General features: G+C 38.2%; 1 protein-coding gene and 1 pseudogene across 1 annotated transcript; one reads left to right on the top strand and one right to left on the bottom strand.

Annotated features, from left to right (window-relative positions):
- Nucleotides 1-17,296: 17,296 nt before the first annotated feature.
- Nucleotides 17,297-68,511, bottom strand: LOC112915709 (ubiquitin-conjugating enzyme E2 variant 1 pseudogene; annotated as a pseudogene).
- SPMIP4 (sperm microtubule inner protein 4) lies at nucleotides 23,757-59,529 on the top strand. Its single transcript, XM_025993114.2, has 9 exons — nucleotides 23,757-23,894; nucleotides 34,567-34,734; nucleotides 43,942-44,013; nucleotides 46,010-46,039; nucleotides 49,057-49,238; nucleotides 51,009-51,097; nucleotides 54,901-55,075; nucleotides 55,372-55,463; nucleotides 58,353-59,529. Exons 1-9 carry the CDS (start codon nucleotides 23,761-23,763, stop codon nucleotides 59,169-59,171), a joined length of 1,761 nt encoding a protein of 586 aa, XP_025848899.2. The 5' UTR covers nucleotides 23,757-23,760; the 3' UTR covers nucleotides 59,172-59,529.
- Nucleotides 68,512-72,089: the final 3,578 nt, after the last annotated feature.

The raw sequence follows: 72,089 nt of genomic DNA, 5'->3' as shown, positions 1-72,089 counted from the left end.
ACAATTTTTCCTTGTCACTAGAGCTAGTATCTTAAAGTTCTTTTAAAAAACCATTTAAAGATATTGTAATTGTAATAATTGAAAATGAAATAATTTTCATCTAAATAAAAAGAACATTGCAAATACTTAAGAAGCCTTTGGTAATGGAGGGGCTTGCGGGGAGGCTGAAGCCATACACCATCTTATGTAAAAATCATGGACACAGCCCCATTTGAAGTAAGAAATTAAAGAGTAGCCTGACAAAATATTATTATGAAATTTAAATAATTTAAGAGAGTAACATGGATGACAAATGAACAAAAATAACAAATCATTTACAAACATGTTTTTATACACTCATTTTTTCCATTACATCAATGGTTAATGATTGTGTGATAGGTTGAAATTTTTCTAAAAAGAAAGATTTTTAAAAAGGCAAGTGTTAGATGTCTCTTCTCTATATCTGGAAATTTGCCTTCTGGTGTGTCTCTTTTCTCCTCATTTAATAGTTTGAGTTTTTAATTGGCAGAAAAAAATCTGGTCATTCTTAAACAATTTATAAGCACAGTACGCCACAACACAAATGCACAGTTATTTGACTTTAGTCCTAAATCAGATATAGCTGGTTTATTGAATAGTCTGAAGTCCATAGGGTGCAAATAAGAAATGGTGTTATTTTTCTTCTATCCTGCTCCCAGCTGTGCAGTGTTGCATCTCCTTTCCCTGCTGAGTAGTGATCCCTTAATGAGATACCCTGGACGGATTCTATAACCTCCTTGGCCACTTCCTGATATTAGAAAACTCAGTCAAGTCCACAAGAAACACTCTTAACTAAGACAACAAACTGATGGTGACCAGAAGGGAGGTTGGTGGGGGGATGGGGTAAATAGGTGATGGGGATGAAGGAGGGCATGTGTGGTGATGAGCATCAGGTGTTGTGTGGAAGTGTTGAATCACTATATTGTACACCTGAAACTAATATTACACTATATGTTAACTAACTGGAATTTAAAAAAAAAATCTCAGTCAAGTCCAGTTAATGATGCCAACCTCATGTGCAAAGCAAAGCTTCCCCTCCCCCATTGCTGGCTAGGCCAGTGGCTAGAGGCCCTGAAGTGGTGAAAGGGGCATGTCTCTGCTCTTCCTCTCTTCCTCCCCTTCCTCATCTCAATGGTAGGGTGGTAAGCAGCAAAACAGTAGGCCTATGAAAACAATCTCTTCTCCTAGCTTCTCTAAGGTGTCTAAATGGGCAGAGGTGGGATGGGGGTAAGGGATCAAGAGTAGCCTTTTTGTCTTCTCTCTATAATGTGACTGCTTCTACAAGTGAGTTCTTCAGGAAGCCCTACATGGATCTGCACTTGCCCTGGTCACTGACCTGAGAGACTCGGATGCTACTTCCAACTACTGCTACCTCATCTATACTCCCCATAGCTTCTTACTGACAGAAAGGCTAGAGCCAAACACCATCTCAGTGTCCACTTGATCCATAGAAATGCGGTCATCCTTGTGTGCCAAGGGCTGTATTGCATGCTGCCCCACTTGTCTCCAACCCTCTTTGCCCTGCTTAGGAGGGACAGGGGCAGATGAGTAAGTCTACTGCCTAAGCAAACAGCCAATCAGAAGTGAATTGCCCGTGCCCACTTCACGACCCTGCTCTCTATGAGGGATTTTCTAGAAACCTCTCTTGGCTGGCTTCAGAGGGAGGAGCAGCTGCAGGAGGTCTCCTGGGGAGGGGGGGCAGTCTCTCAAACATAGCTGGGAGGGGCCTGGACCGATGCAGGGGCTGTAATGGCTCTATCACCTCTTTGTAAACCCTGAAGTGGTGTCTGGCCCCCACCATTCACAGTTTTCATTATAATGTCAGGTGTTTTGGTATATTTGCACATCCAGGTTTGATCCCCAGTCGCCAATTCTGAGCAACAGAGAAAGTATCATGCAACATCCTGATATGCTAATAAAGAAATAAACAAAAGGCCATTTGACCCCTTGATACTATATGATATAGGGAAATTTCTTGTCATCTAATATGAGTTCTTTATCTAAACCCTTGAAATATATGGAAAGTGTCAGGTAAATAACCAGCTGCCAGTTGTCCCCTCACCTACTGGCTTACTCTGTTTTAGCCCATCACCACTCACCAGACCCTTTGCTAGCTTCAACAAGAGACCATTTGCACAGGAAAGTTTGCAATTTTGCTCTGGATTTGTGGCATCTTGAGGAGGGGATCACATTCCAGAGTCTTTCACTGAAAAAGTTTCAATTAGATGAGCCTCTTCTCCTGAGGATCTCTTCAACTGGACAACTAGTAGGTTCTCTTCCTTGCTCACCCCAGGACATGCACATCCATGCAGTCACACAGGGTTGGTTAAATGCTCTGTTGTTGCCTTTTTGAAATTCACAATTAATTTTGAATAAGGGGTCAGTCAGTATTTTTATTTTACACTGGGCCCCTCAAACTATGTAGTCTGTCCTGTTCCTCCAGATTTATCCCTTCTGGTTCATGAATACTTCTAGTATTCAATCCCTCCCCATGTTTATTAATCAGAGCAGCTCCCATTTTCCACATGAAACCCAAGGGCCAGCCTGTCACCTGAGCCTAGGAGGTCTGCTTACATCCTAGAGTATCAATATAACTGCACAACTTGCAAGATGTGGTCACAGTGCAAATCTATTTTTATATCCCACTCTACCTGCTTTAAAATGTAAGGGACAGAGAAGAGGGCATACAGCAGTTCTCCCCCGGCCCTGGATGGAAGCCTTGAGAGATGCCATGAACCTCCCAGCTCTCAAGTGATGTCAGACCCTTGGTCTGTCTAAGCAAAAAACATGGGATCTCAGTTCCATTGCAATCAGCATTTCAATCTGTGTTCGGCCATCCATTTATTTGTTCTCTACTGTTCCCATATAAGGCTGAGTTTGGGGTCAGGATTGTACTCAACTTCTGCTTCTCTTCTAGGGTCACCTGATTTCTCACTCTCTGGCTGCTTTGTTGGACTCTGCTGGGATGGAAGACAATCTGAGATGAAAGACATAATACCTTTCAACCCCCAAGCTGGCCTCAACTCCTGCCCTAGGACACAGCCACCCACTCCATGCATGACCATTTTCTCTTCTGAAGATCCTCTTCAGTAGGACTCCAAATGGTTCTTGCAAACCTCTCTTTACCAAAATCTGGTCACACACCGTTCACTCTCCATACTTCCAAAACATTTCTGCTATCCTGATACTCCCAGAAGCTTTCGCTTTTTGGCCTGGAGTTGGGTACCAGGCCTTTTTTCTCTCAACTACATGGAACCCATTTCTTCATCATACGGAAGGCCCTCCCAGGTGAAGAATAAGAAATGCAGTAATCTCTGACACCTGGGCATGGGTAGAGGGCATTTAGAGCTCGGTAACAAAGCTCTCCAAAGAAATCTCTTCATAAACCCAAATCCCACCTTTTCACACTCTCCACATTGGTAAGGGGAGTGAGGACTAGTGGAACGTCTTTCAAAATGCTTCCTTCAGAGTCTGGATATAGTGATTTTGCTTTGGAATTTTATGTCTGTTAAATTCTGGTATTTGGCTAAAACTTCATTTTTTTACATCCTTTGCAACAATGATGGAATCCTCCTTATAAGGAATGCTTACAGTTGCTAAAAATGACATTTTCTCTGAATCATTACACATATATGTGCATCTTTCTGAAAAAGAGTTCAAAGCTCTTGGGCAAAATTTCAGTGGGGTTTGTGATCTCCATAAAGTTTAAGAATCACTGCAACAGAAGATTTTTATTTCTAGAATTACTTTAAATGAATATCTAGTTCAGTTTATAAGTGAATATTGTTATCTGATTAGACAATTAAGTGCTAAGAATGTAATGCCAAAACAATCAGAGTCATTCAAGTGGCTTAACCCGATCTCTTCCAAATGCTGACTTTTTATGGTAGCATAAAATGGGAATGACATGGTAATTTTGCTCTTCTCCTTAATGTGCTTCCCTAGGCACATCCCCAAAACATCCCATTCTATACCCCTCCTCCTCTCTTCCAATACTTCTCCCCTTTCCCAAGAATATTCCACTTAGATTAGTCCTGACCTAAACTTCAGTCAGCCTGTAAAAAGTGAACAAAGCGCAGGGGCTTTGAGAAAGCTGGGGTTGACAACGTCAACGATTTTCATGGAAAACAACTTCCATGTGATCTCAGGTCCACATTTCATACATCATACTATGACAATGACCTTGAGAAATACAAAATGGAAAAAAAAATGTACCGACTCTGGGACCAATTTCTCAGTGAGAAAAATGAAAGGTCAGTATTCACTTAAGTGTGACCAACAAAATGAAATAGGCAAGAAAGGTGAGAGCACTGGTCTCCACTTACTTCATGTGTGTTTTCTCTTTTTTGTCGTAAAGCTCTTCCTGCAGACATTATGGGACCCCCTTCCTTTGGAACTTATCCTATTATCTAATGAACATACCAAACTACTCTCATGTTTCTGTACCTCTCCCCAGCTTAGTAATAGTGATGATTTGTTGTTATGATAACTGTCTGTTTTAACGTCTAATGCTATCATAACTATTTCTGTGATGCTCATTTTTATATGTGAGAAGTAAAGTCAGAAAGAACTTTCAGAAGAAATGTGAGCTAAGAAGTGGACAAAACCGAGATCTGACTTCAATATTTGTGCTCTTCCTCCTCCATCCACCAACCTGTTCACCACCACACAACCACCTCCCGTCTGGCCCTCAAACATTTTAAGTATTTAGGAAACATTTGTTGAATTAACCTTTAAAAAAGAAAACATGAGTGCCCTGAGCCCAGCCTCAGTGTTTTAGAAAACTATATGCAGATGCAGATTTTACAAAGGAGGGAGGGAAGAAAGGAAGAAACAAAGACCACAGATTCCTGGACAGTTTTAACTTAGTTGTTCATTAAGGTATCTACCTAAAAAGCAGTAAGGAGGTGCCTAAGTTATCACTAATGAACAACTATAAAAGGTTAAAACATCACAGAATAAACTCTAATGAAACATTAACTAGCAATTTTTCCCCCTATATCAGACCAAGGGTTATTGTTGATGATGAAACTCAACAACCAGTTTCTGCCTCAGTGGGAGAACTGAACTGGTCAAGACAGATGCTAAAATATGTTGTCACTGGGGCACCTGGGTGGCTCAGGGGTTGAGCATCTACCTTGGGCTCAGGTCGTGATTCCAGGGTCCTGGGATTAAGTCCCACATCAGGCTCCCCACAGGGAGCCTGTTTCTCCCTCTGCCTATGTCTCTGCCTCTCTGTGTGTCTCTCATAAATAAATAAGTAAAATCTTTTAAAAACATATAATAAAATATGTGGTCATTGGCAAGCAGAGTGGGGGGGAAAAGGCATTTATGTAAACTTGGCCTGATAGGTCTTTCACTCCGTGGGCTATTTGCAGCCTTGCACAGATCTCATTTGTGAACTGTAACAAAGCAGTAAAAGCATTAAAATAAATCAGAAGGAAGTCTGCCCCCAGCCCACTGCCATCAATTGCAGGAATATCCGAGTATTATAGCCTTTACCTTTCTCTCACCTAAACTGATGTCTGTTACTAATCACTTTGCTTCTTGGAGTCAAGCTTGAATTAGGAAAATATTATGTGGCGAATGTCCCTCTTTATTATATCAAATGTTTATTTTAACTTACTATGCATTAATTTGGCCCTGAGTTCCTAAAATGCTTTTTAGATATTGCACATTTTATTCATTGTTGTTACAAGTATTAAAAAATCCAAGTAAAAGGGATTTTTCACTTGCCTTTTTAATCTATTCTTTTTATTGTGGTAAAATGTACACAACATAAAATTTACCAGCTGAAGTACCTTTAAGTGTACAATTCAGTGGCGTTAAGTACATTTCACCTGTCTTTTTAAATAGTCTGGCACTCTTCTCTAATTATACTCATACTATTAATACCTAAAAAAGTACATCTAAAGCTTTAGCATGATTTTACCTACCAAAAAAATTCCTTTAACAAGGCTAACATTTTTAGAGATGCCAACTCTGACAGACTCCTATTATTTAGGAGTGTCACATTTTTCACCAGAACATTAGGTTTTTTCTATATTCTCTTTAAGCTTGTCTTGAAAGTGGGTTATTGTTGCTAATCCTTCTTCCTCCACGCTACTTTATCATCTCACCAGCTCGTAATATAATGTTTTCATTTGGGGCCAGAGCTAGTGCTTCTCTGGAAATACCTGGAACTGTAAAGTTCTGTTAGCAGCCAGCTATGAGGAGATATTTATTTCAGAGAAGTAATGAAAATTATCCCAAGAAATAAAGAATGGCCAACAATCATCTGTATGCTTGCTATTTTGTAGCACTTTTCTTTGAACTTCAGGGATGTAACATATTCTTCTTAATAGTCTATTTTTGTCTTTCATATATCATGAAATTTTACTCTTATAACACTAAGATAATATGTATAATCCTATCCCTTTAGCCTCTTCCTAAATACAGGAACTATGAAGAGTCAAACAGGAAAATCTCTATTAGAATCAGGAGTGGGGGATCCCTGGGTGGCGCAGTGGTTCAGCACCTGCCTTTGGCCCAGGGTGCGATCCTGGAGACCTGGGATCGAATCCCACGTTGGGCTCCCGGTGCATGGGGCCTGCTTCTCCCTCTGCCTGTGTCTCTGCCCCTCTCTCTCTCTCTGTGACTATCATAAATAAATTTAAGAAAAATAAATAAATAAATAAATAAATAAATAAATAAATAGAATCAGGAGTGGAATTAAATTATGAGATTAATGTCAAATTAATACTCTCTTCATAGAGGGAGAGAAATATTATTTTAATCCTGAATAAAATTCTCTTAAAATTTATTTCTCACCAGATTTCTAGGAATTGGTAATTGTGATTAATAAAACACAAAAATTATTGTTTCTCTTTCTTAAAATACACAACCATAGTAATTACCTGCAGAAATGTGCCCACATAATTTTCAAGTCGCTTTTAAAATATCATGAAATGTCATGTAGCTTTTCCCATGTAATTTAAAGCATGAAACTGTAACAAATATTGCAAAATTACTTTTAACCACTAGAGGGCAGAAAATACTCCACATTCATAACTTAACCAATTTTAAATTCTTAAGCCAAAAACAACAATCATCACCACCACCACCACCACTGACACACAACAGTCTTTAAGAGCCTCTTGTTTTATACTGTATAGTATACTGTACACTTAAGTCTCAATTAACAACTTAAAATTTTTAAACTAATGTACAATCACCTCAATTCAACAGTTTTTAGGAAGCAAAGGTTAACATTTTTGCAGGCTCAGTCTAGCTATGAGTTAAGAATTATTAGCATCAGAGAATTCATATCCCTTAAGGAAAGCAGAGTACTTTATTTTTTTTAAGTTTTATTTATTTAAGTAACCTCTACACTCAACATGGGGCTCAAACTCATGACCCCGAGATCAATAGTCACAAGCCCCTCTGACTGAGCTAGGCAGGCACCCAGAAAAGCAGGGTACTTAAAAAAACAAACAGTACCCACTGAGAAACAGCAAGATCCTATGTTAATATATCTGCAATGAAATGCAAACATTGTATTTATTATAAAATTGAAATAGTCACTGAATTCACAAACTGATCAAATATTAAAATATTTACATTAAACCCTTTAATTTCTTTTTTTAAGATTTTATTTAATTTTTTTTTAGAAATAGAGCATGAGCTGGGGGAGGAGCAGAGGGAGAGGGACAAACTCCACACTGAACCCAGAGCCTTGACGGAGTACTTGATCCCACAACCCTGAGATCATGATCTTAGTGGAAATCAGGAATCTGACACTCAACTGACACAGCTACCCAGGGAACCCTAGACCCTTTAATTTCTACATGCACCTTCTTCTACTACAAACCGGCTGTAGGTCTACTTCTGGCAAAGATGTTTTTAGTCTCCTCTTAATATACCTTTTTGATCTAATTAACTTTTGCTTCCTTCCCAATTAAGCCATTTGCATTTCAGTAATTAAAGCATTACTTTGTTTGATTAGAAACCACAACCTCTTCACTTTTTCACTCTCATTAATTAAAATGCATCATGCTAAATTAAGCCATTTGGATTTCAGTCTGGGTGGGTGACATTTTAACAACTGCCCCTTCAACCTTTTCCCTCTGTCAATCTTGGCCATGTCCTCCATCATAGGATGGTGAGAAGGCAATGGCATTCCTCCAGATGGGGGAATGGGGCAGGCACGGAGCCAGGGATTATACATCACTGAAGTCAGCAATTTCTCTGATGCATGAACCTTTCACTTGCCAATCAAATCGGATAAGGTTTTTACCTTGTGGGGTTATGCATGACCTTAACCAAGACACTAAATCATTTCTGAAGTCCTGTTTCTTACCCTAAGCAAACCTGCTCTCCCCACTTTTCAGCCCTATGAGCACTGTTCACTCTGAGACTAACAAACACAGCAAAGTGGTAGAGAAAAGCTGAGGGGTAGGACAGGGTGGACGTTTCACTTCTTTAAGGAAAGCAACATGCTTCTAAAATCAAGGCTGGTCAGAGAAGAGAACGGCTTCTGCATTATTATCTATGGGTGGAAGTTACAAATTGGCAAGTTTGAAAAGAACTTCTCACAATTATAGCTGCCCAGTAGTTGATCTAACACGAGCTATGGAAAGGTGTGTGAGCAAAGATTGGATGGTTATACATCAGGAATATCACAGACATCACTTCTGCATGGACTGTGAAGTTAAACTAATTGACTTCCAAACTTTATGAGTCTTCTTTTAAGATTAATTTTATGTTTAGAAAGAAATAGGTGTACGAAGTCTAAGAAGTCAAAAGAATTCTACAGGATTTGTATTAGGATGACAGCACCACCCCAGTTTTCCAGGGATAGTTTTAATTTAGACTTACTTTCCTAGCATAATTTTAATAGTGTCCCCCTTTCACCCATAAAAATGTTCCAGCTGAATGAAAAATTACTGTCTCAAAGCCAATCTCATCCACTCCCAATTTCTACTCCCCAGGAGCAACTACTTTTAACTCGTTCAGGATTTTTTTCTATATGATGTCAAATTTCTAAACAAACAAAAAAGCATGATTATACATTTGTATCAGTTAAAAATTATCTTTGAATTTAAAGACAGGGGTGAGGTGGCAGGGGGATCACTGACTTACACAAATTGAAAGAGATTCCTGGAAGGAACATTGTTCAAAGACTTGCTAGTCTAAGAATAATTTCTCTTTCTTCACAGTGTTGGGATTTTATATCCACCCAAATTCTTATCAAAGTGTAGGGGTAAGAGAAGTAATGACAGGCCATTTGTCCTCCAAAGCACCTCAGAGAGTTAGTCAAATTTCTGTTAGGCTCAAGACACAGATAGACTTGTCCCTCTGCCCAGTCTTGCTTCCTTTCCTCCCTTCCACAGGTGTTGATCTTCAACAAACATCCTATACCCCAAACTCCCTCTCAGCATCTGCTTCCAGAAAACCTCATCCACAGCAAATAGTAATATAGTTCAAAATTCAAAAGGTGCAAAAAGGGAATATGGTCAGCTACCTCCCATCCTCCACTGAGTTCTAGTTACCAGGTCCCCTTCCTGATGAGGTCAATTAATGTAATGAGGCCAGGTTCTCGTGCATATTTCTAGAAATATTCTAAGCATATGTAAGAAATGCTGAGTGTATACCTGTATGTACAAACACATAATTAATAAGAAAATACATAAATTTCTTTCATTTATTAACAAGTAGTTAACATAGCCTACAACTGTTCTATACTTTGATTTTTCTTCCCTTCAGATATATCTCAGAGGTTGTTTGAAGACAATAAATAAAAAGTATCATCAGGAATCCCTGGGTGGTTCAGTGGTTGAGCATCTGCCTTTGGCTCAGGTCATGATTCCGGGGTCCTGGGATCAAGTCCCACATCAGGCTCCCCATAGGGAGCCTGCTTCTCCCTCTGCCTGTGTCTCTGTTTCTCTATCTCTCTCATGAATAAATAAATAAAATCTTTAAAAAAAAAAGTATCATCACTCTTACCACTCTTTTTAATGCCTGCATTGTATGGATGTAATATAACTTAGTCAATGGACATTTAGGTGATATCAAATCCTTTCCTGTTACAGACAATGCTGTACTGCTTAAGCCCTGTGGGCATGCATGTGTGCAGAAAAAATTCCTAGGAAAGGAATTCCTAGGTCAAAATATTATCCAGTCACAATTTTAATAGATGTTGGAGAATTCCATTTATATTATACATTGTCTCCCAATATATTCCATTATATTGTCTTCCATTTATATGGTACCAATTTACATTACCCCAAAAATAAATGAGAGGCTATTTCTCCCATACACTTACTTTATGTGTATCACAGAATAATGAAGTCCAGCATAATATATAAATAAAATAGAAATTTTAAATGTTAGGATAAAAAATATAGAGGTTCTAATACCTTTTCATGCCCTATTGGATCATCTTGTGCCACCTTGGTGACATTTCACCTCACTTTGGAATTCAACAGGTTACCAAACTACAGAGCTTTCTGTGATATGGATCAGACATTTTCAATTTTGCATCCCCTATGTTGAACACACTGTAGCTGTTCAATTAACATTTATAGAATACATGAAGTAATGGAAAAATGAGAATAAACCTGGTAAGCAATATACATAAGCCTATAAAATCTCTCATTTCAATGTGCCTATTTTACCACCCATATGTCTGAGAGTTGTGTATAAATATATATACACAGTTCACTACTGAACAACACAGGGGCTACAGGCACCAACCCCTATGCAGGCAAAAATCCAAGTATTACTTTTTACTCCTCCAGAACTTAACTACTATAGCCTACTGTTGACCAGTAACATAAACAATCAATTAACAGGCATTTTATTTGTTGTTTTTATTATATACTATATTCTTAAACAAGCTACAGAAAAGAAAATGTTATTAAGAAAACCATAAGAAAGTACTGTAGTGTACTGTGAAACATCCACATATAAGTGGGCCCACACAGTTCAAATCCATGTTGTTCAAGGGTCAACTGTAGAATATACTGGTAAAGTGTATGTGTATGTGTGTGACACATGTATATGACCAAAATACTCAAAATTCTTTTTAATAATTCCATTTTATACACACACACACACACACACACACACTTTAGCTATTCATCAATGGACACTTATGTTGTTTCCATGTCCTGGCTATTATAAATACTGCTGCACGAACATGGGAGTCTAGATATCTCTTTGAGATTGTGATTTCGTATCCTTTGAAAATATATTCAAAAGTGGAAATGCTGGATCATATGATAGTTACATTTTTAATTTTTTGAGGAACCTCCATACTATTTTCCATAGCAGCTGCACCAGTTTGCATTCCCACCAAAGTGCCAAAGTGCATGAGGGTTCCCTTTTCTCCATCCTCACTAGCACATGTTATCTCTTGTTTCTTTGATAATAGCCATTCTAATGGGTGTGAGAACATTTCTCACTGTGGTTTTGATTTGCATTTCCCTGATGATTAGTGATCTTAACCACTTTTCATGTGCCTATTGTTCATTTGAATGTCTCCTTTGGAAAAAATGTCTATTCAGACCTCTTCCCCCATTTTAATCAGATTATTTGGGCTTTTTTGTTTCTTTGTTTTTGTTCTTGTTTGCTATTGAGTTATGTGAGTTACTCATATATATAGGATATTAACCCCTTATCAGATATGTAGTTTACAAATGTTTTCTACCATTCCATAGGTTGCCTTTCATTTTCTTGATCATTCCTTTTGCTGTGCAGAAGCTTTTTACTTTAATATAGTCCCACTTATTTATTTCTGCTTTTGTTGCTTTGCACTTTTGATGTCATATCCACAAAATTGTTGCCAAAACCAATGTTTCCTTTTAGGAGATTCATGGTTTCAAGTCTTAAGTCATTAATCCATTTCCAGTTCATTTTTGTGAGTAGTATAAGGGTCCAGTTTCTATATCCTTTGTTTGTGAATATCCAGTTTTCCCAGCACCATTTATTAAAGAGACTGTCTTTTCCCAACTGATTCTTCTTGGCTCCTTTGTCAAATATTAGCTGACATATATGCATCTGTTCTGTTGGTCAATGTATCTGTTTTTATGTCTATACCATACTGTTCTGATTATATTTGATTATTTGATTATAGCTTTGTAATATAGTTAAAAAATCAAGACATGTGGGACACCTGGGTGGCTCAGCAGTTGGCGCGCCTGCCTTCTGCCCGGGGCGTGATCCCGGAGTCCCAGGATCGAGTCGCGCATCGGGTTCCCTACATGGAGCCTGCTTCTCCCTCTGCCTGTGTCTCTGCCTCCCTCTCTCTGTGTCTCTCATGAATAAATAAATGAAATCTTGAAAAAAAAATCAAGATATGTGATGCCTCTAGCTTTCTTCTTTTCAGAATCGCTATGGCTAATCAGGTTCTTTTGTACTCCCATGCAAATTTTAGGATTGCTTTTTCTATTTCTGTAAAAAATGCCATTGGAATTTTGACAGAGACTGCATTGAATGTATACATGGCTTTGGTAGTATGGACATTTTAACAATATTAATTCTTCCAATCCATGAGTATAGGATATCTTTCCATTATTTGCATCCTCTTCAATTTTTCATCATTGTCTCATAGTTTTCAGTATGCAGATTTTTCACTTGGTTGGTTAAATATTCCTATGTATTTTATTGTTTTTGATGTTATTGTAAATATGATCATTTTCTTTCTTTTTAAATAATTTATTTTTAGTGTATAGAAATGCAGATAATTTTGTATGTTGATTTTGCTTCCTGTAACTTTACTAAAGTTTTTTTTATTGGTTCTAACAACTCTTCAGTAGAGTGTTGTGAGGTTTTTGATTACTGATTCAATCTCTTTACTCATTATTGATCTGTTCAGATATCCTATTTCTTTCTGATTCAGTCTTGGTAAGTTGCATGTTTCTAGGAATTCATCCATTTCTTCTAGGTTGTCCACCTTGTTGGTGTATAATTATTCATTACAATTTCTTATGATCCTTTGTATTTCTGTGGTATCTATTATAATACCTCCTTTTTTCATTTATAATTTTATTAACTTGGGTCCTCTTTTTTCCTTGGTCTAGCTAAAGGTTAGTCAATTTTGTTCATTTGGGGGGGGGGGGCACCTAGGTGGCTCAGTGGTTGACTGTCTGCCTTTGGCTTAGGTCATGATCCCGAGGTCCTGGGATTGAGTGCTGTATCAGGCTTTCCACAGTGAGCCTGCCTCTCCTTCTGCCCATGTCTCTGCCTCTCCCTCTCATGAATAAACATATAAAATCTTTAAAAATTTTTGTTCATCTTTTCAAAAAACCAGCTCTTAGTTCTGTTAATCTTTTCTATTGTTTTTCTATTCTCTGGTTTATTTCTGTTCTAATCTTTGTTATTTCCATCCTCCTGATTACTTTGGGTTTAGTTTGTTCTTCTTTTTCTTATTCCTTGGGGACTAGTTAAGTTGTTCATTTGAGGTCTTGCTTTTTTCTTGATGCATTTATCACTATAAACTCTTAGAACTGCTTTTGCTGCATATCCTACGTTTTGTATGCTGTGTTCTCATTTTCACTTACCTCAAGGTATTTATCTCTTTTTTTTTATTTCTTCTTTGACCCATTAATTGCTCAGAAGTATACTGTGTAATTTTCACACTTATGAATTTTCCAATTTTCCTTCTATTATTAATTTCTAGTTTCATACTATCATTATCAGAAAAGATACTCAATGATTCAACTTCTTAAAGACCTCTTTTGTGAACACATGATCCATTCTAGAAAATGTCCTGTGTGCACTTGAGAAAAATGTGTATTTTGTTGATGTTGGTTGGGATGCTCTCTATACATCTGTTAGATCCAGTTGGTCTATAGTATTGTTCAAATCATTGTTTCCTTATTGATTCTCTGTCTGGACGATATAACCATTGCTGAGAGAGGTGTATTAAAGTCCCCAGCTATTATTACATTGTTGTTTATTTCTCCTTTTAGTTCTATTAGTATTTGCTTTATGTATTTAGGGGCTCTGATATTAGTTGCATAAATATTTATAATTGTTATATCTTCTTGATGACTTACTATTGTCATTTTGTTCATTTTTTTCTGAATGCTTTGTAGATATTATTGTTCCTACTTCTTCTATCTTCCTTTGTTACTTGATGATAACTTTTTGTGGTAGTATACTTTGACTCTTTTATCATGATCTTTTATGCATCTAATCCAGATTTTCTTTTGTGGTTGCCATGAGGCTTGCACAAAATATATTTACAACATTCTATTTTAAGCTAATAGCAACTTGATTTTGGTAGCATACAGAAACTTTATACTTTTATTTCTCCCACTTTCACATTTTAGGTTATTGATGATACAATGTACATATTTTTATATCATGTATCCAATAACATATTATTGTAGTTATGGTTATTTTTAATACATTTGTTTTTGAACTTTTAAATGAGAGTTGTAAGTAAATGATGCACCAGGGTAGGCCTCCTGGCTGGGCTACATGCCAAACAGGGCTGTTGGGTGGACTCTCTCATTGGGTGGGGATATTGGCTGTGCTTCACAGTCAAATGTGGCCACTAGCCAGGCTCTGTAATCATCTCTGGTCAGACAAAGTCACAGGCTGTGTTCCATGGTGAGTGACTCCATATCTGGGCAGGGTATGGGCTGAGCTCTGCAACTGCCCCTGGTCAGATTGGATCTCAGACTGTGCTCTCCAACTGGACTGGACTCTGCGCTCAAGTAGGACTGCGGGCAGAACATCATGGTTAGGCAGGCCTCAGACTGGTTCCTATGATCAGGCAAGGCAACAGGCCCTGAAGTTGGGCAAGACTACAGGCTCTGCTTCATGATTAGGTAGGCTGCTGGCTATGCTCTCTGGTCAAGAGGGGCCTCCCAGCTGTATCCTGCAGTTTGGTGGGGCTAGATAGTATATGCTGAGGTCTGGCAGGGTCACTGGGTTCCCTGTTGGGCAAGGCCATGGACTGGGTTCAGTAATAGGGTTGGGCTGTAGGCTGGGCTCCACAGCTGGCCAATAATGTAGGCTTGACTCCATGCTTTCCTAGGTTCACTGTTTATACTCTCTAGTTATACTGGGCCAGATTATACTAAATAGTTGGGCAAAACTGCTGACTTGGCTCCCTGCCTGTGAATGGCTATAGGATGGACTCTGTGGCTCCTGGATTTCCTGATCAGGCAGGATTGCAAGCTATACTCAGCAACTGGGTGGGAATGCAAATTTGCTTCGCTACTGGGAGGGTGAGGCAACATAGAATAGGCTCAATAGCCAGTAAAGCCTGTTGGCTAGGGACCCAAATCAAGCAGAACTGCCAAGTTCCCTGTTCAGGCACCACTGCAAACAGGAATGTGATTTGCCAAGTTCTGAGCTTTGCTTGCTGTAAGCCCCACCCTCTTCCCCATCTCTATCTTAAACCCAGTGGTTAAGCCTCACAGATTCTCCAGTGATCTCTGTGAGGAGAGACCCAAGAGGACTTACTGGGAAGCATCCCACAATACTCAGAGGCTGGATGTCCACCTTGGGCTCTATATTTTTCCCCGCTGGAGAAACCATAGGTCCTGAGAGGACATTAGCACAGCCAGCCAGAAGGGCAATACAATCAGATGAAGTCACTCCTACTCTCCTAACGAGGTTCTTCTCAATCTCTGTGGACATGGAGGCGCTTCAGCCTCACCCCTGGTTTCTGTGATTTTCACAGTGGTGTCTTGTCTATGGATAGTCACTGGTTGGTCTTCTTATATAGGGGAACTGAAGTTCAGAATGTCACCTATGTCACCATATTGATTGTCACTTTTTCTATGTTTAATTTAAACAAATGCTATGGTGCTTTAGATCTCATTCTGTTTCTTTGTTATTCAACAGTTTTTCTTTTCTATATGTGATACAATATGTATAGTTAGGAAAAAGGAAACCAAACTAGGCATTGCAGCAGAGGGACTTACAGAAAAGTGATCACACAGATGTTAGAGGCCTGAAAGAGCAAAACAAGAATAGAAAAAAATAAAAATAAGCTGAGGAAACAGAGGAAAAATTAGAGGTTATCAAGTCCTGGAAGCTCATGAATCTTAGACTCAGATCTATGAGGGAGGGCCTCAAACACACAGCAAAATCCAGAATAACTAGAGTAGCTGCTGGAATATGAGAGCTGAACAAGGATTCTGGACACTGAACAGTGCTGAGGACACACTGGAGTTTAGGCCTAGTGAGAATGGAGGGACTTTGGTGAACATTCTGGCCATTCAGCTAAGGCTCTTTTGTAAAGAGGCAAAAAGTCAGGAGGGAAGTTGAAACAGACCCACCCTAAGAAAGCCTAAAAACAAGCCTCATATATGCTGGTAATTTAACTGCCTGCCAGAACAAAACCTAACATTCTTTAAATACCTATAACATAATACAAAGGATGAGTCCAAAGTTCCTTACTCGAAAAAGTGACAGAGAGAGAATGTGAACCTAAAAGAAATTTAATGGAATGGCCAATATCAGAACCTGTCCATGAATGTGAAGTAAAATTATACCATTATACTATGGGCCAAGTGGATTTTTTTTTTTTTTTTTTTTTTTGGAATCAAAGCTTTTCTAGGCATGAAGACATATCAAAGAGATTTTGAATTGACAGTTTCCCACCACATTATAGTATTAATAAATAAATCAAAGTATAAAATAAAAAGTAAAAAAGGCTTTCCCTATTCTCAAGACTCAACCAGACCAACTAGCTTAATCCAATGCCAAATATTCAACCCAATTCAACAGACTTACTTGGCACCTATGTAGGTGTTTCCAGAATTATTTAGCCCACTGGCATTGGTTTCAAGGAGAGAATACCGAAAACAATTATTATTTTCATGAGCACTTAGGTACCTTTTAGGTACTAAGTAAAAAAGATAGCATTGGGAACCCAAAATGAATAGAAAAATATGATTCCTGCTTTTCAGGAACTCATATTACTGAGAGAGGTAGACATTTAAGCCAATAGGTACTGCAATATAAGTGCTGTAGTACAGGGACAAGCACTAAGGGGGAAGACAAGAGGGTACATTTAACTTTCCACAGAGAATAAAGGAATATCAGGATAGCAGAGAGGAGCATAGCTTTGATGTCCAGACAAACATGGATCATTTTTCATATATGTCAAATAAGGATACTATCTACTCCACAGGGCTGCTGTGGGATTTAAAATGATGTACACCAAAAAAATAAATAATAAAATAAAATAAAATTATACACACACACACACACACACACACACACACACATTCTATCATAGCGCCTGGCACTATGTTAAATAAACTATCATTGCTAAGGTGTGCAAGTTATCAATTTATTGGTTCTCCATTGTAGATTCACTCTTCTTTGCCCTGCATTTTGTGATAGTGGAAGCTTCTCCTTTGTCAGGGGGCAGAATCTCAAGCTTCATCAAGAGAGGGCACTGGAATGACCCTGCAAGGCAATGATAACAGTAAGACACTTCTATTTCAGGTACTGATCCTCTATTATTATTACTAACCACCAGAGCCCAGTAGCCGCACAGAAGAGTTCCAGCTGTGCCATTAGACCACTCTCTCTCCACCTGCAGCCTTATCCAGCCATACCCTCCAGCAATGGCAAGCAGTTCTGGCAAACTCACATCCTCCAAGACCAGACCATTTCTAAAGAACAGTGCCAACCTACACCTCCGGCAACTTTTTTCTCCATCTGAAGGCTGTGTGTATCTATGATAGGCACACTATCTTCCAAGAAGTTTAAATCTCCCTCTTTTAGTAGTGAACCAGCTTCTACTAGCTAATAGTTCTTTATATATTAAATTTGTCCTGCTCAAGTAATGGGTATGGTTTCTGCTCCTTAATGAACCCTGACTCATAGACACAGTTTATAAAAAAAGAATGAAACATGATATAAGGGAATGGCAGGTGGAAACGTATGGAGACCAGAAAAAGGCTAAGTCAAGAAATTTCAAGTAGCTCAGTACAATCAAAGAGTGGGCTGCCTGTGGGGCAAGATTGAGAAAGATCAGATTATGAAAATCTTTTTCAGATTAAGAAGTTAGTCTTCATTGTGTGAATAACAGGGATCCACGGTGGACTTCAAGTAAGAAACATGTCAGATTCGCATTTTACAAAAATCTCCCAGATGGCAGTGCAGAGAATGATACGATGAAGCTAAAAACTTGGAGGGAGGCAAAATAGAAGAACACTATGACTGACATTACTAGAACTCACTAACATTTCCAGGTCCCTCTTTTTCTAAGTACACAGGGACATGACATATCCCAGGCCATGCCCTGTAACTTCTGACGGCCACTGAAATGTTTAGAAACTGGTGTGAATCACTTGTGAGCAGAAATAGTTAAGAGCTGGTGCTTAATTATCTACACTCCCTTCTGCTGATGCAAACCTTAGGCCCCATATTGAGGCCTAAGACAGAGTTATGAGACAATGGGTTCTCCATCAACATAAGCCCTGAATGGCAAGGCACAGAGGCCCCCTGTAGTACTGGTTTAGGGATCGCAAGGAGAAACAAGCCACTGTGATTTTAGGCCACTTAGATTTGGGGGTTATATGTTAATGTGGCATGAACTAGCCTAGGGTCTACTCCTTTGGCTCTTCAGTACCCGCAGACACATTGCTACCCATATTTAAACATCAATGCAACAATAATACAGCATGCTTCCAACTAAAATGATATTATTTTTCATACAAATGAATATCCTATCACTCCCCAGAAGGTCCTAATAATCACCATGTCTATTTCAGGATGATGTTAACTTCCTCTCCTCGTTTAGTTACAAAGCCATTAAAATATTCTGCACCCTAAATACTACATTGTAAAGTCAACCGCCAACAAACACCCTAATTAACATTAAAATATTAAAACATTCTAATATTTAGAAAGCTAAGAAAAAAAGCAAACTACATAATATGTACAACATTACATAACAAGTGTTTGTTATGTAATTATAAGCCATCCTAGGACTTGGTGGTTTTAAAGACAACTGTTTTATTGCCCTATGACTCTGTACATTGACTGAGATCATGTGGGCAGTTCTTCTGCTGGTCTGTCTCATCTGGGGCCTCTCATGTGGATGCAGTCAGATAACGGGTGGGGTTGGAGTCATCTCTTCAGATAACAGGGACATTATGACAACAGGGTCTCCCTCTTCATGTAATCTTTTCACAGGGTCCCTCCAGTAAGGTAGTCAGGCCTACTTCATGGTGGTTCAGGGTTCCCAAAAGCAAATGTCTCAAGAAGGATAAATAGGAAGCTGCTAGCCCTCTTAATGACTGGGTCTAGAATTGTTATGGCACCATTTTCACTGCATTCAAGTGGTCAACATGAGTCACGGACCAACCCATACAGATATGTGGGAAGTACACATGAGCATTAATAGCAGGAGCTGTGGTTAACTGGGGGGTCATCTTTGGAACCTAGCTCCACTAGGCTAGGAAAAAAAAACATACAGCATTACTACAGTCCTCATTTCCATAATTCTTAGGGCTGGAAGCACAAGAGTATTTGCCTCTCAATACTCCACCTACCACCTTGGATTTTAACTGGTTCCTGGTTCCATATCCCCAAGAGACCACAGGCCCTGGGACAATCCCTGACACATTCCAGCCAACTAGGGATTATTTACTAAATAAGCACATTTTATAAATGTCTGCATCTATGTCATTTCAATGACTATATAGTTCCTTAGCTACTCAAGGCAAAAAACTCAATTTACTATTAATTAAAGCATCACTAAATTCAATTGCAATCACTTTAATTTTAAAGCCAGTGAAAGATGTATTTTTAATTGTCATCCTAATAAGTAGGATATATACATTGGAATCAGTGAGTGATTCCAATTTTTTGTCACAGAAAAAAATTGTGATTTTTTTTACCTAATATTTTACAGCCACTGAAAGAGACTTCCCGACCCATCTTCTAGGAAAGGAACAGGAGTCAAATTTTTTCCATTTAAAAAATACTCATGAGGGGATCCCTAGGTGGCTCAGCGGTTTAGCACCTGCCATTGGCTCAGGGCAGGGCATGATCCTGGAGTCCTGGGATGGAGTCCCGCATCGGGCTTCCTGCATGGAGCCTGCTTCTTCCTCTGCCTGTGTCTCTGCCTCTCTCTTTCTCTCTCTCTGTCTCTCATGAACAAATAAATAAATAGAATCTTTAAAAATTTTTTTAAATAAAATAAAATATACTCATGAAATCATTATATCAAAAATATATCTGTACCCCTGTGTTCATTGCAGCATTACTTGTAATAACCAAGACATGGAAACAACTTAAGTGTCCATATACAGATTACTTGATAAAGAAAATGTGGCACATGCATACACACAGGAAAACTATTCAGTCATAAAAAAGAAAGACATCTCGCATTCATGATGATATGTATGCATCTTGAGGGCATTACGTTAAGTAAAATAAGACAGAGAAAGATAAATACTGTAAGATCTCATTTATATGTGGAATCCAAAAAAAACAAAAAAACAAAACTCATAGAAAAAGAGATTAGATTTGTAGCAGCCATGGGCAGGAGGTAAGAAATAAGAGAATCAAGTGAAAGTGGTCAAGAATTACAAATTTTCAGTTATGAAATAAATAAGTACTAGTGTGTAATGCACAACAGGATAACTAGTTAATGCTGTATGGTACATCTGAAGTTGCTAGGAGAGCAAATCCTAAAAGATTTCATCACAAGGGAAAAAAGTCTTTTTTGTAAAACTATATGTGGTGATAGATGCTAAACAACTAAAATTACTGTGATAATCACTTCCTAATATACACATATATGAAGTCATTATGTTGTACACCTTAAACTTATACGATATTATATGTCAATTATTTCAAAACTGAGGGGGCATAGTTTTTTTAAATACTCCTATCTGTCAAGAAGTACCAGATTCCTCAAAACCATATTTGGTTCATTATCAAATACCATTTAGTTAAAAATCTCTATAACATTTAAAATAAAGGTTATAGATTATAACTGATAGTTGACATGATCATATACTTCCTGTATATTATTTCCTTGAAGGTTAAAGGTCTATCTTTAGTGTTTGAAATTACTGTCAACTCAGATACAATATTCTATGCATATTTTTTTTCATTCCCAAATTTCATTTTCCCTGCTGGAAAGATTACTGGTGACTCAAAGAATATATTAAGGTAAATGAGGTGATGAAGGAGAGATTAACATGTCAAAACGTAGGTTATCAGACCTTAGTGACTCCACTGGTGGTACTGACATACCTTAAGGAATCTCAAATTTAGTTTGAGCACCTCTAGGTAAGTGTCTAGTTTGTGTTGTTGAGGTCACATATATATATTACCTGATGGTTGAGGCAGTGTGAGCTAAGTCAAGAAAGCCTAGAATAAGGGACATGGTCAAGTACACCCAGTCCTGACATCCTCAAAAACCTTCCAGATAGGAAAGGATTTCCAAAGAAAACACTTGCTTTACAAAGATCTGACAATGAATCTTTTTCTTGCCTATAAATTTTATTTGGGAATAGCAAAGTTAAAAATAAGTAATTATATTCTCCTACCCTTTACTTCCATTTGACAGAAAATAAAATTTCAAGCCCACTAGAACCTGGAGATGATCACCACATATCCCGGCCAATTGACCCACTGTTGCCCTAACTTCCCTGGTATCCCAACCGTCCATGTACATATAAGCACATGGCTAGTGATGCAGGTTCAGCAGATATGCCTGAGTAAATCTATTATGCTCATTACTTCCCAGGAAGAATCAAACCATAAGGAAGAGGGACAAAGGTCAAGCACAAGAGAAAGGCGGAATATGGAATTTACTGCAAGGCTGGGCACAGGAAATAGGCTGAGCTGATAGGGAATTTAATGAGAAGGAATTTAAAGGGAAATCCTGAAAACCCTAGAGCAACAAAAAGGCAAAAAAAAAAAAAGGATGGACCTCCACAAGGTTTTTTTTGGGGGGGGGGGATATATAAAGGGGTGAAAGATAAAGGCTAATTCACAGCTCTGTCTCCAGCAGTATTTACTCTTGCAAATTTAGTGGAGTCATGGGACAGGTGCAGGGACTAAGAAGCTGATCCAAGAATACAAAACTACTACCTTGCCTACTCCAATGCACCTTTCTTTCCCTCATGTCGGCTAATATTCACCTAGAAGGCACAAGCACAAAATAAATACCCACTGGTCAGCTGACTTAAAAGTTGTGAAAAACCAAACAAGTCAGAGAATGAGGACACTGTCACACCTCCCATCTCAAGGGTGGTAATCCCTCTTAGCCCCATAACCTTCCATGCTCTTGCAGGCTCAGTTCTAGCCTCGCCCAAAACCTGAGCTCCCCACACCCCCATCCTTCTGGGGAGCCGAGTTCTCAGTCGCCCCCGAAACTGTGGCCCTGCAGGTGCAGAAACGGGGTTCGCATTTGCTCCTGGGGGAAAGGGGCGAGGCGGGCAGTAGGAGTGCGGGTAACCTGAGGTCATCCAGGTGGGGCGGGGTCCTCGGGGCTGCGAAGCGCGAGGGCGTCCGTGGCCCACCTGTCGGGTCGCGGGTCCGCACCCGCCCAGGGGAGGAAGCACCCAGGGTCTCCCGGGGCGCATCCCGGGCGCAGCGCGCGCAGCATCCTCCGAGGCCGCCCCGGGTGCGGCCGCACCTGGCCCGCGCCGGCGGGGGGGGGGGGGGGGTGGCGAGCGGGGAGGACGGCCACCAGGGTCTCCGCTGGCCCCCATCCCGGCCCGGCGCCCGGCCGGACGAGGGGAAAGCCCTAGAGCAGGGGGCGCACCTCGGGCGGTTCGAGGACCCCGGGTCGCTGCGGCCGAGGGCTCCCGGGGCCGCCCCCTCCCCCGCCAGAAATGCGTTACCTGGCGCCACGGTCACGGCTGCCGTCACAGGCGCCCCAACCCCACCCCTGCCGGCCCGCGGCGCCCCGCTCACTCCCCCGCACCTGCCCCCGCTCGCCTGCTCCCCGGGCCGCAGGGGCGGACGACCGCGGGATCCCCCGCAGAGGCCCCCGCAGAGGCCACCAGCTCTGGGGAGCGCAGGGGAGACGCGGTCCCGGGCCGCTCCCAGGCCAATGTCCAGGTGCGGCCGAAGCCCGGGGTCACCGCTTGGCAGGACGCGCGCTGATGGCCCGGGGCTCGCGGGCCCCACCGGGGCGCCTCCTTGGCTCCCCCCTCCAAGCCCGAGGGCGGGGGGGGGGGGGGTTCTCAGCCCTCTGGGATCCCCCTGGGGCTAGGCCCCGCTTCTCCACCTCTCTGCAAAAGGCTTCTCCCATTCCGGGTCCCGACACCTTGAGAAGCACAGCTGCCGATTCTGTTGGATGGAGTAGGGAGCGAGTTGGGGGGAGGGGGTGGGAATCAGCAGAACTTTAATAGTTATGGTAAAATTTAGGGCAAAAATCTAATTTCAGTCGATGTCCATGCAGTAGTGAGTGGCCTTTTATGGACGTGAACCTAAATGTCCTCCACCTGGTGTTTAGGTTGTACTTAGGAACATCATCTTCTGCTTTGTGGATTTCTTTCGGTTGAAGCTCATTTCCATAGAATTTAAGTTGCTGCTTATTACTGATGTGATCATCTGAGGGTCCACAGACAGCCTCTAGGTGAGGAAGGAAGTGATTTCTATGCAGTGTTGAGTTGAACAAATTTAGCAGCATAAAGGATGTTTCCCGCCTTCCCTGAGGGAGGGTCATTGTGATAGTGATCAAGGCAAGTGGACTACTGAACCAAGGGTGCCTCCTTTTCTCTTCCAGCCTGTGCCTTCTTAATATAAAGAACCATGGAGGTCATTCACGGCAGGCCCTATTGTTGCAGAGAGCTTGAAGGGGCTGACCTACTGTCCAACACCTTCTACTCTAATGAATTGCACACCCCGCTACAAACAGCCGCTCGCCCAACTGCCTCAGAGGACAGGTAAAACAAACACTAGAGAACATAAATCATTAAAAGGGGCTTTAATGTATTCCTTTATTTTTATATGTGGGAAAAACGGGGCTCTTCCGTTTATCACATCAGAGGGATGGCATAACATGACAATTAACTTACCTGTAAACTGTCCACATATGTTAGGAACTTGATCAAAAGTAAGTGGGTGTGTATCTTTACAAGGCAGACATCAGTTTCATCGACTACATTCCAGAACTCCAAAATGATCACTTCCATCATTTGAAAATTCATCTGTTTCAGTCAGACTTTTTATTTTATAAAGAGTAGCAGAGTGGTTCTCTATCGTCCCCTAACACCATCTGTTCAAAAACACTCCTGGAATCTGTTGTTCATAGTTGCTATCTAAATTTTTGCTTTACCAAATTTCCTGTAACACATTAATTACAAATTATTATTAAAACTGCACCTAACAGATACTGAGTGATTACTGTGAGTGGGCCCTGAACCAAATGCTTTGAATGTAGCAATTCTTTTAATCCTCACAACAACCCTGTGAGATAATACTATTATTATCCCCATTTTACATATGAAGTAACGGATACAAGCAAGTAATTTTCCAAGATCTTAGTGCTAGCTTCCATGAATAATTTTGAAGCAAAAAATTTATCTCAAAACACTTGGACAGTGAAAAAATAGCCCATGTGGTTGTTTTGTTAATCATTTCACATGGCCAAACCTCTTGTTTAAGAGTTCCTTCTTTAAGAAATCACTAAGGAAGCCACCCAGACTCAGTTTACACTTCCAAAATGGGGGTGTCACTACCACACAGGCAATCCATCCCAATTTTGAATGCTACTGATTGTTAGGTAGTTTTCTTTCTACTGAGAACATTTTTTCCTCTTCCTAATTTCTACCTGCTGATTATAGTTCTTCTCTCCAAAGTCATGCAGAATAAGAATAATCTATCACCTCCATGACAGCAGCCCTTCAACAAGAGTTTGAAGATCCTTTGGCTTTGTAAGAGTTCTCTTTTCAGACTAAACAGTGGTTCTCTGCAGACTTCACACTTTCTTAAATGTAGGCTTTCACAAATATCTTGATCAGACTTCCATGGATCTAATCCGGTTTGTAAACATACTCTTTATATGAAAAAAGAAGAAAATTGTTTTCCCATAATTATAAAATTAATACATGTTCCCTATAAATAATTTAGAAGTCACGGACATCCATAAAGAAAACAAATTTTCCATTTTTGTAACAGAAGAAAAAGCATGAAATTAAACGACAAGGAAGAAAACCTCTGTACTTCCTTTATCCAGAATAACCACCGTTAACATCTCGACATGTGTCTTCCCCATTTTTGAAAATATAAAGATCATATTTAACATATTTTTTGTAAACTGATATTTTCCCTTAATGAAAGGAATATTTGCATATTTGTGCGAAAGAGGACATTTCTGAGTCAGCCCATGCTGCACATGCTCTTCTGTTACCTGATTCCCAAAACTGACTACTTAAAGTAGTCTACTTGAGTACTTAAATTCCTACCTGAGTCAAAGGGAACTCTTAGCAGACCATGCCTGATCTGGGGATAGGCAACTGTCCCTGGTTCAAAAGCATTGTAAGATTTTATATTTGGCCGAAAGGGATCTGAGTAGGAATTTAAGGCCGTTCTCTCTGATTAGATTTGCTATCCTCTCAAAAGCACTATGTAAGGCTTTTCACTGAAATTTTTATCTCTCCTACCTAAATAGTCCTATGGTTGGTTGGTTAATAATTGGCTCTAAACCCTTTTAAATGGCATGAAATTTAAGAGAAGCATCTTTGAGAAAATATTTTATTATTTTATTAACTAATTATAAAATTAAACACATGTTCAGTTACCTATAAATTACAATAAGGTACTACTTCAAGCAAAAGGCAGGTTCAGCCATGTTCCTGATTCCTAATAACTAAAACTTGCTTTCCCTTTTATTACATGCGAATTTTTTCCTATCCTAGTCCCCAAAAGGGAAAGCCAGGATGATCATGCACTCTCACAACCCCTCCTTTTAACTCCCTTTTAAAAAGCAGCTGGGCAGCTTACAAAAATAGAAGTTCTCTTTTTCTTCTGAACTGCTCTGAAAAGTGGTCATCAGGGTAACACTGGTACCCCTACTCTGTGTGTACTGAGGCTCACCTTCAGAGCAAGGTCAGTCTGTAGCTCCCAATTCAAGCCTCAAGGTATTTTAAGAAGCAAAAACAAGACAAAAAGCTCCTGGCCTTTAGGGGTTGCTCTTCATAGTGGTAAGGATGAATGTGAATCCTAGTGTATATTAGCTCTAAATAATTTAGAAGTCATGGACATCCATAAAGAAAACAAATTTTCCATTTTGGTAACAGAACAATGTACTTTTCTTAAACTTGGCCGTACTTATGGAGATGCCTTTTTAAAATATCATAGGTATTCTGAAGGCCATTTTAACTGCAATGCAAAATAACTTCCTCACATCAGCATACCTCTTTCTTTTCAGAATAGGCAGTCTAGCTCCACTGTTACCCAGCACAGGTGTGCAGACAGGACACATCAGAACCACATGAGCAGCTTTCTAAAAATAGAGATTCCTAGCCTCTATCTGGAGATATTCTGGCTCATAAGGTCTGAGGTGGGTCCAGGAAATCTGGACTTTCAGGTTTTCAGCTTACTTTGAGAACCACTGGACCAGCAGAAAGCATTGAAAACAGTAACAAAACCAGGATTATAGTTCTGGCTTTCACCCATTGGCCAAAGGGCAGTTATTCTTTTTACTGTAGTTTCTTTCTTCACTGGTGTATTTTGGAGCAATTATAGTAGTCACTATTATATATACTCTGACTTGATCTTCTTTAAAAATATTAATAAGTGGTATTCTTTTGTATTTCTTCCATTGAAATTTTAAGAATGGCTGGCACGGCTATTCAAAATCATGACAGATGTCTATCTCTGTTTTCCATTCAGTTGACATCTCCTTACCTCTAGCAAGTTCTCTAGCTTATTAAGCAAACAAACATCAATTAAGGAAGTGCCCTAAGAATTGCTTAAGATTTCATCAAACATTCCCATTTGGTTTCTGGATTCATTCCATTGCTTTCAGATTCTTGAATTTCTTTTTATTACAAGTCCTCTGCCAACTAAAAATGAGAATATATTTGTTCAGAGCTTTTCTTTAATCATGCCTTCCAATAATTACTGGCTAAATTCAGCCCCCCAAGTAGAATGTAATGTTCCATAGTGACTCCAGAGCAAGATGCTTGTTCATCTATAGGAAAACTATCACAAAAACAAGTAACAATAATTTTGTATGGCTAGAAATTGCAGTACTAACAATTTGTTATTTCCTTTGTTATGGAGACCTGCATTATTTAACCTTTCAAGTCATTTAATTCTAAAACTTCAATATTTATTTCAATTCATTCCCTTTATAAGATGCTATTAGTATTAAAGCTAAGGGGGGAGGTACAGGAGACACTAAAATAAAGGAGAAATAGGACTTCTTTATGCTTTTGCCTTTTATTTTAAATGGTTTCCTGCAACTTACTAGCTTTAGATGGATGCCAACCCAAATGATTGATTAACATTATCTACTGGCTCATCTTCCTAGGACAATGTAATATATGGAGGTCAGATGTTGAGAAATTGACTCATCTAATTTAAATATAACTTTTTAAAACGTAGATATTAAAGCTTAGCTTGTCATAAATCAAATGTGTTTAAGTATTTTTCACTTGTCGTGCCCTTCATACCATGTCTACTGATCATCGCCATAAAGCTGGTGAAGACCTCAGAGGTCTAAGAGCTGAATACTGCCATCCCTTCTACAGCACCCTAAATCAATGGTCACCCAGATTGTCCTTGACTAGCAAGTGCAGAGCTTGGTAAACTTCTATAAAGGGCCAGATAGTAAATGCAGTTGACCATTGAACAACACAGGTTTGAACTGCATGGATTCACTTACATGTAGATTTGTGTTTACAAATACAGTACAGTAATATAAATGCATTTTCTTTAGCTCACTTTATTGTAAGAATACAGTATATGATACACATAACATACAAAATATCTGTGTTCACATGTGTGTACACTATTACAAAATAGTATAATCAACTATTTATGTTATCTGTAAGGCTTCTGGTCAACAGTAGGCAATTAATAGTTAAGTTTTGGGTGAGTCCAGAGTTGTATGCTGATTTTCACCCGCATGAGGGGTTGGCACCCCTAACTCCCACTCATTCAAGAGTCAACTGTATGTTAGGCTGGTCTCTGTCAAACTACTCAACTCTACTATTGCACAGCAAAAAGCAGCCATAGACAATAGATAATACATAATGAATGACTGTGGTTATATTCCAATAGAATTTTTCTTACAAAGACAGGCAACAGGTTGGATTTGGCCTATGAGCCATAGTTTGCCAACTCCTAATTAGTGACTTCCTATGATAAAGCATTCCGTTTATAAGACAGTGTTAGTTCTTTATTCCATTCAGCAGATATTTACAGGAGGATTACATTAAACCAAGTGCTCTGTTGGTACTAAGATGTTCCACAGTCCATACCACCCCTCTCTCTGCACTCCTCTCCCATGTTTCTAATTGGCTCCCCACTGCACAGATGTTATAATCCAAAGGGCTCTTAAGGTTCTCAGCTATTGTTCTTGTTCTCCTCTCTTGCTTCACCCCTTACCAGACAGAGCTCTTCTCTGCTATACTGCAAATTCCTGAATTCTGTATCATCTCTATGGATTTAGTCCAAAATTCAACCCCATCTTCTTAGCCCTTAAGATCTAGATAAGTTCCACTCAAATCTTTATTCTGTACCTTCTGGAAGTCTAAAGCCTTCCTCAAAACTTTCCACATTCCTAGGATAGGGGTGGGGGTAGGCATTAATAACCTTGTTTTGGTTTCCTTTGGTTTCACTTATGCTGCTTCTGTTCAATGACACTTTGACCCAGCTGTGAAACACAGTCATCCTCCAGTTTCCTCCAAAGACCTTATCCACACAGCATTTGTGAGCCTGGTAAACTTCCCTGATCAGTTAGGGGTCAAAAGGAAGAATCACATGACACCGTATAACACATAACTTAAGGCCCCTTCTTAGCCATCACTTGTGTATTCTCAAAGGTTCCTCACTAGCTTTTCACTCAGTGCAGTACCCAGCCTCCTAATATCTTGCTGGCTTGTCCCTTCTTCATCTCCCTTTACTGTACTTTTCTTTACTTTTCCTCTCACAAGAGCAAAAAACTAAATCCTTCCCACTGCAAGGCAGCTTAGTCAGTCTTAGGTTGCTCGCTGTCTTACCAACACCCATACTTGCAGACTCTCAATCTCTATACCAAGTGGTCTAACAAAATATTTTATAAAACAAAACAGATCCTTTCTAAAGAAGGGTTCTGGAGCCAACACTGTCAGGAATTTTTTCAATTCCATAACCTTTCTAACCTCTATGCCTTTGACATGTTATTCCCCCACCTAGATGTCCTACTCATTCTTTAGAACTCATCTTAGACAGTGATTTCCCCCAAGAGTCCTTCCTCTAGAAAGGAATCCTGTTGGTTCTACAACGTGCCTCGTGGTATACTACCTATCTTGGACCACTTAAAACCAAGGTCAAGTCATGGCTGACACAAATCTGGGCAAAAGACCAGAGAGGTGGTCTACTTCTAACTTATCTTTAATATGGAAGAGTAACCTTTTGGAGCTAATTGTGGAGATAGTCTCCTTTAGATTTCTCACCTGGCTGATTTCTGTCCCCTTCACCCAGCGACCTCTTACAACAGAAATGAAATTTGCAAGAGTTGACACTGCCCTAATGGCAAAAGTGGTTCCTTTTTTTGTTTACCTCTCTGGAGTCCTATATTCCTCTTATGGAGCTCTGGTAACTCTTTCCAGTCTTATTAACAACGAGTTGCTTTTTAAAAGATGTTTCTCTTTTTTTCCTTTTTGCATGCTTTTGGTCTGTCTTCTCCAGGTAAATCAATAAGGTCAAACAGAAATAGAATTACACTTCTCCAAGAAAAGTTAATCCAAAGTAATTAATCCCCTTTTTAAGATTTTTATCTCATTGTCTGCTCTCAAGGAAAATAACCTAGTCAATAAATATTTGTTAGGCATTATATATTTGCAAGACACTATGCTATATCCTGAGGATTCTGTAGTGAGTATGACAGAATCCTTGTCTATGGTGACTTGCCCTTTCTGCTGTGCTATGGAAACTGTGATGAATCAATTTTTCTTTGTTCTGTACAGTATTATATTGTTCATCTCTTGGTGATAGATTACCAGTTTATTATAAAAGGATGTAACACAGAAACAGTTAGGTGGAAAAGACGCATAGGGCAAGGTATGTTGAAAGGCACATGGTGCTTCCATGCTCTCTAAATGTACTACTCTCCTCCACATATCCATGTATTTACCAACCCAGAAGCTCCCTTTTCAGCACTTTTGGTTGTTTTCGGTGGAAAGGATAGTCCAAATAATATAGACTGTCATTACTGGAAACTGGGAGTCATTTTTTTTCCTTGCTAAATAGGAAGCAGATTTCCACATATTCTTAAGTGTTTTGTGAGACCTCCTTCTAAGGAAGAAGCTTTCATTCCTGTGTGACAGGCTACAGTCCAGGAAACAAACCATCTCTTTGGCTTCACTCATTCAACAGACTCCAATCACTACTTCCTACAAAGCATGTTTACAACAGTGAACCGGTTAGACTCCCTGCCTTCCACCCTCTTAAGAAAGACCAGAGAAAGTCATCTGAATTATCAGTTTTCAAGATCAAACTAAGGCCTACCAGCCAATTTATGAAATTTCCACATCTCCAGTCCACTGAATGGTACAGTTGTAAGGGATGAGACCTGATTCCTAGGAAAGGTAACTGTGGAATGGAGCAATGCTTTTATAAAACTTTAGCATGCATAACAATCATCTAGAGGGCTTATTAAAACAGATTACTGGGGCCCACCCCCAAACATTCTGATTCCTAGCTATGAGGGAGAGCCTGAGAATTTATATTTCTAGTAAGCTTTTTCTTTTTAAGATTTTATTTATTTATTTATGAGAGACACAGAGAGAGAAGCAGAGACATAGGCAGAGGGAGAAGCAGGCTTCCCATTGGGAGCCTGATGTGGAACTTGGTCCCAGGACCCTGGGATCACAGCCTCAGCCAAAGGCAGACACTCAACCACTGAGCCACCCAGGTGCCCCTTTGGTAAGCTTTTAAGAGATGTCAACGTTGGGGCACCTGGGTGGCTAGTTGGTTAAGGGTCTGACTCTTGGTTTCTACTCAGGTCATTATCTCAGGGTGCTGGGATCTAGCCCAGCATCAGGCTCCATACTCAGCAGGGTGTCTGCTGGAGGATTCTATCTCTCCCTCTTCTTCAACCCCCTCACTCCCTGGTGTGCTCTCTTTCTCTCAAATAAATAAATATTTAAAAGAGAGAGAGGGGGGGCAGCCCGGGTGGCTCAGCGGTTTAGCACTGCCTTTGGCCTGGGGCATGATCCTGGGGACCCGGGATCGAGTCCCAAGTCGGGCTCCCAGCATGGAGTCTGCTTCTCCCTCTGCCTGTGTCTCTGCCTCTCTCTCTCTGTGTGTGTCTCTCGTGAGTAAATAAATAAAATCTTTAAAAAAAAAAAAAAAAGAGAGAGAGAGAGAGAGAGATGCTGATGCTGCTGGTCCATGGTCCACACTTTGAGAACCATTACAGGATCTCTAGATAAAGCTTAGGAGCAAGTGCTTCTGCTCCTTTACAGGACTCTCCATTTTTAAAAAATCAAAAGACAATCTCTATGTCCATCAACAGATGAACGGATATTGAAAATGTGATATATATATATATATATATATATATATATATATATATATATATATATATATAAATATATTCAACCATCGAAAAGAATCAACTCTTTCCATTTGCAACCATATGGATGGAACTAGAGGATATTATGCTAAGCAAAGTAAGTCAGAGAAAGACAAATATATGATTTCACTCCTATGTGGAATTTAGGAAACAAAACATGAATATAGGGAAAGGGAAGGAAAAATAAGATGAAAACAGAGGAAGACAATCATAGGAGACTCTTAAAGATAGGAAACAGAGGGTTGTTGGAGGGTGCACTTGATGGAATGAGCACGGGGTGTTATATGCAACTGATGAATCACTAAATTCTACCTCTGAAAATAATAATACACTACATGTTAATTAAATTGAATTTAAATTAAAAAAAAATCTCTAGCCAAGACCACTCAATGGAGAAAGAATATTCTTTTCAACAAATAGTGCTGGAACAGCTGGTTAAAAGAACGAATTGTATCCTTATCTCACACCATGAATAGAAATTAACAACAAATCAACATGGATCAGAGACTTAAATGTGTAAGAGCTAAAACTATAAAAACTATTAAAAGAAAACATATGGGTAAATCTTCATGATCTTGGATTCAGCACTATATTCTTGACCGTAAAAGCATAAGAAACAAAATAAAAAATAGATAAACTGAACTTCATCAAAATTAAAAACTTTTGTGCTTCGAAGGACACTACCAAGAAAATGAAAAGACAACATATAAAGTAGGAGAAAATATTTGCAAATATTTGCAAATCATATATCTGAGAAGGGACTTGTATCTAGAAGCATTACAACTCAGTAATAAAAAGAGAACCCAATTTAAAAATGGCAAAGGATCAGGGAAATACAAATCAAAACCACAATGAGATACCACCTCACACCAGTGAGAATGGGGAAAATTAACAAGGCAGGGAACAACAAATGTTGGAGAGGATGCGGAGAAAAGGGAACCCTCTTACACTGTTGGTGGGAATGTGAACTGGTGCAGCCACTCTGGAAAACTGTGTGGAGGTTCCTCAAAGAGTTAAAAATAGACCTGCCCTATGACCCAGCAATTGCACTGTTGGGGACTTACCCCAAAGATTCAGATGCAATGAAACACCGGGACACCTGCACCCCGATGTTTCTAGCAGCAATGGCCACAATAGCCAAACTGTGGAAGGAGCCTTGGTGTCCATCGAAAGATGAATGGATAAAGAAGATGTGGTTTATGTATACAATGGAATATTACTCAGCAATTAGAAACGACAAATACCCACCATTTGCTTCAATGTGGATGGAACTAGAGGGTATTATGCTGAGTGAAATAAGTCAATCGGAGAAGGACAGTGTATGTTCTCATTCATTTGGGGAATATAAATAATAGTGAAAGGGAATATAAAGGAAGGGAAAAGAAATGTTGGGAAATATCAGGAAGGGAGACAGAACATAAAGACTCCTAACCCTGGGAAACGAACTAGGGGTGGTGGAAGGGGAGGAGGGCGGGTGTTGGAGGGGAATGGGTGACGGGCACTGAGGTGGACACTTGATGGGATGAGCACTGGGTGTTTTTCTGTATGTTGGTAAATTGAACACCAGTAAAAATTAATTTAAATAAATAAATAAATAAATAAATAAATAAATAAATAAATAAATAAAAATAGCTGCTATTTTAGGACCATAAAAAAATAAAAATAAAAAATAAAAATGGCAAAGGATCTGAATAATAGACATTTGTCCAAAAAATATGTACAAATGGCCAATAAGCAAAAAGAAGCTCAACAGCATTAGTCATTAGGAAAATGCAAATCAAAACCATAAAGAGCTACTACTCCAAATGTACTGGGAAGGCTTATATGAAAAAAGAAAGTAGATTAATGGTGGCTTTGGGCTTTGGGGGAAGGGCAAGAGGGGAAATGAAGGCAAACAGAGTATAAGGTTTCTTCTTGAGGTGATGAAAATGTTCTAAAATTATGGTAGTTGTACATATTTGTGAATATACTAAAAACCATTTAATTGTACACTTTAAGTAGATGAATGGTATGGCATGTAAATTATATCTCGATAAAGATGTTTAAAAGAAATAAGCACATGGACTCCAACTGTAAAAAAAAAAAAAAAAAAAGGGTATCTCTAAGCCCTCAAGAATTTAACCTTGTTCCTTCAGCAATCTGATGATGCCTAAATAACCAGTGTCTTTCATAATCTACTCAGCACTGAGAATTCTGTTTTAAAAATGCAATCTAAAAATAATACTGAAGCTGTAGGAATTTTAGTTGTTTGTCTTAATCTGTTTGGGGTGCTATAACAAAATACCACAGAGTGGGTGGCTTCTTATAAACAACATTATTTCTCACAGTTCTGGAGGCTTGAAGTCCAAGATCATGATGCCAGCATGGTCCCATTCTGATGAAAGCCTTCTTCCTGGTTCAAAGCTGGCACCTTCTTGCTGTGTCCTCACATGGCAGGAGGGACTAGCGAGCTCTCTGGGGTCTCTCTCTCTTTTTTTTTTTAATTTATTTATTCACGAAAGAGGCAGAGATATAGGCAGAGGAAGAAGCAGGCTCTCTGCAGGGAGCCTGATGTGGTGCTCAACCCCCAGACCCCAGGATCATGCCCTGAGCCAAAAGCAGACCCTCAACCAGGGAACCACCCAGAGACCCTCTGGGGTTTCTTTTATAAGAGCATTAGTCCCATTCATGAACACTCCACTCTCTTGACCTAGGCACTGAGTAAAGGCCCCACTTTCTTGTATCACCACATTGAGCATTAGGACTTCAATATATGAATTTTGGATACAAAAATATTCTGACCACAGCATTCCATGTTGAAATGATTTCAAAAGTCTCTTTCTTCACAGGTATCAGGAATTAAGGGAATCACTTCAACAATGTAGACTTCCGTGGGGTGCTGAAAGGGAATATGGTGGGATAATACCCATTTCACTCCCAGAGGAACACAGGCCAAAATACCGTTTCATGGGCAAAGGACATCAGCATTATGGATTTGGTGGGGAAACCTGGCCGAGGTAAGTAACTTTCTGCCCTTTACAGAGAGGTCTTTATTTTTCATTCTTTCTATGGTAAGTCCTTTGTTAAATTAAATCTACCTCCACACTTACTACTTTTACTGTTTATGACAAGATGCAGATGGAAAAACTAATTACATAACTTCTAATTGTGAAATAATTTTTTAAAAATCTGCATTTATGGATGTCTTTGGTATCCTTAGAGATGTTTAAGTATTGCAATCAGAAATTTTGATTAATTCCCTTGCTAATCACATTTTATCTAAAACTAAATGGGACTATTCCTGAGAAACATTAAATTAAAAATGTTTTGCTTGCGCAAATAGCTGGCCTAATTTGTACAGATGTGGTTGGTTTTCGGAACTTTTGATTTCTAATTTGTTCATCAATCTGTAGTCATTAGAATCTGCTGGGCACCATTTTCAAATATTAAAATATTTCAATAATCATTTGTAACTCTTAAAAGTCACTCAGCAACTTTATTCAAAACACATTAAAACTGAGGAGAAAGCAAAAAAAATCTGAGCAGCAGATTGTCACATTAATTGTTCACTAAAAATATGAGATTTTTTAAAAACTATGAAATTTACTCAAGCACAATCTATCAAACCTTCATACAGAGCCTACTGCTCCTGCTTTATCTAACAATCCTGCTTACCTAGTATACTAACAATCTAGCTAACTAGTTTTTTGTTCTAAAGCAATTTAAAAAAAAATAAATTAGGAAAGACAAGCTGCACATAGAAAGAGCCGGGCAGCCCCCAGTGGCTCAGTGGTTTAGCGCCGCCTTCAGCCCAGGGTGTGATCCTGGAGACCCAGAATCGAGTCCCACATCAGGCTCCCTGCATGGAGCCTGCTTCTCCCTCTGCCTGTGTCTCTGCTTCTCTCTCTCCTCTCTGTGTATTCTCATGAATAAATAAATAAAATCTTTAAAAAAAAAAAAAAAAGAGCAACAGCCAAAATAATGACAGATGGCAGGCAACAACCTTCCTGAAGCCTCAATGAAGAAATAAGAAGCAGACAAATGAAAAGGCCTGTCAGTCAGTCCAATTGGAAAGATGCAAATATTGACACACTATAGATAGCAAGGGCCTCAAGATCATGGCTTCATCCAACAGATTTTTTTTAAGTCCCCACTCTCATGGAACTTACTTTATAATATAACATAAATAGATTTATAATACTTTTGTGAAGAGACTATTGGTTTTACAATACAGAGAGACACCTGGAAGATTCAGTACCTTTCCCTGGATCAGACAACTTTGAAGTTGTGGAATGGGAATTGGAGTCCACATTTCTTGGATTCCAAAGCTCAAGCAAGTTCTTTTCATCTGTCCATTCCATTCATTGTTTACTCAATAATAATATTCAAAATGTTACTTAAAAATAAAAATATTCATTTGTTCAATAATTTGAGTACAGCAAGCATTGTTCTAGATACTAGAGGTATGAGTCCTTACAGAGCTTACATCTATTATCTTCAAAATTTAGGTATTAAAAAAAATGCACAACATTCTAAAAGGATCAGAATTGTATTCATGGAACTCCAGAGTGCAAAAAAGAGAGCCAAAGATGAGTTTCTTAAGGGAAACCCAGGTTGAAATGGGAGGTTTGTGTTTTGTGCCTCATTGAATGCAGCCTAAGGCCACTGGGAGATGAAGTAGTTGTTCCAATTAGAACACCCATCATCCACACCTCAGAAATGCAGGTTCCTGTGTTTTGTTCTTTTCACAGCCTTTTATGTTAAATATTACTGTTTTGGCATATTTATCTCTTAAAAATTTATTTAAGGCAAAGTCCTACTTTCTGATACAAAGCATATCCCTTGACAAATAGCTACAGGATAGGGTTTTACTTATTTCCTATTAGGAAATAACGTCTGTCACAGTATTTTTCTTTTCTCCCCAAAAAGAGCCTTTTAAACAGAATAGCAGATTATTCTCCAGCTGTCTGTGGGGTCAGGCCTCATCTGATCCATATAAAAGCTTCTGCTGACAGTCGTGCCCTACCACTTTCCATGGAGGGCATGTGCAGTGGGGTATTGTGGCGCCACACATACATCACTGTATGCACGGGGAACAGGATCACTCCTGTGCCTCACCAACCCCTCAGTCAAAGGACTTGGTAAAATGAAAGTACCTACTTCTAAGTTAAATGTCTAGTGAGATGTCTTACAATATGTCATCTGAGTCTAAGAACATAAAAGAATGTGGCTTACAAATGGAAATATAATCACATACATTTATATACACATGTTCCAATGCAGTGTACCCCTTCCCACATCACTCTTCCTTCTGACACTTTATGACATTCTCTAAGTAAAACTCTTTTGAAGGAACTTTAACAGTATCTACTTAACAACAGGTGCAAGTTTCAGAAATTCCAAGCAAAGTTTTCATCACCTAAACCAGTGTACATTTGCTTTGAAGAATGAAGTTACAAAGTAATAATTTATAACTCTTTGCACTTCCATAAACCCTTTAAGATTTTATTTATTTATTGAGACAGAAAGAGAGAATGCAAGCAAGTGTGAAAACCAGGGCAGGGGCAGAGGGAGAGAGAATCTCAAGCAAACTGTACACTGAACTTGGAGCCCACATGGGGTACAATCTCAGGACCCTGAGATCATGACCAGAGCTGAAATCAAGAGTCAGGTGCTTAACCATCCAGGCACTCCCATAAATACTACTGAGCTTGATAAAGTAGCATAGTTTTTACTTTGTTTAAGATAAAGGAAATGAGGGACACTTGGATGGCTCAGTGGTTGAGCATCTGCCTTCGGCCCAGGGCGTGATCCTGGAGTCCCGGGTACAAGTCCCACATCAGGCTCCCTGCATGGAGCCTGCTTCTCTCTCTGCCTGTCTCTGCCTCTCTCTGTGTGTCTCTCATGAATAAATAAAATATTTTTAAAAAGAAAAAGGAAAAGGAAATGAGGGGCACCTAGGTGGTTTAGTCGATTAAATGTCTGCCTTCAGATATGATCCCAGGGTCCTGAAATCCAGTCCAGCATTGGGTTCCCTGCTCAGCAGAGAGTCTGCTTCTCCCTCTCTCTCTCTGCCCTTCTGCCCCTCTGCCTGCTTGTGCTCTCTCTGAAATAAATGAATAAAATTTAAAGAAAATAAAAGGGAACTAGATCTTCCTCTAACATGTTTGGCAAATGTTAAAGAGCTGCTAAATAGATTATATAGTGTCCTGTGAACTAAAGAATATTTTGAAATAATGATAGAAGTGGTGATGGTGGTGGTAATGCTTGAAGGTCAATGCTTATGAAACAAAATCACAGAATATCCCTCTCCTGTTACCTAAAAGTGAAATAAATAGGAAATTACCAGCAGCCCCCAAATAGTAAAAGGAGAACAACCTTAAAGCCATTCGTTTTAAATGTGCCAAGGAAAGAAATTTCTGTGTAGTTTATTTCAGTTCCTAACTGCTTCTCAAGAGGGCATTTGGAGCAGGGCAGTTCTTTGTTCTATACGTTGCAAGATATTTAACATCTCTGGCCCTTGCCCTATAAATACCAGTCTCATTCATTGTGACAACCAAAATAAAACTGGCCATGCCTATTTCCAGACTCTCCCAGACTCTCTGCTGGAGGTATAGAGGGAAGCCACATAATTGGTTGAGAGCTGCTACATCTAACCCCATTCCAACATTCCAAATGCATACAGAGACAAGGTAAATCAACAAAATCCTGATAATTCTCCAATTTGAAGAGGTTAAAAGACTGTGTAGGCAATCCTATTAGAATAGAAAAAAGACTCAAGAGTAGAAGCCCCTATTTTAAAACATCGAGATCTCAAGAGAGATAAAGTTGTACAGAACGTGTACTCTTCTGGAATACTGTGTTGACTTGAGGGAATGAGCAGAAGCCCAAGAGTATGGCTACTTCCCTAACTTAAAGGAAAGAGCCTTACAGAGGACATTTAACAGGATCTTAGATGGGAGTATACCCAAAATGCTTGCATTCTACCTGATACAGTCTCAGCACTTACTCTCTGCCACCTCCATGCCATCAAGCTAAAGAAACATGAAAACAACAATATTCAGTCATCAAGCTTTTAGCACAGACAGAAAGGCAAACTTATTTCAGATGACATAATCAAGAATTCACTCACACTATATCATAGCAAATAACTGGGTTTAGACAGAGCTGTCCAAGTAAACACACATAATACAGAACATGTGGTAAGGCGATTTTGTAACCAGGAAGACAAAAGAAAAAATATGACACACATATATATTATATATATTACATATATAATATGTTTTTTATATATAAATATATTTTATATTATATATAATAAAATTATATCTATATAATATGAAATTATATCTATATATAAAAATATATTTTTTTAATATATAAAACACATGAAGAAACTAGTCTGAGAAAAAAAAAAGCCCAGGAAACAAAAGTAGATTCTCTACAAAAGGACAGAATAAGTATGTGAATCCAATAAAAAAATAAGATGATTAAATAATAGAACATTATAAAAGGGAAGGTCACAGGGCTAAGGGGAAAAATGAGAAAACAACTACACAAAAGCACTCACAGATCTAGTACAAAAAGAAGCAGCAAGAAACAGAATAGATGTCACTGAAAATTGATATAATGGGCTAAAGACAATAAATCACAGAGAAGGCAGAGAAAAAAGTTACGGATATTAAAGAGTTAAAAAGTGATGGCTATCGGGCAGCCTGGGTGGCTCAGCGGTCTTCAGCCCAGGGTGTGATCCTGGAGACCTTGGGATTGGGATCAGTCCCATGTCGGGTTCCCTGCATGGAGCCTGCTTCTCCCTCTGCCTGTGTCTCTGCCCTCTCTCTTTATTTAATAAATAAAATCTTCAAAAAAAAAAGTGATGGCTATTAAGAACAAGCATAATTATCATAAGGAAAACTTATGTCCCAAAGGAAGAGCATGTAACAAGTAAAACAAGTAATAAATTAATCTAACAGAAAAGGTACTCAGAGATACATAAGTATCTATACACAGTATTAATATTAGTATTCCCTTGAAATTAAGAGCTGAATCTGAAAATCAAAAGGACGTACAATGTAACAGAAAAAAATTGGAGTAAAACTACTGAAATTGAGATACAACTTGGTTATATTATTTTATTCTTAAAGAAAGAAGACTGTGTTCTTAGGCTACTCACATTCAAATCAAAGTCTAGGGAATCCCTGGGTGGTTGGGAATCCCTGGGTGGCTCAGCAGTTAAGTGCCTGTCTTTGACCCAGGGCATGATCCTGGAGACCCGGGATCAAGTCCCACATCGGGCTCCCTGCATGGAGCCTGCTTCTCCGTCTGCCTGTGTCTCTGCCTCTCTGTGTGTGTGTGTGTGTGTGTGTGTGTGTGTCTCATGAATAAATAAATAAAATCTTAAAGATTTAAAAAAAACAAAACAAAAACAAAGTCTAGTGCAGATATGGATGACTGACAAAACTTAGGGCACACATTTGCACCCTGATTGCTCAGGAGGCTGGAAAGCAGGTTTTCTGGATTCTTCCTGGGCAAGTGAAGTGTGAGAAATTAACAAAATGTAGAGAGGGTATGATGAAGATGTAAGCTATCTGTGCCAGTCGACTGCCATGCTAAATAACAGCAGCAACAGAAATAATACACTTTTCTATTCAACATGAGTTCCGTGGACCAGCAGCATCTAGGAAATGGTGAATGCAAAATCTTGGACCCCCACCCCAGATTGACTGAGACAGAATCTGCATTTCAAGAAAATCCCTAAGGTAATTCTAACATGTAGCAAAGTTTGAGAATCGCTGCCAATATAAGAAAATGCAAGCCTTTTTCATACAAATGAAAATGCGCTCACCTCCCCCAAAAGGGGAAACTCAAGAGTTTCATCAGGTCCTGCATCCAGTTCCAAGTCCAAGATCTCTGGGTGATGTTCTCCTCTCTAGTTCAGTCCTAAGCTTGTCCTCATAGTCCTCAGCTGTGCATTTAATGAAGTAAACCATCACCAATATCCTATATAGAGTAATAAGGAAATAAGGGAAAGGATGAATGAAAAGAATTAAACTAGTTAATACATAGAAATATAATCAATGTGTTATATGTCATAATCTTTATATATTATAATTATATATTATATTAAAACATACTATATAATTATCTATGTTAATATAATTATATATACATCCAAGTTCCCTTGCCCTCAACCAGCACCTGAGCTGGTAGGAGTTCATTACCTGGTAGAGCACCCCCCCACACACCAGTTTTCTTCCTGAGAGATCTAGCAGTCAGTGGTTTTGCCCTTGTGAGGCTGCTCCAGTATTCTATTAACTTTATGCCACTAGAAACAATACTAGGAGGTGTCTAAAAGATTCTTTAGAGTCTAGAAATACTCCTTTTCCCCATCATTGAATAACAGCAGTCTTCTTACTCTTGACATTCAGGATCAATCATCCCAGGCCACTTGGTATAATCCTTTCTTGCCTGTTTTCCCCAATCATAAGGAGCCCCAATGACCACATCATCAGTTCAGCTTCCAATTCAATGGAGCCAGTGTGTTTCCTGATGAAGCATTTCTCCCTTGACATCAAAACCAGCAAAACTCAAGTGGTTGAGAAGGAAGTAAAATTTTTTCATTTTTTAAACCATCCATTCCAACTGTGGGAAAGAGAAACCATTTATTGGTCACTGGTTCAGAGCATGTGCCACACTCTTGAGAACAGCGTCAGCCACAAATGAATCTTTATTAGGCTGGTCTACATTCTGTAAATATGGTAAGACCAGAGTATCCTTTAAATCCAATCAGTGACATCTTTTGTGGTAAATTGAGTTCCTTAGTCAAAAGTTGTATTTTTCCAGATGGCATGCAGTGCATAAGGTATTCAGTAAGTCCACTGGTGACGTAAGTGGCAGACGTAGAGTGAGAAGGAAAGGGAAATCCATCTTTCTAAGTATCTACTCATGTGGGGATAAATCATCTCTTTCATGATGGAAGGGGTCCAGTGTAATCAGCCTCCCACCAACTGGCTCACTAGTACACCCAGGGAGATTTTTTCTCTATGAAATACGTAGGTTTAGTAACTTCTGCTGGCAAACTCAGATGTGGCCAGGTCAGTTTGATGAGAAGTTCATGTTGCTGAATCTATTCATAATTTCTGCCCTGCCTCCATGATAACTTAGTTTATGAAGCCACGGAGCAAGCACTGGAGTAACTGAAGAAAGCCAGACTGTTGGTCACTTAATCTACCTAATTATGAAACACATCCTCAACTATAGGGCTCTCTTGGTTAGCATTCTTGTAAAAATAACCTTCACACTCTAGGACCATTCTCAGAGGGTGAGAAAGCAAGTTTTCTAGAATCTATCTTTGGTTGATGAGATAAAAGATAGGTATTTAAAAGATACTAGGAGCCCCAAGTGACAGTTGAGTCCTAAAATGTATATTAAAACATTACAAGCACCAAAAGTGAAGGCTAATGTAAGCTATGAACTTCAGGTGAAAATGATGTAGGTTCATCAGTTGTAGTAAATTTACCACTCCAGTGGGAGATGTTAATAATGAGGGAGGCTAAGCATGTGTGGGGATTAAGGGTACATGGGAAATCTCTCTACCTTCTCTCAACTTTGCTGTGAACCTAAAACTGCTCGAAGAAAAATAAGTCTTTCTAAAAAGAAACCAAACACAAGGTCTAGTTTCGTTTGACCACTACCCCACCAATCCCAGTTTCCTTCCTAAAGGGAATCACAGCTACCACTTTGGTATGTCTACTTTCATACCTTTTGTTACACAATTACATAATTATTCATGTACCCACTGGAAATAAATGTATTATATTGTTTATGTGTGGAATCACTGGATATATAGTTGTAGGCAACTTGGTTCTTTTTTTCTCTGTATAATCTAGAGACTGTAAACACAGATCTATCTAATTCTCTTTGTGTTCAACAATATAGATGCATCATAAACTATTTAGCCATTTTCATATTGTTTTCCTTTACTTTTTGGCATTAACTATATGTAATGAATATTCTTGTATGGGCCTCCTTGAGCTCAGACACAAATGTTTCTCTAGGGAAAATCCTAAGTGAAAGTTATGGGTCATAATATATGAATATTTTCAATTCTAGAACAATAGCCCAAATGCTTTATATTCTCATGGTAGAATGTAAAAGTATCCATTTCCCCATACTCTTGGCCAACTGTGTTATATTATCAAACTATAATTTTTGCTCACCTAATAAGTATAAAGGTTATCTTGGTTATCAGAATGCATTTCTCTGGTTGAGTACTTATGTTTATGTTTTCTTATGCATGGAAAATATACATAAGACATTCACATTCTCTTTTCTGTTCTTATTTTTTGCCCATTTTTATTATCTTTTAGTTATAGATTATTAGTTATATTCTAGATAATCCTTTATATATCTTTATGGCAAAATTTCTTCCAAACTTTGCTTTGAGCTTTTTTATTCCATCCTATCTTCAAAAGTTTTTCTTCTGATGTTATCAGATTTCCTTTTGGATTTTGAGTTTAAAAGAAAAATCTAAGTTAAAATGTTTTCCCCACCACATGGGACGCACCTGTGTGGCTCAATCTGTTACACATCAGACTCTTGATTTCAGTTCAGATCTTGATCTCAGGATTGTGAGATTGAGCCTGAATCGAGCTCTGCCCTGGGCATAGAGCCTGCTTAAGAAAAAAAAAGTTTTCCCTACCATGAAGGAAAAAAACATAATTCTTGTATATTTTCTTTTGATATTTGTATGTTTTTCTCAATTCTTTACATTTTTAATCGATCTGAAATTATCTTTAAACATAGGATGAAACAGAAATCTACTTTTCTTAAATGGCTAGTGAATCTTTCCTACATTGTTTATTGAAAAGTAAATCCTGGGATCCCTGGGTGGCGCAGCAGTTTGGCGCCTGCCTTTGGCCCAGGGCGCGATCCTGGAGACCCAGGATTGAATCCCACGTCGGGCTCCTGGTGCATGGAGCCTGCTTCTCCCTCTGCCTGTGTCTCTGCCTCTCTCTCTCTCTCTCTCTCTCTCTCTCTCTGTGTGACTATCATAAATAAAAATTTTTTTAAAAAAGTAAATCCTTTTCCACTAATTTAAAATGCCACCTTTTCATATGCTAAATTTCCATACATACATGATTGTATTAGTCTATTTGTCTTTTACTATCTGCTCATCACTATGTTAATTTGAAAAGATGTTCAATTTAATCTTTTCTTTACAGAAAACTTCCTATTGAGCAATACTATTATTTGACGCAGAATAAAAAAAGTGACGTCTATGGAAATGATTCTTTGTAAGTTTGGGATTTCTTTTCCTTATATTGGACCAAATAACCTTCTTAAGTAAAAATGAGTTATATGAGAAATATAAAATCCCCAAAATGGGAACTTTTAGAAAAACAAGTATTCTTTAACAGGGATCATTAATAATAGAAATCAAGACCAAAGAAACAAAAATAAAACAATAAACCAAAAAAACCCACTAACATTTTGTGACATTTAAAAAGAAAAAAATACAAAATACGGAATAGCAATGTTCAAAGGAATTCACGCAAGTCACCTGGGTCCATTTCTCTGCCTTTGACCTAGTTAGTCTAGTAAGAATCCATTAAATTTCTTAAAAGGTTCATAGGAAATGCTCCAGCAGCTCTGCATAATTTTTTCATCAAGATTTATGAGGACAGAGGTTCATTATGACAATCTACAAATAATTTGTACTAAAATTACTAAGTCTCCTTTTTAGATAAGGAATACTTTTTAATTTATCCTTTGCTTAGAGGAATTATTTTCTAGTATAATAAATTATTTTTTCTTCTTTGAAACAATTTGGTGTATAATTACAAAAGCATACTTTTTAATTTTCAGATAAAAATAAAATACTGACAACACGGAAGTAACAATGAAAATATCACCTCTTTATTAGAACGGTCAGGAATCTGCTTTTAGGAAGGATGTTAATATAGAGTTCAACCACGAGAGGGAGCCCAAAAGACATGAATTTCGTAGATGTGAGGCCCTGTTTGTTTATTCCTTTGGGATCAGTAAACTTGGAAAAGTAAATGCAGAGTGCAGCAGTAAAATAATGGACTCGTTCACATCAAGGAACTGGTCTCAATGAGCATTTTTAATTTTCATTCAACCTTTCAAACGCTCAATTTTTAAAAAAATTCTTTCTTTAAATTTTTTTTTGAATCAAATTTTAGGTATATACTTGTCAACATCATAGCTTAATTTGTCATATGAGAAAAATTTCAGATGCTGATTTCATATTTCATAGCCAATCTAGTAACTCAAGACCCCCTGGATTCTTCATATTCATTGCCCCCCACCTCTTCTTCCCCAACTCAACCACAAATATAACTAGAAGACATGTTTGTGTTTTTGTTTTTTAATTCCAAGCCTACAAACTTGGGAATCCAAATAAATATATAAACCTTAAAATTAATGTGAATTATGTGTTTATAACACACTGTAGACTCAGAAAATTATAAGGCTTATATACCACTTTCTGAATAAACATGTACAAATTACCTTATAATCCTTTTTATAGATTTTTGCTATCAACAGATATCACTGTATTTATTTTTCATGCCTGAAATATTTCAGAAATGTCTGCATCAGCTGAAACTAAGTGTTGAATCCAACAAAAGTAGGTGACAGTCCTTCTCACATGTGGACTTTGTTCCCGGGCTACAGTATTATTTCTTGGCAGGCAGGGCTCAGAGTAATTAGTAAGTATACAACTTTCAAATGAGCTGATTCAGAAAAGCCAGGCCTCCAGGAACTTGTTCAGTTTTGTTCTAGCCTTTCTGGCATCTGGGCAGTATTTACTATCACGAGAGATCAGCAATCCTGAGCAAAGGGACAAAGCACACATAGTACTTATATATCTTGTCCCAACAGCACACACTCAGGTCACCTTAGGTCATGTAATTGCACCACATGCATGGTGTCAGGCTGCCACAGAGCACTTTGGCTATTGCCTGATTATGAGGGTGAATGTCAGAACCAAAACCATGGTATTGTTAGAAACAGTTCTGCACATGCGCTGCAAGTAGGAAATGCAAAATGGGTGCTGAATGGGACTGAAGTTAGATTGGTCGCTAGAACTGAGATGTGAGGACATCCTATCTCTCTATCCGGTCAATATTCAGTGTTCCAGAACATCAATTGAGAATATTAAAGACACTGTAGTTTGAAAATGAGATACATCACTATTCTTCTAATAGGAACATATGCTTTAAAAAATCTTTAATATAAATGGGGATTTATTTCCTGTTTTTATTCTAGGATGCCCAAACCACCTAATTCAACAGTAGGGTAAGTATATACTTACATTTTCCTTCCCTGTTATAATCAAGAAAAGAAATATTGGCAATCTGTATGTCTCAGTGTGAGGATAAATGTGCCTTTTTATGAAAGATTTTTATTTTTAACAAGTGGGGGGAGGAGGCTGGTTAATTATATAATACCTTGCTAGCCTTTTTTTAAATAAATTTTTTAAATTAAGTACAGTTTAAATTTACAGAATTATTTGAAAAATAGTACAGAGTTCCTATATACCTCATACCCAATCTCCCTATTAACATCCTATATTAGTATGGTATATTTGTCACAATTCATGAGCCAATACTGATGCATTACTTTTAACTAAAATCCATACTTTATTCAGATTTTAACAAAAATACATACATGTATTTTTGTAATACATACAAAATTTTTAATGAAATCTCATATGAGATTCCTCAAGACATAGAGTCCATAGCTCACAGGTCTTCAAGTAAAATATGCTTTGCTAAATCATTACCAGATATAACTTAATATTATTAACCAGGAAATAGTTTCTAGAATCTGAGGGGAAAAATATTTCTGCCTCAATCCCAAATGATCAGAATTAATCAGGGCCTCTCCCTGCCTTCCTAACTTCTACCTTTTATCCCTTCTTCACAAAGCCAAAATCCTGACTACAGGTTTACAAAATCAGAAGGATCCAAAAAAGTCATTTTGCAAATTGACTTCCTATCAAGGGGACCAATCCCTAGGGGGTAAAAAAATGGCTTTTAAAATTTTTGTTCTTCTTTTATTGTGATTTAACATGATCTTGGCCTTTAGAATTTGTCTTCTAAATTAAGAAGTCAATCTCTACTCTCTGGTCATGTCTTTGTGATGAGAACAAGATACAACGAAAACCAATGTAATGGCCTTTGTCAGGAAGTCCTTAGCAACATCAGATTATTAGAAGATGGGGCCACCCTGCCCTGACCTCTGGGAACATGCTAGTAGCATTTAGCTTGTTGAATGATCCTCTGAAAAAGATTACAGATAAAGCAGTTAGCAGAGGCCTGGCACATAAATGCTTTGTTGTTGTATTTGTTGTTGGGGTTAACAATATTTCAAGCAACCTCCTCGGAGTATAATTCCTATTCATGTAGTAGTTACAATGTCTCAGGACCTCCCACTGAGATATTCTGTAGGGAACATTAGACAAAGGTGACTATTTTGTGAAATCTCCATACCACATTTCCTTTAACTGCATCAAGTCTGTGGGAAATGGTATTCGAAGTTTAAAAATTAATCCCTTATTGATTTCTCATTCCCACTGATTATTAGATCTTTGCTCAATCTGATACATACTGGGAAAAATTCAAGAGAACCAGGATGAATCTTCTTCCCAGATAAATTAATTAGCACATACTGAGACAATCATTAGACTCTATTTACTAGGTCATTCTTTCTGGTATGTTTTGTGACTAAATCTCTCTGACTGTTGGACAATATTTGAACCCCTGCCTTTCTCATTCCATTCTTCACTATTCCCAGAGTTTCTATTGTTATTGCCTAGTCTCATGAAGGTAAATGAGGCAAGCCCCCAAGGCTCTGAAAGTATAAGAACTTCCTCTAGAACACGGGCTTTATTCTAGACCTCAGTAAACTCCATCCTTTCCCGACGTAGACTGGACATATTTCCATGAGCAAAAATGTGTTCATTCCTGTTTTATTCACACAAATAGTTTGCTCAAACTATAAATGATCACTTACTTTTAAGCGGATTTGTAAGGGGAAGTTAATTCAAGGAAGATAGTTAACTATGGAATCCATCAAATTAGACAATGGAAATATATATTTAGAATAAGTAGAAATCATTGTGTCTTCTATAAAATGAGGTACAGCCAGTATTTCTTCACTGAAAGCAGTTACTAGGCTAGTGTTTTTATGAGTATGAGGGACAGCAGTCAGATTTGAGGAATGAATGTCTTGATTCTGTGTTCTCATGTCATTACAGAGTTGACAACTTTGTGCCTTGTACCAAGCCATGTAGTAATTGATGTGGTACTTTTTAAGCAAAGTAAGAGAAGTGTCTAGAGATTAGCAATAAAATGATGCTATACCCAATGCAAAAAAAAAAAAAAAAAAAATGTGTTCAACTGAGAGAGTGTGTGACAAAGGCAGGAAAACCAAATCACTTTACACAAAAACCAAATGAACTAGCTGGCCTCATAAATGACTTTTGCTTGGAGTCAACTTTTTCTCTTACAAATCAACCTTCTTGTGGTATCTATGAGAGACAAGGAATTTGTTATGAATCTTATGCTGCTAGGTATTTCAGAGAGCCCATCAAGATGCCAAGGCTGCTGAATTCAGTACAGATTTGCATCAGTGTGCCAAGTAAGCAGTAGAGGCCCAGATCTGGGCCAGCTCTCACAATTTTTTTAAACCTCTGCTAGTTCTTTTAAGAACTCTGTTAGTTTTTCACATCATAGGAAAATTATATCCCTGTGAGTTTTTTTTTTACTTTTTTTTCCATCAGCTAGTATACTAGCTATTTTTGGCTTTTTGATTTCTAAAGAGTACTGTGTACATAAACGGGCAGTATATTTTGTTGACTGCTTAAAAGAAACAGATGGCCTGGGTTGAAAAGTTCAATGCAAGATGGTTAGAGATCACTTTGTGTATTGAATGCCCAAAATGATCCCATAAAATAAAGTACAGGGATCCTCTTAAAGTAAGAGGTAGGAATTGAAAGCAACTAGAAATTCTTCCTATAACATTCTAAAAACTATACATTTCATGTTGTGAAAATTATTCACAGATAAAGAATTCAGTATGATTTATTTTAAAAATTAATTTGTCTAGCAAAGTTAAGAAAATTTCATGTTTAACGGAATACATTCTACCAGAAAGCTAACTCCATGAGTATAGGGACTTTGTTTCACTGTCATATCCTCAGGGATTAGAACAGTACCTGCCACAAAGAAGAATCCCAATAAATACTTGATGATTAATTTTTTCAATTGCACTTCTTTCTATTCTGTTTTGTTTGCTCAACTAAATCTCAGAGAAATCTGTTCTTCATATCCAATTGAACACCCGTACCACACACACATCTCACGTGGTGCCATGTTCCCGACCTTTACCTCACCTAAGGATCTCTACACCGGCATTAAAGCCCGAAACCAACAGCCATTTCCTCCCACTGTGCCAACAAAGGCTTATGATACAACGATTTTGAAAACAAGAGGTAAAATGTGATTTGATATCAGAACAGTATTGATTCTTCTCATATTTGAATTTTATTCAATAATAAAATTAAAGAAAGTAGGGCAGAGAACTCAAGTCACAAAAGTGTGACCCATCAGTAGATTATGAAAGTTGTTCTTAACTGTGGCCACACTTTAGAATCATCCAGGGCCCTAACCACAGACTAAGTAAATCAGATTCTCTGCATGTGCGCTTAGCTTTTCTTCTTTATATAGAGTCTCTCCCATGGTAGAATCAGAAACCAGGCATTGTAGAATTATTTTTATTCTTCCTGTATTGTCTATTTTCATTTCCTTCCTGTTCTCTCTCATGGTTTAGCTTTTAAAGATTTCACCCTAGCTCAGGTGATCAGCACAACAATGATATTTGGTTCAGAGCATCAGGGTCTAGATATGGGTATAGTAGTTGTGATGAAATTGAAAGACTATCTTTGAAATAAGACTCAGAAGATAATGAAAACAGTTTGTTTAGGTCCCCTTAACACTTGGGGCATCTTCTTCAGATGCAGGCTTTGGAGTCTTTCCAGATGTGTTTTATTAGGACCGTAAGGCCATACACTAATCATCAAGACTCTCCCACACTAGATACCTTAAAACAGAGGAGAAACCTATGGAGAAAGATTGAAGGTCCTAGAGAAAAGGTAACTGAAGGTGACAGAATAGGTGCATAGTAGGTAGAGAAAACCATCTGTTGAATGAATTTAAGCTGTGAGGTAGGTAAGACCCAAGAACTGTCCTATGAATGCAGTTTCTCGGTATATAAATATTTGGACCCAAATGTTTGCCATCATCAACATCAACTTCAGTACCTTATTAGGAGACAGTAACAATTTGAGAGACATAATCATGGAGTGTTTAAGAACTATGGAGTCAGACTGCATGGGTAGGATTCTCGCTCTACCACTCACCGTGAACCATAGCAAAGTCCCTCTTAGAGGACTTTAAAAGGATAAGTTTGTTGTAGTAACCCTTATAAAATATCTTTCCAAAAACTACTACTGCATTAGTATTTCTACTCTTTTTTTTTTTACACTTACTTTAACTCTTCTTTAACAGAAATTTATAGTATGTGGATTAAGAGTGCAGGCCTAGTACCAGATTGCCTGAGTTTGAATTATTCCACTTAACTAGCTGTGTGATCTTGGGCAAATTGCTTACTTTCTTTGTGCTTCAATTTCATTCATTAAAGTGGAAATTATAGTACTTTCCTCATTGTAATGTGATGATGTATATAAAACACATAGTACAGCACTGGCATATGGTAAATGTTCAATAAATGCCAGACTTTGTTCTTATTACATATAAGGATGGATGTACAGAGCATTATTTAATGTGGAACTTATTATAGGGCCAGAGGAGGCCATGCTGTGTTTGATAAAGCTTATCAAACTACCACTAATACTTAAGACGGTATAATCTTTAAAATGTTCTCCTTCAGCGCCTTTTTGGTAAGCAAGTGTTAATTCCATTTCTTGATATTTAGTCAGAGAAAGCCCAAATCAAGTAGTATATAAATGTATTTGCCAAGCCTTCAGAGACCAGAAAGAGGATCCAGGAAAATTTAAATTTAAAAGTGATGACTTACCTAAGAATCCCTTTCATTAATCAGAGAGGTGCAGTACAGTGCTAGCATCTTATTTCTATTTCTTGCACCCCAGAACCAGATCAAATGCCATAAACCTCTACCTTTCTATTCATAGAAAACTATTCTTGCATATTACAGATAACAGTGCTTTTCCTGAAAATTTCAGGTAATCCTTACAGATACGAACTGCTTGATTTTCCAACGGATTCAAAAAAGAAAGCCTTGACTTGGCCAGGTCAGGGTGTATATTATGACGTAAGTATCTTTTAAACTGTGTTTTTAAAACAAAGTTTAAAAATGTTTTCACACTATACATTTATAAAAACTCCAAAGACGGATTGTTTTATTTTCTATCTGGTTAAAAAAACCTTGAGATTTTGACCATAATTCACATGTTTTTGTTTTCTTAGTTGATGTCACATACTTTGGCAGTTATGTAACATTTCCACAACTATAACAAAAAAGGTTCCCCCACTGAAAGAAGGTGGAGGGCTGCATTTCACTATGTATTCTATTCTTATAATTCTATTCTTATAATTCATAGTATATTAACTACAAATATACACAGGTTCCCTCAAGGACCTCTTCCCACTGGCCATTTCTAGCCATTACCAAGCCAATCAGAACATTCCTTTTCCTTTTATAATTGGCAAACAAATTGATTAAAATACTTTGGCTGTTTTTGTCATTACCTCCCCAAGTGGCCAAAGATTTTTAAAAAGGTTTTCTGTCTAATAGCCAGGAGATATATTTTTGGAACTATTTAAGATTTTTATTCTATTTCTCAAGAACTCAACTCTTAGTTTTTGCAATATGAAAATACTCTTTAGGATAAAATCTACCTTACGATCATCTTATTTTTTGAAAGAGTGTGAGGGAGTCGGGGGGTGTGCAGAGAAAGAGAGAGAACCTTAAGCAGGCTCAACTCAGAGCCCAACACAGGGGCTCAATCTCATGACCTGAGCCAAAATCAAGAATCAGATGCTTAAAAAATTTTTGAAAATTAAAAAAAGAGTCAGATGCTTAACCAACTGAGCCACTCAGGTGCCCCTTGTAATCATCTTTTGAGTAAGATGAGCTATAATAACCACAGAGATCAAATGCCATAAACCTCTACCTTTGACTAGAGTATTTTAACAAACCATTTTCAGAGCCTAACTGAACCTACTATCCAATTTTCCTTAACTGTAAATATTTGGAAAGACCTTTGGGTTCTCTGGGAAAGAGCATCCACTCATATCATCCTTACAGAGGAGTGTGGTTTCTTTCTTGAACCATCTGCCATATTTCTAATGTACAGTCCCCACCCCCCTCCTAGAGATACATTCCTCATTCCTAAAACAGTTCTGTCTCTGCACAAAAGCATCCATAATCCATAATCCACATTCACCCTCAACTAACCACAATGAATTTGGCAAGGACACAGGTACCTTCTTTAGAAATGTAACATCTTATCAAATAATTGGCTGCCCACAGTTCACCTCTCCTTCACCACCAGCACCCTGGACCCCACCCCCTACTTGCTCATCTCCAGCAACAACTAATGTATCCAGAATGAGAAATAAACTGGTGGGTTTCTGCTCTACCCTGCATGTTTCCCCATTTATGGTCTCACCCACCCTCTACTTTCCCTCCTCCAACTCAGGCAGCCTTTCCTCCCATTGTGCATCCTCTTCTCCCTTGAACTCTTCCCAAGACCTAACTAGATACCAAAGGAAAATATCTCTGCCAGTCTTTCATTTCTTATTTACACCCTCTCTCTTTTGTGCTATGTTTCATATGTAAATGAAAAAAATTCTTAATCGCAACTTCTTAATGTAAAAATGATGCTGATACAAAAGAATTAAGTGAAACACGACCCACTAAGGAACCAGTGTTCCTAGTACTAAGCTCTCCAAAAGGGCAAAGGGGTCTCCAAAATAAACCTGTTCTTGTTTTCCTATTAAACCTGATTAAGCACCATCATTCAAGACTAAAAACCACAACAACAAAAAACTAATTTCTTGGTTTTTTTTTAATGTGTTACAACAATATTAAATCTCTGTTATTTTGTGGCAACTTACAGAGTTTTGGTAGTTACCACGGGGCCCTTAGAAATTTGCACATACTTTGCATGTAATAGTTATTCAGTAAACGTTTACTAAGCAACTTATGAGTTATATAGATTTTATGGGCTACCTAGGCGTATAACTATAATTTATACGGTACTACTCTGAAAATGTATTTCAAATTTAAAACAACTAATATCACTGTAGATTGGAGTGTCTGCCTAAATAGTAACATCTCGGGAACCGGAATTCCTTCCTGCCTTTGTACTTCTATTGCATATCAGACACAAATTCACCCTGTGAATAGTACATTTAACCAATGAATTCCTATTGAGTGGATGATCACCAGCAGCCCCTCTCTCATTGTCCTCTTAGAATAGCATTACCTTAACATACTGAAAATTAGCCAGCTCTCCACTCTCAAATATTCCTGACTCTTTAAACTCTTCTCAAGACACCAGAGGTTACAGTAAAATCTCAAATCTCCCATTTTCTTCCTCTGCATTTCAGTAGGTCACTGCTGTTATTTAAACTAGATTAAGACACAGAATTAATCCAGACCCTTGAAACAGTATTTGGAAAAAAAAAAAGTCCTTGTTTCTAAACTATCTTTGCAAATCATGATCAAGATAAGGAGAACAAAGAATAAGCAACCCACGTATTTGTTAAAGGTTTATAGAGGTGGTTACTTAATACATGAAACAGTCTTCTGTCAAGTGTCTTTTACCATGACTATTCTATATATGGAAAATGGGGATCATTCAAACTTCATAGGGTTGCTATATTCAGCATCACCCTGAGATCCAGAAACGTTTGAAGGCCCCATGTCTTAGGGCTCAGCTCTAGCTTCCTCTGGCTGTGCCCCTCCCCATGGTGCAGGATGTTTATGGGAACAAGAGGATATGTCCATCTAGAACCCATGCCCCCCAGTCTCCCAACTCCAGCCTGATGTCAAACTGCAGAAAATCTTTACAAAATGGCTCTGAACCCAGTACTCAGACCCTTGTAGGGTATCTTTCTAGGTCCATCCTCCTAGAGGTTGACACTGCTTCCAAGCTAGTATATACCTTTAGGCCAAAGGGATGGCCAAGTGACGGCTGTTTGCTGGAAGCAGAGGTAATAGGTACAATAGATCTTGAAACTGAGGGCCAGGGTACCCTCATATCCAAGACACTTCATCATTTGAGATGGAATTGGGGGTAGGAAGAAAGCAGTAAGGAACGTTGAGGCCAAGGGCCAGCAACTAGCTCTTTGTGAACTACCATATCCCAATACACAATTAGGATAGTCTAAGAAGTCTAAATTTGAACCTGGTCTTCCAAGTTTTCATGAAGGTATTTTATCGAAGTAGGAGGATGAAACACATTTTATTTCTTTAATAGCTTATTTCCTTGATTCATAAATTAAACTAGTTATACTAATGGAAGGTGGGTTCTCCCGCTATACTCTAGCCCCAGGACCTGCAAATGTTAAGGGTGGGCCTGACCGTCAGGACAAGTGCATAGTGTTCAAGAAAGTTAATTCCATACTTTCCACTGCCATCCATATCCCTGCTCTTACTGTTCCTTCGGCCTCCCCATCTCTGCATGTCCTAAAGGCCTATTTCTGTAGTATGACATAATATGGCCTCTTGTCTCCTCCCTTCTTCTCTGTTCTGAGCCCTACTTCCCTGTTCAGATGGAATCAAACTCTTCCTCCTAAGAGTACCTTAGAGCCCTTTATATCTTTAATAAAATGTTGTTGGAGGTAGAGTATTCCGAGGGATATTTCTCCAACGTACATTATAGACAAAGTGCCTGCTAAAGCAAAAAAACTTTAGAAAAGACCTCACCATTTCTTTGATAAAATATTGTGTTTAAATATGGTTAAGTTGCAGCATACTAGTAATTAATGAAGAAAAAAATAGTATCTGACTTCAGCTTGGAATTTCCTTTTCTTCCTGCTGACTTAGTGAATCAGCCCTTACTTACTAGATGACATTAACAACAAACTCTTTTGTTTATGTTCTAGTTTCCTGAATGTGTTGAGAAAAATAAGCCTGTATTCTACCCAAAACCTCCTAAAACCTTCGCTCCTAACACTTCTTTAAATTCATGGGACCCTATTAGCTCTCTAAAAGAAGCCAACATACAAAGAAATCTTGAGAGGTCCCACTGGATCCCTTCATACACTCATGATTTTACAGGTATGAGTTTACTTTAATATGAATAAAAAGAACTAAATTGGAATACTTGGCAAATGCTGTTACAAGCTTGCATCTTTTAGTGTTTTTCCCTGTTTCTTTAATCTAAGTACTAATACAAATAAGGGTGGGTCTTAAGCTTCTCCTAGTAAGAAACTGGGAGGTAAAATTTGTTTTCAGTTTATTCATTCTAATTATATTACAAAGGGAAATGGGTAAGAGTTTTTCTATAAAAGATCATTTAAGTGTCAACCATCATTTGCTCTAACAAAGTAATAAGATGTGATGTTTCCATTAAGGTCTGGGGCCCATGAACCCCCTTGAACTGGATGATTACCATGAAAAGGAGGTAGCAGAGTTAACTGGACAGATAGGATTTGACCCAGAGCCTGTAAGTAATTGCAGTTAACTCTCAGTTATTTAGGGGGAAGGTATCCAGGTGTTAGGCTCCTTCTTGCTTTGCCCACTTTTTCTTTGCTTCATGAGAACTGGTGACCAGGTTAGCAAAGGGAAAATTTAACTTATCTTAGAAGTTAATTCTGAATTGATTTTAATCAGTTTGAATACGCTTATCCACTATTTCAAAGAACAGGCAGGGTTTCTTTTCCTATTCACAGCACTGGTGTTTTGTGGGGTTTTTTGAACAGATTTTCTACTAGGCTACTCTTCTGAAATTTACAAAGGAATCATTTTAGAAATGCTTTAGTTTAATGAGATTCTTAATAAACTCTATGAAATCTTTATAGATTTGTATATCTTGTACATTTTCACTACTTTTGAAGAGATAAAGTCTTCTTCCTGATATCTACCATAATTGAGAGTTGACTGAATTACAGTGGAAAGCCAATAAATTCTCTACAAATATCAATACAGATTTAATTGGTTATGTCATTCTTTCACTGAAAGAAATGATCAAGCCCTTCAGTTGGCTTACTTAAAACATGAAATAAAATAATGTAACAGTATACATATTGTTTTATTTAGGGCCTAGATTTTATCCTATAAAACTACAAAGTCTTTAAAAACAAAACTAGTATTTTCAAAGATATAAACTGTAGAAAGACCCATAAAAAGTGACTGTAGGATATTTCAGTATGAACTCTTTTTAGACTGAACACATTTATTTTACATTGGCTTCAGTATTTCCCAAGGTGATAAAAGATATATATATCATAGTACCTTAAGTAGTTCCACAGACTATACTTTATCACTTACTGAAGGGTTTTTCCTTTATGTTTCACTTGCAGCAAATATTCTCTAAGACTAGAAAACACTATACATATACTTATATTGTCGAGCATGTTCAGTAGCTGTCCAAATTTCCACAGATTTGATCCTGTAGGGTCCAGCCCCTCAGAAAGCAGCTTTACCATTTTTACAAAAAAGTACATGTACAGTAATACAAAGTATACCTGTCAAGTATACTATAAACAAAATTATTCTGCAAATAAATCAACAAATTTTTATTAATAACAAGATAAAACATGCCTAAAATGGTTTAAAAGTAAGTTTTAGTGAATCTTGCTGGTCTCTAAAACACAAATAACAGACTCTGGGAAGGCATGTTTTAGTGGTAATACGATGAAATATTTTCTTATAGTAGAATGAAATAAAGATACTAAAAACTGCTTCTTGCATAAAAGGATACTGTAAAGTAGGATATGATACACCCTAGACTTTTTTGTTTGTGACAAATTTAACATAGTATTTCAGAGAGCTGAGGTTTCTTTTTTTCTTTATAGTATCTACTCAAACCTGTTAGCTAAAGGTTAAAACGTATTCATAACAGATGTTAATTCCTCCAACCCTGAGCAAATTAGGATCCAAGAAGACACTCCTAAATCCATTTTATTTCCTAAATCCAAACTACAGTTATGATTTTCTCACCATTCTCATTTGTATTATCTCTGCTATCAATTCCATCCTTACCATCCACCCATTCTTTTTTAGGTTTTCTTCAACATATTGTCATAAAAATTTTCAAACATATGGAAGGTTGAAATAATTTTGCAATTAACATCCATAGACTAACCACCTAGATTCTACCATTAGCCTTTTGGTATACTTCTTTTATCACATAATCTATCTATCCATCTTTCCATCCCTCCAACCATCCATCAATACTTTATTATGTTTCACGCATTTCAGAGCAAACTGCTGACAATGGGATACTTCAGCCTTAAACATGCAGCGTGCATAGCATTGAACAGTTCAATTTGTTGCAGTTTTTCTTTTAAGGCAAAATACATACCCAATGAAATGACACAAATATAATTATAAATTCAATGAGTTTTGACAAATGCACACACTTTTGTAAGCCAACCACCTATGGATATATTGAATATTACCACCATCCCAGAAAGTTTCCATATGCTCAACTCCTCCCTCTTCCTCCTGACCCCCTCTCCAGACATATATCTATTAATAACCTTTTAAATACACTTATTACTTTTGCAGTTACCAGGCAGGATTCACAATATTTGTCAAACATTTCAAAAAACACAGATATGACAAGCTCCCCACAGACCAGTCTCTAAGCATAGCACATCTGTGGCCTCAGCACCATCTGAGATGCTTGTTAAAAAAGCAGATTCATGAGTCCCATTGAAAAACCTCTGAATCGCAATCTCGAAGGACCAAGCTTAAGAATGTCATTTTCTGGGATCTTTGGGTGGCGCAGCGGTTTGGCGCCTGCCTTTGGCCCAGGGCACGATCCTGGAGACCCGGGATCGAATCCCACGTCGGGCTCCCGGTGCATGGAGCCTGCTTCTCCCTCTGCCTATGTCTCTGCCTCTCTCTCTCTCTGTGACTATCATAAATTTAAAAAAAAAAAAATGTCATTTTCTCCGAAGCTGATTCTGATTCAACCAAGGTTTAAGAACCCCTTGGTTGGCCGAATAAAAAAGACTTTCACTGACATTTAAGCAACTGCACATAACCATTAACATCATCCATTGGGGATGACAGTTTTGCTTCAGAGATTTTTTTATCTCTGAAAGTTTTAAAGCAAAGAGTTCCTATATAGAGGAATTTTTCTATAAACAAGTAAAAATATCTATCCCCTTTCTATATTAGCAAAAGCCAGTCAAAGAGAAAAATGTGTTTATTAGAGCACAAATGTCAAGGTCTATAAACAAACAAACATTGCAATATGCACTCCTACACCCATCCTGTGTTTCCTCAGTGAAAATGGGTATGAATTTAACCTGCCATTTGTAGCAATAAACTTGCAATGCCAGATTTATTAACTGATTTTCTCCTTTTTATCCCACCACTACAGCAAGAAAAATTCCATCCTGTCTTAAAACCTTCCAGGCCCTTGGAAGGACGAACTGCTCGACTGATTCAGAACCGACGTCCTCTAGAGGCTATTGTCCAGCAAAGACAGCCCTCCTGTCCAGATTGTACCCCTAGAGTTTTGTGTACTTTTCATACCTTTGTACCCAGTTCTACAGAAATGATGGCACTTTGTGATAACACACTGGCAGGTGTCACCCATAAAAAGCAGGATATTGAAGACAAGATTAAGCAAGAACAAAGCTTGCTATCTACCTATGCATCCCCACCTTGTTATCCAACAAAAGATCTGAATAATACTTGTGACATAAAAACGTTTCCAAACATCACAGATACTAAAAAGATAGAAGATCTGTACTGGAGACAGCTGGCATTAAAACCCCAACATACACCTTACTGCAGCCCGAACCATTACATTCCATATGAGCGATTTAAATGTGTCATAGGTGACCAGTATACTAAGTGTCAAAACTCTGTTAGCCTTAGTAAGCCTAGTATTTTAGAAAGTAAACGAGACTTGGGAGCTTTTGATTTAGAACATTTTTTAAGTAAGCCAGAAGAACAGTCATCCTTGAACACAGAAAATGAGGAAACAAGACCTATTCTGAGTTGGATTCCTAGAGCTGGAGTGGCCAAGCCTCAGACTGACCTGCTGGGGCTTAAGAACTCTTTTTCAAAAACTGGTGCACAAAAACGTTTCCATAAATCAATTCTTGAAGACCATAAAGACCTCAGGGATAAAGTGCATTCAGGGATGAAACACCAATTCTATGGCCATAATTCCTATTATTTCTATAATTGATATTCATCCTTTCCTTCAAAACCCAGCCTCTTGCAAGAAAAGTAAAAATATAACAGAATTTCTTCCATGTTGTTGGATTCTCTTTTCTAGAAGAGCCATAATAATCTTCTTAATGAAATTTATGTTTTCAGGAATTTAAATTAGGATCTTGTCTGAGGATGTTGTTCTTGGTAAGTTTAAGAATTTCAATAAAATATTAGAACCAGAAAAATTTATAGTCTTTAATCTCATTTTCATATTATACTCCAAGGAAGTTCTCCAAAATCTTAAAAAAACAATGTTTGACAACGTTTACATCATTGTTTTATAAAAATGAGTATTAGAAATTCATATGCCAAATAATTGGTGGATGTCTATACAAAATACAGTACTTTAATAAAATAAGTATGTGAACACTGTCTCCTTCTGTAAATGTTTGTACAAAATAACATCAAATACTAAAGACAAAATTCACATGCCCAGTTAACTGAGAGACAGCTTTATAAACATTAACTTAAGAAATTAAATATATAGGACCTGTTTTTTTTTTATGTAAACATGTGGGCAAAAGCTAGTAGAAAAAATGAAACCCAAAATACTTTGCATGCATGCATCAAAGTTGGATGTTTCTTTTCCTTTAACCCTCTGATAGAGAAACATAACCATTTATTTTATGCAGGAAAAAAAAGATTTTATTGTGAAGATCTAGCAATGGCTTTAATTAATAAATGCTGAGTTCTAATTGTGGCAAGAAAGGATGTTAGTCTTCTTTGGGCTGCTAAAACAAAATACCATAAACTAGCTGGTTTACTAATAACATTTCAAGTTTAGGAAGTCCAAAGTCATAGCACTGACAGATTTCATGTCCGCTTCCTCACTGACAACTATAACCTCACATGGTGGAAGGGGCAACGAACGGATCTCTCTGGGGCCTCTTTTATAAGTGCACTAATCTCATTCATAAGGAATCCACCTTCATGAACTAATCACCTCCCAAAGGTCCTACCTAATAAACTTCAGGGGTTAGGATTTTAACATATGAATTTGGGGGGGCATAAACCTGCAAATCAAAGCAGATGCCTGATATCAATTATTCTAAAGCCAAATATCATTTTTGGAAGGTGGCTACCAAGAGTTTAGCTAACCTTCAAATGCAAGTCAACTCATTTAATGTGCCAAAAGGCACATTTTAGACATAATTTATCATGGAAAGTTCATAAGGAATTTATAAGGAGTGTTTTGTTGAGATTTCTTTTTAATTTTTTTTAAATATTTTACTTATTTATTCACGAGAGACACAGAGGGGCAGAGACACAGGCAGAGGGAGAAGAAGGCTACGTACAGGGAGCCCAACCGGGACCGGATCCCGGGTCCCCAGGATCCTGCCCTAGGCCAAAGGGCCGGGACTGCCCTTTTTTTTTTTTTTTTTTGAGATTTCTTTTAATTTTTATGTTTCATGACCATGTTCATTTAACTATACCTTCTATAAAACTATTCTGGACTAAAATTATGGAATTCTTTCCAATCTCTATTTTAGAGCATTACTTTATATTATGTTAGGTATTATGGAATAAAAAAACTTACATGGTAAAATAACATTGGAGAAAACAGGGAGCAACAAAGCCAATCACATTATTTAATCACAGGATTCTCCTTAGCCTTTTATATGAAACATATTTGGGAATGTGAGGTGGGTGGATATACTCATTTCTCAAACAAATTTGATCCTTTTATCAGAGAGGTTATCATCAGACTACAATTCTAAAGAATTCTGGAAAATGCAAGTCTGCAGTATAGGAATTGGGGGTTTTAATTGCACATTTTCCCCTGGGTTGTAGGGACACAGAATTGCATTAGGACTATGGGCATTCACTCCACCCACCTCTATGCAGAAGTAACACAGCCTTCTCTCCACACTGATCTTAGTCAACCTCTTCAATACTCCTAACAGGAGGGATCCCTGGGTGTCGCAGCGGTTTGGCGCCTGCCTTTGGCCCAGGGCGCAATCCTGGAGACCCAAGATCGAATCCCACGTCGGGCTCCCAGTGCATGGAGCCTGCTTCTCCCTCTGCCTCTCTCTCTCTCTCTCTCTCTCTCTCTCTCTCTCTCTGACTCTCATAGATAAATTTTAAAAATTTTTAAAAAAATAAAAAGCAAATAAAAATTAAATTAAATTAAAAAAAATACTCCTAACAGGATGTCAGATCTAATTCTCTGTTAAGGCCTTACTAGGTGACAGCAAATACCTATACTCCAAGTATGCTCATCATAAGCTTAATTTTGAAAAATATTTATGGAGTCTTCCGGATTAAGATATACCAAATCTATCCATCTAATTTCATTTACTCTAAAAGGCACATTAAAACTTGGTGACTTATTTTGTTTTTCTTATTGTATTTTTTGTTTGTTTTATCCTACACACAAAAGCATAAACCAGCCAGGTCATAGCAGAAACAGAGCCAAGACATCAGGAACATTTTGGAAAAGAGATAAATGAAAGATAGATCCTAACTGACTGAAGACACTAAGAACCCTAAACTGGCAGTGGGGAAAACAGCCTGATTTACATAGTAGATTTCTCAAAAGGTTCAGGATCTCAATACCTAGAGCTTTTGGGTCTGGTAGTAAAGGCAGGGGGTGGGAGGTTGCTGAATAAGGAAGACTATTTGAGAGCTAAGACACAACTGGCTCCCTACACCCTCTCCCTGCCCTGCCCTGCCTCACTCCACAGCACTAGACAACTGCCTTCCCTCACCCTGGCAGAAGTTCAGAGGATAATTTTCTGATGAAAGATAAAATAGGATTTCTGGCATGGAGAATACCAGGCATAGCTGAGACCTGGGTGCTGTTCTGAAACCAGGAGGAATAAGTACTTGGATCAATCAGGTCCCAGCAGGAAACAGACCCTCAAAGGATTCCACTGAGGGGAGTTCAGTAAAGGAACAATTTACAAAGATATATGGGCAGGGTTAAGAGAACCTCTAATAGTGGGGCAGCCAGGAACCAGCAGCAAGAAGTCTTACCACTCCCAACCCCTTAGGAGAGGTAAGGGTCCAGTGTTACAGTGCTTCCCATTGACATACCCAACCAGAAGCCAGAGAGCAAGGGGGCTCAGGTGATGTAGTTCTTAGATACTAATGTACTAAGGCAAAAAAAAAGGTGAAAAATGGATGTAGACAGGCAAGAAGAAAATAAGCAGCAGTGATCTTATAAATGCCAACTCCTCAGTGCTAAGTGGCACAGCTTTCTTCCACTCTAGGCTACCAGAAAACCGACATACATCAACTCTCCTGGAGAGAAGAGAATTCACAGCTGGGTTGAACAAGGCCACACACTGCCCTCTTATTTTAGCTCTCATATTAAAAAGTGTCCTTTTCACGATCTACTTCATGCCACGTTGTTCACATTTCTGTATCTTTTGTTGGTGATTTTGCTATTTCAGATGGCCCCCAAGCACAGTGCTGAAGCGCTATTTAATGTCCCTAAGTGCAAGAAGTCTTTGATATATCTTACAGAGAAAATGTTTAAGTGTGTTTCATTCAGACATGAGTTCTTACACTTGACACCAAAAGTGTGATGCGTAAAAGAAAAAACTGATGATATGGACCTCATTAAAACTTAAAAATTTTGCTGTGTGAGAGATCTTGTTAAGAGGATGAAAAGCTACGCTATGGACTGCAAGAAAACATTTTAAAAACCACATATCTAACAAAGGACAAACATCTAGAATATGTCAACAAATCTAAAATTCAATAGTTTAAAAAAATCCCATCAGAAAAGGGATAAAAGACAAACATTTCACCACAAAGGAAGATATACTGACGGCAAATAAACACAAGGAGGATGTTCAACACCATTAGCCATTAGGAAAGTACAAATTAAAACCACAATGAGATATCACTACACACCTGTTAAAATGACTAAATAATGAAAACACCAAATGCTGGTGAAGATGTGGAGAAACTAGATCATTCATACATTACTAGTGAGCTCTAAAAAACAGTTTGGCAGTATCGTAAAAACTAAATATGCAACTTCCATATAATCCACAAACTGCACTCCCAGACATTTATCTCACAGAAATGAAGACTTCTATTCACACCAAAATCAGCATATGAATATTTATAGTATCCTTATTCATAATAGCTCCAAACCGGAAACACAGATGTCCTTCAATGGATGAATGAATAAACAAAATGTAGTACATCAATATGATGAAATATTATTTTGTCATTTAAAAAAACGAAGTTCTAAAACATGTTATAATATGGATGAGCCTTGAAAACATTATATTAAGACACAAAAGACCACATACTATGTGATTCCATTCATACAAAAATCTAAGGTTAATCTATGGAAAGTAGATTAGTGGCTGTTCAGGGCTGAGGTTGGGACAGGGGGAGATAGAAGGATGATAATTAAAGATAAAGGTTTTTTTCTTGACATGATGAAAATGTTCTAAAGCTAATGATTGTGAAGATTAGGGCACCAGGGTGGCTCAGTGGTTAAGCATCTGCCTTTGGCTCAGGTTGTGGTCCTGGAGTCCTGGGTTTGAGTCCCACATCAGGCTCCAGTGGGTAGCCTGCTTCTCCCTCTGTCTATGTCTCTGCCTCTGTGTGTGTGTGTGTCTATCGTGAATAAAATCTTTAAAAATAAAAAAGATTGTGAAGATTGTACATATCTGTGACTATACTAAATACCTAACTAAAACTAAATTGTACACTTTAAATAGGTAAACTTATGGTATGTGAATTATAACTCAACAAAAAGATTAAAAAAGAAATTTGTGAAAGGAACACAAACTCCTTTGAAACAGTGAAACAACTGTTCTCTAAAGGGAGAGACTGCATTGAAATGGGCTCCCTAATTTCTTTTTTTAAGATGTATTTTTTTACTTGAGAGAGAGAGAACGCACCCACATGCATGACTTGGGGAAGAGGCAGAGGGAAAGAATATGCAAGCAGACTCCTGCTGACGTGGGGCTCAACCCCACAACCCATGAGATCAGGACCTGAGCCGAAAGCAAAAGTTAGACAATCAACTGAGCCACCAGGTGCCCCTGGGCCCCCGCCCCCCCCTCCCCAGTTATAAAAGGAATAAGAGAATACCTGACTGGCAAAGGCCAAACTCACCCCTAATGGTCAGAGGCAAAGTGGGAATGGCTATTATAATAGGTAGGGTAATCAGAGCAGTTTGATACAGAGGGATATTTGGCAGTGGCTAACTGTTCTTGGGATACTTAGGACCAAAACAGATAAGCAGGACAGATAAGGTCTGTACGATCTGCATAACCAAAAAAAAAAAAAGTTACAATAACCAAAAATAATCCAACCAGTCACCAAAAGAGACAAAATCTCTTGCCAAAACTCAGACTTGATTTAAGTCACGATTCTTAAGTACAATTAATGAGGGTGAAACTGATTAATTAATAAGGTAAGAACCTGCAAATAACAAGGATCCATTCTAAATCTCCCACCTAGCTTTTCACAAAGGGATCCAAGGGGTAACTATACACTGCAGAAAGGAAAATGCCTGCACATTTTAATACTGTTAAGGATTTGTTCTTAGCTAACACTAATCCCTTGGGACCCAGAAGACCACCATGATCCACTGGTCAGAGGAGAGAGGTTCGGCCAGCTTTACCCCAGTTTGCCTCCTGGTGGAGCCAAAGGAACACAGACATGCTATAGCTATTTCCTCAGTTCTTGAGTGTATCCTTGGAATAGATACACTTAGCAACTGGCATAACATTGCTGTGGCTCCCTAACCCACTAAATAAGAAAAAGCCCAGTGGAAGTATCTGAGCACCTTCCCCCATGTGTTCCCCACTCCTGCAAAATAAAGTTAATAACACATCTAGGGGAAGGAGGTAAAGAGAGCAGAAAGGTATCAATCCCACCATCAAAGACTTGAAAAATCCAGGAGTGATTTTTCTTATCCCACTTAAATCACCTATTTGGACTATTCACAAGATACATGAATTTGGGAGAATAAAGATACACTATTTTAAATTTAAAATGTGATAATGTTAACTAAAGCTACTATTCAGTATCTAGTAAGAATATACTCTTTTTATGTCCTCTGGAAAATTTAAAATTACTGGGATTATCTCTTATTTAAATATTTGGTATAATTTACCACTGAAGCCCTGAGCGTCTAGTTTTCTTTGTGAGATTTTAAGTTATGAATTCCATTTCTTTAACAGTTATACTATTCGTTTGCTCCTTATCCCTAAGGGTTTTTTTATTTATTTATTCTTTTTTTAAGTAGGCTCCACACCCAACATGGAGCCCAATGTGGGGTTCCAACCCATAACCCTAAGACCAAGACCTGAGCCAAGATCAAGAATCAAATACTTAACCAACTGAGCCACCCAGATATCCTTGCCTAAGTTTTGATAAATAATATTTTTCAAGGAACTTTTCATTTGACCTACATTTTCTTTCTCTTTTAAAGATTTATTTATTGAAGAGAGGGAGAGGGCACACGCTGCACATCATAAAAGTGCATGAGCATGGGGGAAGGTGTAGAAGGAAAGGGAGAAAGTCTTAAGCAAATTCCTGCTAAGCACTGAGCCTGATGCATGGCAAGGAGCTCCACGTGGGGCTTAATCTCATGATACTGAGATCACAACCTGAGCCAAAACCAAGAGTGAGCGGCTCAACTGATTGTGCTGCCCACACACTCCTACATGTTTAATAAAGTAATGCTTATTTTCTTTTCAATGTCTTTAAGATTTGTCATTTTTCATATGGATTTTTAGTACCTTTTCTGTTGATCCTTCTTATCACTTATCTCTTGTATTAGTCTATTCTCTTACTTTCAAACCTTTTGTATTCTTGTGTTTTAGATGTATCTTCTTTATGTACAGAACAAATATTTCAGTTTTTGAAAAATCCAATTTGAAAATCTCTGTGTTATAACAACAGAATTTAGTTCATTTTATGTAGTAACTGATCTCTCTGGGTTTAAACCTACCGTCTTACAGTGTGTTATCCTTCCTGTTTTTCCTTTTCTTGCCTTTTTAAAAAACTAATCACATTCCATTTTTTCCATTACTTTGAAAAACATATAGAACTTTTCTATTATTCTCTTAGTTTCCCTAGAAACTACAATATACTCTCTTCCTGAATAGCACAATATATAGAATATTTTAACTCTACTATTGTGATTTATGTGCTACAGTTGTTGCCATATATATTAATATTAATGCACATTTTTTATTATATTAAAATAGTCTGGCAATAAAAAGGCTGCTTACAGAACACTGTTAGGTTAAACTTTACTTACAGGATGTTAAATCCTTAGAATTAAGGTTTCCCCCAGAAAAACATTAATGAAAACATTGATTGCTTTTCAGATTTGATAGTCACTGCTTCAAAAGGTGGTTTTACCTGAATAAAACAAATAAAACCTGAATAAAAACAAACAAAAAAACTTCAGAACACAATTAACACTTTTATTTCAGTATGCATCCACATCTCAGCATTTAGTGGTCCTGAACAGAAAAGTGGAAAAATGCAGCAATTTGCCAGGAAGTTAAGCCCACCAATTTCAGGGGTCTGCTGTGCACACTGAGTTCTTTCTTAATCTCTGCTGAGGACCATGATCATAAAGCAGCAGCATCAAAAACAAAATATGCACCAAATTCAACGTTCTTTTTGTTCCAGTTGTCAGATTCCAAACGAGACCCACATGGATTCCAAGATGACCAAATGAGAACTCTGTTTAAAACCTCAAGTTTTAAAAGCAAAAGCAATTACAGGAAAAGAAAACAATTCATTCAGAGGAATTATGTGTGCTTACAAATGTCTTCTGTGGCCTTTCTCCGTGTTTTACCACCAAGAACTTTGAGAGCTGGCAGGTCTGAGTGCCCCTGGTGGCTGTTCTTTTCATTTTAACAAAACCTGAGCTGAAAAACTGCCATCAGCTGATGATGACAGCAAAGAGTGGCAGGGCTAAGGATCTAATATTCATTCCCAGGCTGCTGGAGAATGAGTAAATTGATTCCAAAACTAAATAAGGGAAGTCAGAAACTCTTTCCAACCTTACCTGATGGCTTTTAGCCAAAGCAAGGAAGTGTCATGGAAAGTGCTAAGTGATGATGGTACAAAAAGGGACTTGAGGAGAAGGAAGGAAAGAGCAGCACCATTAAGGTAGGGGGAAAGCTATGGAGAAAACCCTGAATTCCTCACCAAAGGCCAACTTCAGAGGGTAGCAGAGGAGGTCACAATCTATGCCTTGGCCAAGGGTGGTAGTGGGAAGTAAAGAAAGGACAATGGCTTGGAAGTGGGAGGGCATCATTTAAGACTAAAAAGAAAGAAACCAGGAGTGCAGATGGAGTACTCCACACACACCCAGCTATATAGCCCCACAGGCTGTGACCCAAAACCTTCACACCTACTCTAGCAAGCCACCCCAAGCTAGAGGGCTGTTGCAGGGAGGGGGGAATGAAGGGAAGAAGGGAGAAAGGAATTGAGGGAGGGGTGAGGGATGAGAAGGGAAGGCAGAGACCCCAGACCATGTAATCAGCAGCAAGGTGACTGTGTGATTTGTCTTTTCATAGTTGAGTTAGGTGTGCCCCACTGGTTACGATGGCAATCTATTTATACTTCCTTGATCCCACAAGTTCAACTATGTAGACAGTGATTACACTTGACAGGATTTGTTATAGCACAACTTATGTGTTTCAAATGGACAAAAAATTAGTATCATTTACAGAAGGGGAGCTTCCTTTCCAGTACTTCTAGGTCTATAAGACATAGCTAGGAAATTTACTACTATGGAAAATAAGAGCTGCTTAAATCAAAGGCTGGAGGGGAGAGGTCCTGTAGTTTCTCTTTTTGATTAATTGCTATAACACTGTCCTTCCGGTGGCTGAGGGAGTTTCATGTTTTCTTTAGCCATCATCAGGCTCCACAGCTCTTGCAGGACAACTTTAATGCTATATGAATCCTGCCATTTTGCTAGCACTGGCATGGTTCTTGGGTCCACCGCTCCATTAGAACTATTAACTCCATTCATATTAATTTTTGTTACAAATCTTACAAAAGGGAATCTTCTGGGTATTAAGCTCCACATTCTATTTTAAGGCTGTATATGAGATTTTCATAAATTGTTCCTAGAGGCCTAATTATCATCCCTGTCCATCTTATAAGTGTCATGTCTTCACCATCTTCTAGACCCCGCTAACTGCCATCTCATACTCTCTTCTGGCCTCCTTCTAGTTCTTCCAAGTCAAAAATTGCAAGGGACTTTTACTCCTGAGCCCATGGTGGCTGCCATCTTGTGTCACTTTGTATATATTTCAGCTACAAAAAACATCATTATTTGAACAATGTCCATTTAGATTCAATGACATATTTATGTTGCTGCTCTCGATTTTTCCTTTATCTTTGATCTCTTAATCTGTAATAATTCTTTTGTATAAGAGCACCCTTTAGAATTTTCTTCCTTGTGGATATGCTGGTGACAAACTCAGTTTTTGAAATGTCTTCCTTTCTTAAGAAATATTTTGCCAGATAAAGAATTTAATTTGACAGTTATTTTCTTCCAGCACATCCATATACTGTCCTCTGGCTTCCACTGTTGATGTAGAGAACTCAGTGGTCAGTACAAGAGTTCTTTGAATATCAGTATTTTTCCTCATTTTGCTTTTACATTATCATTGTCTTTATTGTTAGTTTTTTTTTTTTATTTATTAGGAATGACTGATTTTCTTAAATCTATGAACTGGTATCTTCCACTCAAATATTGTTTCCACCCTATTCTCTCTTCTCTCCTTCTGGGGCTCCACTTAAAAGTACATTATACATTATCTCAGTATCCTCTTTTGATTATTTTTCAGTTTTAGAATGTCTATTTGATTCTTGTTCAAATCTGTTATTTTTTTTTAAAGATTTTATGTATTTGAGAGTGAGAAAAAGACAGCAGGGGTAGGGGGAAGGACAAGCAGATTCCCCCGAGCAGGGAGCCCTATGCGGGGCTCCATCCCAGGACCCTGAGATCATGACCTGAGCCAAAGACAGACGCTCAACTGACTGAGCCACCCAGGCACCCCTGTTATTTTACACATATATACTTTCCAGTCGTCTTCTAAAATGTTCAAGCCTGGCTTTTTATGTACAGAACATAATAAATATTTCATAGTTTATCTGATGATTTTAAAATCTGGAATCCCTACTACTCGACTGTTGCTTATGCTAGTTCTCACTCATATTGTGGATCTAATGATCTTTCCCCCTTTGCTGAACACCTTAAAAACTTTATTTGTAGTAATGACCTGAGACTTAAGCTGATATTACCTACTTCCAGAGAGAATTTTCATTTGATTCTACCAGGTGCTTAAAGGCAACAGAATTCCTAATCCAAGTTCAAAATTTAAGATTTTCCCTAAAGAAATCAGGCCACAGATCTTGTAAGATCAGTATTTCCTCCAGTTTATCCTCACTTCCAGCCTGCAGCTCTTTGAAATGCTGACCGAAAGCAAGGGCTGTTTGCCAGGTACCAGGTTCTCAACCTCTGCAAGTCCTGACCTGATATTATAAATAGAAATACATACATTTCTACATACAGATATAAGTATCTATATATATAAAGACAAATAGTGTGTCCAATGATCCCTGCAGCTGGTATTTCCACCTTTGTGAAGGTTCCTTCTACATTGTACCAGGATCAGTGACTGGTAACAGAAGTAATGGTATATCACTTCTAGGATTATAAAAGACTGGCATCTGTCTTAGCTTCTCTGTCTTGGGGAAGCAAGTTCCATGTGGTAAGCAGTCCAATTCACAGGCCTCCAGCTAGGAGCCAATAAGGAACTGAGGCCTGACAACCATGTGAGTAAGCTCAGACTTGGATTCTCTAGTCTACTTGAGCCCTCAGATAACTGTATCTCTTCAACAGTTTGACTGCAAACTCACAAGAGACTCTGAGCCAGAACCAAAACACAAAGCTGCTTCCACAGAAGCTGTAAGGTAATACGTCTGCTTATCATACTATATGCAGTGTATTTCAGTGATAATTTTTATTTCTACAAATTAGCTTTGGCTCTTTTTAAAAATCTGTTTTTTGATAGTCTCTTGTTTGTTGCAAATGCTTTTGCTTTCTTCTTTGTCTAAATGTTTTAAATGTCTTCGTATTATACATTAGAAAGGTAAATAAAAATTTTCTCTGTTTATAAAGGAAAATGACATTGTTTCCCCTTTTAAGAACGTTTTCTGTGAAAATCCAAAGTCCTCACTCTAGCCTTTAAGAATGTAAGTTTCTCAGAGGTCTGGGCTTTATCCCTTTTGGTATGTAAACACCTAGGAAGACAAGAGCTTCACCTTAGGAGCCTAAAGTAGGTACAACTACTTATTTCTCAGGAAAACAAGTTTTATTATTCTTTTGGATGAGGACAACTAATTAAATAAATGGCTACCCCAATTCCTGAGGGAACTCAGGGTAAAAGAAAGTGAAAAAAACTCAACTGAGAAGGATCTGGCCACAAACTGTAATGGCAAGTCCTCCTACAGAAAACTGGTTACCATTAATCCATATAACAAGCAATAATTGTGTGGCCAAAAGGGAAATAGGCTACTATTGATCATAAAGCCTCACGTTTATTACGTGCTAACTAAAACCAGTATGACAGAAAAGCATTATAATTAATTTAGCCGTATAAATTGTGTGAGACTTTATTCTGATTTGGTAGTTTCTTGTAGACTACTTATATATAACCACTTTATTGTGCTTACCCAATAATGAACAAGTTTACTTTCACAATATAGTAAAGTGAGGAAACCTCTCTTTCCTGCTAAGATTTTTACTTCTCCATTGATATCTAATAATTGCAACTCCTATGGCCCTTTGCGGGTATAATTTTGCTCTTTGTGTTTTTCGTAATGATCTCATGCTTGGCATTTCTTAAGTGTGGGAATCCTGAAGGCCTGGGTTAAAATATTTCTCTGCAGATTTATGTTTGCTTCTGCCAGATACCGGAACACATTGCCCACCCACAGCTACTATGTTAATTTTCCAGATAGAGGTTTCCCGGAGGGGCAGGTAAAGTATAATCAAACCCTAACACTGCATGAGAGCCCACCTGCAGTTATGAATTCTCAAAGGATACTTCTTCCTTCTACTTAGTACCCAAGGCCAAGCCAGTCAAGACTAACCTGGTTATTCCCTCTGCCGGTGAAGAGACTGTATTTTACACTTTGGATTCAAGGGTTTCAGCATTACGCAGTAGTCTCACCCAACAAAGGGATCCAAGGGCTGTGGTTACCTTCCCTTCCCCCTCTAACCTTTTTTTTTTCCCCCCTCTAACCTTTTATGAGCTTTACTCTCATTCTGCTGATCTGCTATTAAAGCCTAAAGCTCTTTTACTTCAGCAAAAGTCCCTAGGGTACCCCAAAGTCAGCCTAAGCTTACCATGTTCATTTTTCAGTTCTTGTTCCCCACCTCACCCCTGCCTCCAACCAGATTTCTCTTACTTTCTTAATGACCCTCATTAAGTGTTTTGGTCTGAGTGAAGAGGGTATCTTATCATTAGGTCTTTTTCATCAGAAGGGTCTTTAAAGGGATCCCTGGGTGGCTCAGCGGTTTGGCGCCTGCCTTTGGCCCAGGGCGCGATCCTGGAGACCCGGGATCGAATCCCACATCGGGCTCCCGGTGCATGGAGCCTGCTTCTCCCTCTGCCTATGTCTCTGCCTCTCTCTCTGTGACTATCATAAATTTAAAAAAAGGGGGGGGGGGTCTTTAAAAATACGGCATCTATAATGTTGGTAGAAGGGAAAAACCTAAGGCATTTGCTTTGTCATAGTTACACCCCTTACCAGCCACTATCGAGCCTCCGGGAGAAGATGGAGGTAGACGGAACAGATGCAACATAGAACATAAAACCGGGGGGGGGGGGGGGGGGGGGAGATAAATTAAATAAATAAATATAATAGAATA

The sequence above is a fragment of the Vulpes vulpes genome, chromosome 7, assembly GCF_048418805.1.
Source record: "Vulpes vulpes isolate BD-2025 chromosome 7, VulVul3, whole genome shotgun sequence".
In the NCBI taxonomy this organism is placed as follows: Eukaryota; Metazoa; Chordata; class Mammalia; order Carnivora; family Canidae; genus Vulpes; species Vulpes vulpes.
This window is presented reverse-complemented; position numbering and strand designations above follow the sequence as displayed.

Bases quoted from the DNA above. Each gene is read 5' to 3' on its own strand.
- SPMIP4 (XM_025993114.2), top strand. From the start codon at position 23,761: ATGGAGGTCATTCACGGCAGGCCCTATTGTTGCAGAGAGCTTGAAGGG. The intron at 46,040-49,056 runs GTAAGTATATAC...ACTAAATCTCAG, and splicing joins CCACCTAATTCAACAGTAGG to AGAAATCTGTTCTTCATATC. The intron at 49,239-51,008 runs GTAAAATGTGAT...TGAAAATTTCAG, and splicing joins AACGATTTTGAAAACAAGAG to GTAATCCTTACAGATACGAA.